Genomic DNA, 72089 nt, shown 5'->3' on the forward strand with positions numbered 1-72089 from the left:
TTCATGCAAGGCGTAATTTAATTGTTTCCTTGCACATTTTTCCGCCACGCCATTGTTGAAGGCTTAACATTTTTAACGTCTGCTGATCTGTTGTAACAAGGGACTGAGCCAGCCACCGGGGTAACAAAATGTTTGCAAAAAGAAAAGAAAAAAAAAACAGGAAAAAACAGATTTACTTGTAGCCTTACATTACTGATCTCAAAAATCAATGTGATTCATTTACTGTAGGCCAAAGAGGATTTACAGTAAGACAATTGAGTGTCAATACAAGTGTATACTACCTTACAAGAAAAAAAAACAAAAAAGAACGACTGAATGGTGATGTAATGTTTAAAAATGGTATTGTCGTCAATGTGTCTGTTTTTTCACAATAATGTAGAGAACAATTCATACTCAAATTCATTCTTTCAAATTGTGCTGTTGTTTCTACAGTTGTGTTCAACAGTGAGAATGCTGCCATCTGCAGACCAACTGGTGGAAGTGCAGGCTGTGTGAGGCAATCCTTTTGATTGGACCAAAACACTTTGATATTGAGTATTCATATTAATAATACTGACAGTTACAGTTGTGCTTAAATAAATGATAAATCACCTATGTTTTATTAATGGTTTCCACTTTCCACCGAATCCAATGCTCTCATAACAAGGCATATTTTGCATTTTAAGTCATAGCAAGGTTGTCAATGGACAGCTTCATTCCAAATAACAGGAAACAGTAACCATGTGCAGTGGTGTCATATTTCAGCAACCACACAGTGGCCAGTTAGCCCTCCCTGTTTCTAGTTCTGTCAAAAAGCTACAGCAGCCAACTATAAATGTACACAACAACACTTCTGTCATGTTCATTTTACTGACAGAGTGCGGTCTTGATGTATATATACTCTGCATGTAAATGCAGCAAAGCAGCAGCTTCTCTGCACTGTCAAATGACTTCAATCTCAGATTTGTTAATTCAACTGTTTGAGAGCCTTGAGATGTCGTGGCGGTCTCGTTAGTATTTTCAACACTGATTGCTTCTCGCATCTTATGTAAATCCTCTTAAGTCACTGGTTATTGTTTATTGTGTTGGTGAAGGTGAGGCGCTCCTAAGCCCGGTAGGGTTGCTTATCTCAGTCATGCATGCATCTTTGTTTTCCTCTGTGAAGTTTTTTTTTTTTCCATACAGGCAATGACAAATAAAGTTGCAGAAGACGATGCTAGTGACATTGGCATAGCACACATCCTCTCAACAGACTGAGGTTGTTAGTTCAATTCACTCACATAGGGGCCTACGGAATTTGCTTCTCGACTTAAGCATGAACTTGTCCTCCAAGTGGTTGGATATCATACCATGAAAACCTTGTGACGTAGGCACATCATAGTCATATCTATAGTTTCTGTGTGCACCTATACAGCTGCCTGTAAAAAAAAAAAAAACTTAATGTTGGTCATGACTGAAGTCTTAATTCCATTGTTTTTATCAATTTCATTTGATAAAATGTAAGAATAAAGAAAGACTTAGGAATTTTAATTAGACGTAAAACAATTTCTTATCAACAATACTGCTATACACTTGCTTAGGTTTCTGCTACTTACTTAATGTGTTGTCCCAAGTATACACTGAGTGTTACCTGCTCTGTTCTCTCCCTCCATTCTCCACTGTGCCTGTTCTGCTTATCCAGGACCAAGGATGCAGAGGACAAGAAGGGTGTGCGATATATGACTGGAATGGACAGATAAGATCATTTTTTTTGTTTGAGGTCCACACAATGGGGCCCTTACACAAAGGGAGTTGTGTTGATCCAGCATCTTCCACACCTCCCATAACACTCCTGACTCCAGCCAAATGTGTTGCATCCTCCTTACCAGATAGATAGATACTTTATTGATCCCCAAGGGGAAATTCAAGAATGTCACCATGTCCCTCTTATAGGTGTACAGAGTATATGGAGAGCTGTCCATCCCTTCATAGTGTCTTTTGTGTAGTTCACACACAATTGTTGTTCAAACTTTGGAAACTGAAATCGTTTTATTTTTTGGAAACCTATGAGTGCCAGACCTCCTTTTATGTTGCAGTGTCACCATACCTTTCTCCCAGTCTTTTTTGCATTTGTTCCTGTTCTTGTTTTAAACACACATTGAAAACTTAATAAAAATTCTATTGAAAACCTAACATGTATCAGTCATCCTTTTCATGCTGTAGTCTCACCAGCCGGCTGAAATATAAGTTATAAGTATTTTATTGAAACAGTTGATTTCTTATTGAGTTACAAGTGTGTTATTTAAACAGTGGGTGTCTTGCAGTATTGATCAAACTTTCACATTTAAGTTGTTATTGATTCTTATTTAGCCTATGTGTTTTTGACACGTTTATGGCTAGTCTTATAATGTTACCACCAGCCACCTTTATACTATTTCTCTAAAAGAGAACAGATTTAATGCATTGATCAAACTTTTAAAATTTAAGCTGTTAGGCTACTGAATGCTATAATGCTACGATGATCAAAGCTGTGTGGTAGATTGGGGGAGGGGGGGGCACCTTCATCTTCATCTCACCAAACGAACTGAAAAGGACACTGGATCTAATGTCCACACACAAAAAGGATACAAAATGCATAGCCTACGTTTTGACAATGTAAGTAAAGTACCGGTATATGTAGCGTGATACAGGCAAATGTAGGAATCCAATAACAGCTCATGTCCAGCAAGGAAACAAACGTTCAATGTTAGAACTACCAAAGAACATATTTTAGATCGATGTTGCAGACCAATTAAACTCGCAATATGTAATTGACACTATAATGTAAGCATACTAACACGTAATAACACTCATTTTTGTTTTGTTGTAATGTTTCCCGTTCAATAACGCACTTGCTTCTGTCTATCCCATTGAAATAACACTACACGCGAAGAGCTGTTTGGAACTGTTGAAGCGTTTGTGAACCATGTGACCGCGTGGCGGCGACTTCAAAGAGTGTCGCAACTCTCTTTTTCTATGGCTCTGAGTCCCATGCGTTTCCCACCAGCGGAGCTAGTTGGCTAGTTCAAACTTTTGCCAACTTAATAAAAGCCTAACTCGTAATCAATCATTATGTTAAGCCCGCCTAACGACTCTATACACGATTTGATTGGCCTGATAGAAGTTTAATTTTTCGAGCTCACAAGCCAACGGAGAGTTGCTAGACTAGCCCTGGCAGCAAATCTAATTTGCAGCCGCTAGGGTGCGTCTAGATTTCTAGGCTATGGAGTAATAGCTTCCCTAAGAACAATTTTTTCCAGGGGTGTCACAATCTCGGTTTTAAATCGAAAAAAAAAATATTGCTAAGAGAAAGGGAATTGGCACGCGATAAAGAGAGGGAAGAACGTGAAAAAGAACATCAAGAACATGAGAAAGAAAGACAAGAACACGAAAAGGATAGAGAGCTTGGGTATAAAAAAATCCAACAAGAGCAAGAGCGTTTAAGGATGTTGGCCGAGGGGAGAGCACCGAGTGCCATTGTCAGAGACTCTGCCTCCTCCCAACAGGGTCGAATGCCTTTTGAACTGAATTTATCCAAGATGATTAAGCTCCTACCTAAGTTTAATGAGCGCGATCCTGACCTCTTCTTTTCCTTATTTGAAATTTTTATTGTTGCAAAGCGTAATTTCGGGCAAGGCTCAAGAGGCCTATATTGCTTTAAAAATAATGTTTTTTTCCTATGTGTATGACTGTACCTTCAGATCGTTCTTGAGACTGTGAATATGTCCTTACTAGCCTCTTTGAAGAGGGCACACTCGTCCACACTACATCACAGTGTGTTTGAGTTGCTCCCCACATGAAATGGAATCTTTTCATTTACTTTCTTCCACTCCTACAGTATATTTATATTCTCCCATATCTCACTCACTTTGTGCCTCATATACGCTTATGTCACACGGTCACCATGTTCAGTAGGCTATTCTCTGTGTGAAAATGAGGCTGAGGCAGGAGACAGTTTGGAAAGTTGCTGTGAGTGAGTGGAGTAAAAACTTCCTGCTGTGTACCAACAAACTGTATTTCTTACCAACGACTAAACCTAAGAACTATCTTTTCTAGGGGTGTCACAATCTCGGTTTTAAATCGAAAAACGATCGAAATGACATCACAATCTCGAACTTCGAAATCCGCACATTGTCTAATATGCTCCCAGTTCAATGGTGCAATGTTTCGACCACTCAGGTGTTCATCAGGTGCATAAACCAGAACAGATGATGGGACATAAGGACATAGCCTATGTAAGGGACTGGGTGGAGCCCAATTAGACAATCATCCAGTCATGCATAAACTAGTCATACATACAACGAATGTCATACATACAAAGAGGTGGGTTAAATAGAAGTACTGACTGATTAAGTCACACTGAGACATAGCCTGACGAAGTTCGACTGGCATCCAGGTATCTGAGACATGCTCAATTAGGTAAAAAAAAATCATTAATAGCACTTAAAGCAATACTCCACCATTTGGGGAAAAACACTCGTTTTCCACCTCCCCTCGAGTTAAACAATTGAGTTTTACCTTTCCCCAGTTCATCCAGCCGTTCTGAGTCTGACAGTAACACTTTTAGCTCCAGCTCATTGAATCAGATTAGACCGTTAGCATCTCTGTTATAAGATAACGGTCTAATCTGATTCAAAAAGTGTTACTGTCAGACTCAGAGAACGGCTGGATGAACTGGGAAAAGGTAAAACTCAATTGTTTAACTCGAGGGGAGGTGGAAAACGAGTGTTTTTCCCCAAATGGTGGAATATCCCTTTAATAAGCCAGAGATAAATTATCTTGACAATGTCATCATTCCATAACACCTTCTCACAGAAGACAGTGAGATACAACATTTACATATTAGGCTATCCACATCTGTTTACAAGTGTCATCCCAAACCACAAACAAATATGCAAAAAAAATCTGACTCCGCCAGATGGATTTGCTCCGCATATCCATCTGGGAACTTTTCATTGAAGAACTTTTGGGAAGGGGCGGAAATACTGGTTTATCAGGTCTATCACCACCTTTGTTGGTTATCGACGGGCCAAATCAACCAATTAGATGAACAAAGTGTTCTTCTAATGCCTTCGTTTAACATACAATTAAGTTAGGTAATGTAACTAACGTTAAGATGTTTTAACTGACCATTTGTATGTGACATGAACCTAATCAACGACAATTCCCATCAAGTTTTCACGGTAGGCCCTACACTTCTGAAGAAAGTATATTCCTCCATTATGAACTGGAATCGGCCGTGGAGGATGTCTGTGTCGTTCATTCCTCCCAGCTGCATGGCTGAGACTCATAGCTTCACAGTTTACTCAGGAATACTTTCTAATTTGAATAAAACTTGCGCGATAGCTATGCTCATCTCATCTGTGGATGCCGTCATGTTGTTCGTTGCGTCACATCTAAACCTGCCTCAAAACCAACGCTGATTGGCCGTTCGTTTGGTGAACTGCTCCAAAGTTTCTCTATCGGAAAGTTGCCAGACTGATCTGCGAGTGAAAACCTGAAGCTCGCGAGATCAGGATGGTCTCACGAGGCTAGGATAATCCAGCAGTACTCCAGTTTCAAATACCCACTGAGTCGATCCGAACGAGTAGGAAATTTGCTATACCTATAGGGTGACCGTGATTTGTTCAAGTAAGAGTTGTTCCTGGACCAACATTCTAAAGATGGTTCTGGACCAGGGCTCTCAAGTTTTGAAGTTTGCAAGGAGTGAGAGTGGCATTGGCACAGTACCACGCCCCCTCCCCCCTGATCGAAGTACATGAAAGTCCCACGCCTGCTTGAACTACTCGTGGCCCACGCCCCTCCCCGATCAACAGAGACCCACCCTCCCCATGTCCCATAGACCCAGCTTCATGAGAGAGCACAAATTCCATTATTTCAAACACACTGTTTTATTTATTCTAGAACCCTATAGTAAATAATAATAAATAATAATAACATAAATTATAATAATAATTTCACCCAAATGGGCCCTTTGAACAGCAGTGGCTCATTCTGCTCTAAACAAACAGAAAACAACCAAATGAGAAAAAGCACATTTAGCCCCAAAATGTTCTCTTGAACAGTGGTGGTTCTGTCCGATGTGTGTGTGTGTTTTATGAGTGATGTTGTGTGTTGTAAGTGTTTGTGGCAGATTTTGATGCCTTGATGACTGATACTGGGGGCTCCCATTTAAAGCACTGTGGTTCAATGTCAGCCATTTTCACAGTCATGAGGCCATCCTTAAAAATATTCTTGTTTGCAGAAACAGCCAAAAAAAATAAAAAATGGGTCGGTAGATAGGTTTTTCAAGATTCAAAGTAAAAAAAAGTAAAATTTTGGTCATGGTGATTAAGTAGGTATGAATTTAAACAAATGTGCATATTGTGACGTAACTGACTGAGTCCTCAACCCGTGCCTTCAGGTGCATCACTGCAAACCTCAATCTGATGCAGGTTATGTAGACCAACCTTTCTCAAACGTCTTTGACCTGAGGCCCAGTCATGGCAGACTTTGGGGTCATAGGGCGCATCTACACGTACCCAACCCCACTCCCTCCAAATCAAATTGTCATTATCACAATCATTATTATGCCTATATTGTTATACATGCACTTTCACTTAAATGTTTTGTGACATGCACATCAGAGGACTGCTTTACTAATGTAAGATATAATTAGTTTCATTGCTTTTGCATGGTTGCATGATTCTTGCATAAGAAAAGAAATACTTCTCAAAACAGCAAGTATTATATGGGTGCTTTTGTTTTGGGATGTTTCCCTCATGCAAGCATCATACATTGGTAGGAAATGGAGAAAAACAATACATGTTTTGTTAATGAAGTTTAATTTGAATGCCTGAATGTAAGGATTCAGGAAACACAATACCAGCTTTTTTGGCGAGCAGATAGGCGTAAATCACTGATCTGTTGATCTTTAACAGATAGAAAGAAGGCTACAATAGCTTTTGGCCACTTTATATTCAAATTTGACTGTACAATACTCAGTGCTATAGCCTACAGTGTATTATACAGTCTCTGCTCTGTTTCTATGGAAGTTCCAGTGTCGTTAAACAATTAAATAGCATTCAACAGGTTGAAGCGGAGCTTTGATACCAACTTTATCGATTAGTTTCAGTTTCTCTCGCGCAGACGCCTGCATTGAATGAACGCTCATAGCCTACCACCACTTTATTGTATGGCTCCATGTTTAATGACATCGATAGCAGAAACGTTTGTTTTCTTTTTTGTCGGTCCGCGGTATCTTGATGAACTGCGCAGCAAATTATCAGACGAAGCACCTGGCCTAATTTCACTCCACGACTCCGCTGACCAGCAGTCTCCACGTTGCGGACCCACATCAAAACAAAACGATTTCCTGATTGGTTAAAAAATCCTATTTTCTGATTGGCCGATAGGTTAGTAACTGAACAGCAGCTCTCTGAACTGAATGAGCGCACAGACAGCAACGTTGTGTGACACGTTTGTAAAATATAGCCCTTAGAAATTTCTGTGCGGGCAAGTTAATCATTTTTCGGAGTGAGAAATGCCATGTGTGGCGTGTGAAGTCATTGAAATGCGTGTGTCTCACACTCAATGCGTGAGACTTGAGAGGTCTGTTCTGGACCAACAACTCTTTAACCAATAACAGCCTTGTGATGTCATCAATGTGAGCCTTCTGCTTCTCCCATTGTCATTTTGAAATTCCCCTTCAGAAACAACCAGTGGGTCACCATAACTTTTATCTAAATACAGGTAGGTCCTTGCATATTTATGTGTAAAATAAAATAATTCTGAGTGGAATCTGCACCTTAGATTTTTTTTTATTTTCGTTTTAGCTGACTTGGTTCCATGTTTGTCTAATGTTAGCTGCCAGGCTAGGGAACATACATTTACTGTAATACATTAGCTTCCTAGGTAATTTAGTGGCTATGCATCTTTTAAATAACTTATTTCGAAGGGATACAGAGTAGTTGAAGTAGCTTTGAAGCTCATTTAGCAATCTTGGTGCCGCTGTTATTCTTGCAAATGATAGCGGCTAGGCTACGGAACATACATTTATGCTACCAAATTACAGTAGGTAGGCGCAGCATGCAACTACTGTATGTGAAGGGCCAAGCCAGTGTAATGTTAGTTCACTGGCTAAGGAGCACACTTTTGGACTACTAATGTACCTTGGTAATAGGCTAAAGCAGTCGCTTTTGTGTGTACATGGTCTTGGAGCGACGTTGCCATTAGAATGTTGTTCCAGGACGGCCTTTAGAATGTTGTTCCAGGACCGTCTTTACAATGTTGGTCCAGGACTGTCTTTACAATGTTGGTCCAGGACCCACATTGTCATGTTTGTCCAGGACCGTCTTTACAATGTTGGTCCAGGACCCACATGGACATGTTTGTCCAGGACCATCTTTACAATGTTTGTCCAGAACTGTCATTACAATGTTTGTCCAGGACCGTCATTATAATGTTGGTCCAGGACCATCTTTACAATGTTGGTCCAGGACCGTCATTACAATGTTGGTCCAGGACCGTCTTTACTTACCTATAAGTATACTTATACTTACTTATCTTTACAATGTTGAACCAGGACCCACATTGTCATGGGTCATTCCACGTCAATCAAGCCCACAGCGCAAGAACTAAACCATGTAGGAGGCTCAAATTTTGCATGCTGGTACATAAATAGGAATAGTATGTAGCAAAATTGTCACGTTTGGTCTGGATGATCCTGCATGGTCATAGCAGTCCCTCAAAGTTGATCAAATTTTTTCGGGAGTTTTTGGCTGGGCTCTGTTCAGGCCTTCAGAAGACGTATTTGTTCTCAACACAGGCTTTTGATTTTTTTCCCTTATTGAGATAAGTACAAACACTCTCAGAAAAAACAATAAACAGAAATGAAACTCTATCAGTGTTCGATCAGCAGACCTCACAAATCTGAAAAATCATTTTGGATGTCATTTTCAGAGCACCCTAAGACCTTGTGGGAATGTACAAAGATTTTTTTTTATATGTTTTTCTTTATTCTCCATGATCCCTTCTTTTCATAAACACCAATTTGACTTGTCTTATGCAAGTCTTTCTGTTTTAATTTCCACCCTGAACATGGGCAAAATGCACCATTGAGATCAATATGTTTTGTATAGAGTAACCACAGGAGGCACTAAAATCACTGAATCACTGAAATGGTACTCTCAGGTGATCACGTCAGAGCACAATTTGGTTATTTACTCTTTACATCAATGCTATACAAAACAACACAAAATGTACCATTGAGATCAATATGTGTTGTATAGCATTGATGTAAAGAGTAAATAACCAAAGGCAAATTTTGCTCTGACGTGATCACCTGAGAGTACCTGAGCAGGGGTGGGGATATCCTTTTCAATTTCAGTGATTTCAATGGCACCTGTTAGTCTGAATAGTTGATGCTGTGAACCTGTCATCTTAACATGGCCTGATGGAGCTAACGTGATCACCTGAGAGTACCTGAGCAGGGGTGGGGATATCCTTTTCAATTTCAGTGATTTCAGAGGCACCTTTGGTCACTCTGAATAGTTTGGTGCTGTGAACCTCCATAATCTTAAAATGGCCACAAATCTTCCAAGCTGTACTTTTGGTTCTGCTGAAAGTGAATGCCATCTGTCTCATTATACCAGGTTAGTAGTATTTTATTCACTTAAATTATTAGTTAATGACTCAACTCTGGGATAATGTCTTACAAATATATTGTCATATCTATTTGAAGGAAGCATGACCTCCTGAGGCTGAGTGATCTGCCAGAAACTGATGTTGAACTCCTAATTCTCCGATCACGGAATGAAGCTGGACCAGATGCAACAATATGCATTCATCATAGGAAACTCTACATTGAGAAATATGAATTCCTGCAAAAAAAGTGTATTGACCCACTGAGGCAACATTTGAAGGCAATAACAAAAAACCTCAAAACTCTGAGGAAGGAGGATACTGACCAACTGAATGTGCTTAGTGATATTTCAGTAAGCCTTATTCCTGGTCAAAAAATGTGTTACAATTGTTGGTCAAAGCTCAAGGCCCTGCATATCATTCCAATGGAACCAACAGAAGAGGTCACTATAATGGAATTCCAACCTTCAGAGGTATCAACACTGAACACCAGCCTAAACGAACTTGGAGCAAGATCCAAGATGGCGGCGCGTACACACGCAGCGACCTCTCTCTGTCCCAACCGTACGGTGTTTTGTTCGTTTAAAAAGTGTTTGTCCGAAAGTTTTACGTGTTCGTCTCGCCTTACTACGTCATACTACAAGTACAGCAGGCAGTTTTAATTGACATCTGCAAAAGCAAGTTTTGCAGCGTTCTGGACTTTGCAACAGAGACGCTAAAGGAACTTCGGACTACTCCGCCTGCAACAACACCGGACTTCGCCTGCTACTCCTCCCGGAAAGAAAGCGTGGAAGCGTGTGCGAGGAAGCAGAAGAGGGCAAGCCGAGGCGTCCGGGCCAGGCTAGCGGCCAGCCCAACTTCGCCCAGCCATACCATCCATTCTCCTGGCAAATGTACGATCACTGGACAACAAAATGGATCACATACGACTGCTGAGATCAACGAACCGACAGTAAGTAACTGCTGTGTGCTCGTCTTCACTGAGACTTGGTTAAATGACAACATTCCGGACTCTGCTGTACAACTGGAGCAGCTAGCATGCTATCGAGCAGACAGGGCCATTGTAGAGGGAGGTAAATCACGAGGAGGAGGAATCTGTGTTTACATCCGTGGCCAGAATGGTGCGGGACACTGTAGTAGTATGCAAACACTGCTCACCACTGGCAGAGTTTATGATCATAAAGTGAGTCCTTTTTACCTGCCAAGGGAAATTACTGCGATTCTGCTAGTCGCAGTATACATCCCGCCTACCAACAACAACAGCGATAAGAACGCGGCTCTTAGTGAACTGTACCAGGCTGTCAGTGAACAACAGACGGCACACCCAGACGGTTTCACCATCTTCACTGGAGATTTTAACCATGCTGATCTCAAAACTGTACTTCCAAAGCTACACCAGCATGTTGATTTTCCAACAAGAGGAGATAACATCCTGGACCTGGTCTACACTACACACAAAGGGAGCATACAAAGCCACCCCCCTCCCCCACATTGGACTTTCAGACCATATCACTGTTATGCTAATGCCCGCATACAGACAAAGGGTAAAAGCGAACAAACCGGTTCGTAAGCAGGTAAAAGTGTGGCCTGAGGGAGCCTCCGATGCTCTTCAAGACTGCTTTGACACAACAGACTTGGAAATGTTTAAGCAGGCAGCCACTTACAACAACCGACAGACATAGAGGAGTATACAGACACTGTAACCTCTTACATCACCAAGTGCATCGATGATGTGACCCACACAAAAGACATCATCACTGGCTAACTGGAAGCCATGGCTGACAGGGGATGTCCTCAGGCTGCTGAGGGCCAGAGACAAAGCCTACAGAGCTGGGGATGAAGCTGGCATGAAAACAGCGAGAGCCAACCTGTCCCGTGGCATCAAGGAAGCAAAAAAGGAATACACTCACAAGATAACCACCCACTTCAAAGACAGCAGGAACGCACAAAGCCTATGGCAGGGCATTCAGGCCCTCACGGACTACAAGCCCAGCCACAGAGCTGTGAGAGCAACATCCCTCTGCTCAACAACCTGAACCGCTTCTTTGCTCGGCTTTGAAGCACAAAACAGCACCTGCCCACAGAAGACACATCCCCCTCTACATGAGCAGCCCCTGTGCCTCTCTGCCGACAGCGTGAAGAGGACACTTGCTGCTATCAACACCCGTAAGGCAACAGGTCCAGACAACATCCCAGGTCGTGCGCTGAAGGACTGCGCAGGGGAGCTTAAGGATGTCTTCACAGACATCTTTAACACTTCCCTGAAGCAAGCCATCGTCCCATCATGTTTCAAAGCTGCCACCATCATACCTGTGCCGAAGAAAACTGCTCCATCCTGCTTCAATGACTACCGCCCTGTGGCACTGACACCCATCATCATGAAGTGCTTCGAGCGGCTTGTCATGTCACATATCAAAGCCATTCTCCCCCCCACCCTGGACCCCTTCCAGTTTGCATACCGAGCCAAGCGGTCTACAGAGGATGCAATCTGCTCTGCCCTCCACCCAGCCCTCACCCACCTGGAAAAAGAGACTCATATGTGAGATTGCTGTTTATAGACTTCAGTTCTGCATTCAACACCATAATACCACAACAACTCATCTGCAAACTTGACAAACTGGGACTCAGTACCTACCTCTGCAACTGGCTACTGGACTTCCTCTGTCAGAGGCCCCAACTAGTACGTGTTGGCAACAATACCTCAAGCAGCATCACACTGAGCACAGGGGCCCCCCTGGCTGCGTGCTCAGTCCGCTGCTCTTCACCCTGCTGACGATGACTGCACTGCAACCTACAGCAACAATCACATAGTGAAATTTGCCGACGACGACACAACTCTGGTGGGTCTCATCACTAAGGGCTTAATTTGAGACTCAATACAGGTTGGAGGTCGACCATCTGACCACGTGGTGCAGGGACAACAACCTCCTGCTGAACGCCAGCAAGACCAAAGAGATTGTTGTTGACTTCCGGAGAGGTCACACCCAACACCTGCCACTGACCATCGACGGTGCTGTGGTGGAGAGAGCGAGCAGCACCAAATTCCTGGGGTGCACATCAGTGAAGACCTCTCCTGGACCACCAACACTGCATCACTGGCGAGAGAGCTCAGCCGCCTGTACTTCCTCTTGGAAACTCAGGCGTGCAAGTGCTCCACCAGCCATCATGACCACATTCTACCGAGGCACCATTGAGAGCATCCTCTCCAGCTGTATCGCTGTGTGGGGGGAAGCTGCACTGAATACAACAGGAAAGCCCTGCAGCGCATAGTGAACACAGCTGGAAGGATTATTGGTGCTTCACTCCCCTCCCTGAAGGACATTTACACCACCCACCTCACCCGCCAAAGGCGACCAAAAAATTGTGAGTGATGCAAGTCACCCCGCCACAATCTGTTTGATCTACTGCCCTCTGGGAAGAGGTACAGAAGCCTGCGCTCCCGCACTACCAGACTCACCAACAGCTTCATACACCAAGCTGTAAGGATGCTGAACTCTCTCCCTCCTCTCCCCCCCACCACCCTCAGCTACATAACATCCTGGACATTGGACCCAAAATGGCCGCCTGCACTACTCCACTTGCACACTTGTACACTTTACAACTTGGTGTTGTTGTCCTGAAAACACAACACTTCTGCTGCTCTTACATAACTTGCACCACTATCCCACTTTCTTTCTTACTTAGGTCAAACAGAACTACCCAAGCCTTTTATTGGCCTGACTTTGCACTAGTATTTTATTGACTGTCTATGCACAATTTCAACCAAATTTTGCTGCTCTTATTTTTCACTATTATATGTGCCCTCTTATTTACTTATTTACTTACTTTTTTGTTTACTTGAATGTTATGTTTGTCTGTGGACCTAAATTGGCAAAATATGTCTTGTCTTCACCGTGGGATAGTGAGAAACGTAATTTCGATCTCTTTGTATGTCTGGAACATGTGAAGAAATTGACAATAAAGCTGACTTTGACTTTGACTTTGAGTGTCTCCTGTCAGACCTTCTCGAGTCAGTCAAAATAATATGTCAAGCTATGCCAAAAGAAAAGCAACGGAAGTTAATAAGGCCCTTGTGATGAAGATTTCCTTGGCTTGTGGTGTGCCATCATCCACATTAGAAGAATGCTCAAATTGCAAGGACATGGACATTCTGATGGACCTGCTGAAAGAAAAGATTGCGGTGTCCCCAAGGCAAATGCAGATCCAACTCCTTACTCTGGTACCTGACAGCTGGACTGTGGAGAAAGTAGCAGAAAAATGTAATGTGTGTCCATACAAGGTGAAAGCTGCCCGGAAATTACGGCAAGAGCATGGTATCCTTGCAGAACCTGAGGCGCAGAGAGGGAAACGTATATCACCAGAAATTGAAGCAAGAGTCAAAACTTTCTATGACAATGATGAATTCACCAGATTACTTCCAGGGGCAAAGGACTACAAGTCTGTTAAGTCCAGTGACACAGGAGTGCGGGAACACAAGCAAAAACGACTGATCCTGATGAATTTGAATGAACTCTTTGAAAATTATAAAACCCAATTTCCTGAAGACAAAATAGGACTGTCAAAGTTCTGTATACTTCGACCCAGTCACTGCATCACTGTGGGGTGTCGAGGAACACATTCTGTATGTGTGTGCCAAATTCATCAAAACATAAAACTAATGCTGGCTGCCCTGCCAAGTGGAGACCAGAGGATCACCTACCATGACCTGATGGCAAAGCTTGTGTGTTCAGTAACATCAAAACTTTGTTTGGTGCAAAGATGTCCATGCTGCCCTGGGGTTGGTGTACTCAAGAGATACCTGGAGACCTTGTGTGAAGTAGATGAAATGGCTGATGATTATGATGTTGTGTTCAAGAAATGGGTTTCAACTGATCGCACCAGGGGCGCCTGCAGGAATTAATGCTATTTTGCTAATGCTAATTAATGGTATCACCACCCCATAAAAAAATCACTTTTTTAGGTCCGTTGCATTGGTCAGTCAGCAAAAAAAGCCTACATAGCATAACAACATCCACATGCAATAATACAACAACGACAACGTCTACAATGACCTATTCATTTGGACAACTTGATACAGCCCTATACAGGCTAAAGTTACCTTTAGTTTTGTTCTAGCGTAACGTGACGTCTGGTTTAGTGCAGTCTAACGTTCTGACAAGCACACCAATTGCCTACCTTGTTCTTGTCCATCTGGAATAACTCCTAGCGTTGCTGCCTCCATCCTTTCTGTTTTCGTTGTTTAAAACTTGTGATATCCATGATGAGTATTGAGTTTGTGAATTAGCTCAACATTGTGTGCTGATAACCATATATAGATAGCCGAGTAAAAGAAAACAACAAGTAGCCTATTGCGTGCCTGCGTGCGTATTCTCTCTCCTGCTCAAACAAAATGTGTTCACTAACTTTACGTAATAGAAAATGGTAAATAGCCTGATGGCATGCAGCTAATGGGATACTGTGCATAGTTGGGAAGGTATGGTGGGCCAATTTGGTGTGAATACACACACACACAAGGGAAATGTTCTCTCGCTGTTGAGTAGCCTGATGGTACGCACAGTGCGTACGGACGTACACCTGCAGGCGCGCCTGGATCGCACCACACTTCAAACATGCTCTAGCACGTTGGTGGATTTTGTTGATACTGTTGTGAAGAACACTGACCAACTGACAAGTCATCATTTCATCTCGAAACACCAAGCGGCATTCTTGTCCACCTTAAAAGAACAGCTGGGACAAAATGAAGCAATAATTATCCTGGATTTTGCAGAGAATTATAGCTTTGTGGTACAAGATGCAGTTCAGGGATTTCACTGGGAGAATTCCCAAGCAACACTTCATCCATTCGTTGCTTATTTCAAGCAGCTTGGTGAACTGCAACATGAGAGCATGTGTGTCATAAGCGATTGTCTGCAACATGACACAATAACTGTGTACAGATTCCAGAAGGATGTCCTGAGCTACCTGCAAAAGACAGCACCCCATGTAAGCAATTTTTTTTACTTCTCAGATGGAGCTCCATCTCAGTATAAAAATTTCAAGAACTTTGTGAATCTTGTGTGTCACCAGCTTGATTTTGGATTTGAAGCCGAATGGCATTTTTTTGCTACATCCCATGGCAAGAATGTCTGTGATGGTGTGGGTGGCACTATTAAAAGGGAAGCAGCAAAAGCCAGTCTCCAAGCAGCAACTTCAGGACACATTCTGACACCAGCAGATTTATATGAGTGGGGCGTAGGACATATAAAAAATGTCCATTTTCTTTTCATATCAAATGAAGAGGTAATATCTCATACTGCTGAACAGAGGATGCGATTCTCCAAGGCCAAAAGAGTACCTGGTACTCGGCAATACCACTGTTACATCCCTACAGAGGACGGCAGACTCAAAGTAAGTCGGGTGTCTGGGGAAGACAGTCAGTTGACTATTGAAATATTTACTGAAGAAACAATTGAGATGCCTGATCACACTAATGCTGCATCAACAGTGTCTGTCACATTAGACCAGTGTCGTATTGGGGGCTATGTTGGGTGCATATATGATGACAACTGTTGGATTGGTATGATTCGTGACAAGAGTGAAGCAGAATCAGACATCCAGATATGTTTCATGCACCCACACTATCCCGCACCATCGATCCACTGGCCATCTAGAGAGGATATTTGTTGGATGCCATTACAGTGCATCATTGCATTCCTTAGTGCACCTGCAACTGTCAGTGGGAGGCAGTACCACCTTGATCTCAAAGACAAAGCTGCTCTACACTCTGCACTTCAAATGAAACGAAAATGAGGCTAGTTATGATTAAATGTTATGAATGATAATGCTGTAAAATTAAGTACCATGTTTGTTTTGTGCTTCATCTGCCTCTGATGATTTATTTCTTATGTTTTTTCTTTCAGTTATTATGTTTGTCATTATTGGAAAAAGTACATTTTGTCCATATTTAGTGTGGAAAATAAAGAAGAAAGATTCGCATAAGACAAGTTGGTGTTTTTAAAAAGAAGGAATCATGGAGAATAAAGAAAAAAAATATAAAAAAATCTTTGTACATTCCCACAAGGTCTTAGGGTGCTCTGAAAATGAGATCCAAATTTTTTTTTTTTTTTCAGATTTGTGAGGTCTGCTGTTCAAACACTGATAGAGTTTCGTTTCTGTTTATTGTTTTTTCTGAGGGTGTTTGTACTTATCTCAATAAGGGAGAAAAATCAAAAGCCTGTGTTGAGAACAAATACGTCATCTGAAGGCCTAAACAGAGCCCAGCCAAAAACTCCGAAAAAATCAACTTTGAGGGACTTCTATGACCATGCAGGATCATCCAGACCAAACGTATACTATTCCTATTTATGTACCAGCATGCAAAATTTGAGCCTCCTACATGGTTTAGTTCTTGCGCTGTGGGCTTGTGAACTTTGACAAAAAAAAGAGGCCGACCAAAATCGACACTCCCCTCCCCCTGTAAAACTGGCTGTATCTTGGAAAGTATTGATCTTACATAAGAGTAATTTTACAGTGTGTCTCCTGGGTAACATAGGTACACCTGATAATTTTTTCAGAATTTTTTGAAACCTAAGTGCGTGGGCCCTGGTTCAATTGACGTGGAATGACCCTCATGTTTGTCCAGGACCGTCATTACAATGTTGTCTTTTACAATGTTGGTACAGCACCGTCTTGACAATGTTAATCCTGGACCAATATCGCCATATAAGTGTAAGTATTGAGGCCACGGGTCGGTAGGGAATTTTTATTTTTTTCCCCCAGTGGCAGTAAGGGATAAGTAGAAAATCAGTCCCTCCAGGATTTCACGGGTTTTTTTGAGACTGTTTCGACCTAAAATGCCTGGATGGAAGTTGCGGTGTTTTTAGCTGTTTCTTGTGGAGAAATTGCGGGAGGGTGAAAATTGCAAAAATAGCTTTTTTTTTTTTTTTTTAATTTAGGGCAATTAAGGTTAGTAAGACCAAAATCACACTAATAATCTTGATGCTTATTAAAAAAGGATAATCAAAGGTAAACAGTAAGGATTACAGAAAATCAAAGTAGGCCTACTTTATTTGTGAAAATGCTTGGACTGAGGTAATTCACAAAGCAGTATAACCTTTCGTAGAACTGTCCAAAAAAGACAGTCACCTAAAGAGACCAGCATATAGCATATAAGCATTTAAGTTTTCGATTTCAAAATATATTGCCTATTTTAGCAGTGAAGAAATGATTCGCTGATTTTTAACACAATTTTAAAAATATTTTTAATATATATTATTCAATACAAATCATCACAGCCAACTTCAGGGAAGGTTTTGTGGTGGATTTCTATGACTTAATGGATGCATGTATGGTTTTTATAAACTTTGATATTACTGCAATTATTATGAGACTTCAAGGCCTGTACACATCTTAAACAGACCAGACCAGCAGTCAAGGAGTGGGGTGGGGTGAGGGAGTTCAGTGACACCTGGCTGGATGGTCGAGGGGGTGAAGGAGTTCACAGTGACACCTGGCTAGATGGTCGAGGTGAAGGAGTTCACAGTGAACTAGATGGTCGAGAGTGAGAGGATGATGTAATTGGATGATGTAATGGTGGTAACAGCAAGGCCAAGTAACAGGTGGCAAGATAAGAAGCCCTGTTACAACTGGAAAAAAACAGAATCTGGGAAAAAACCAGAAGGAGACAGTTTGCATATAATTTATGCATGATGAGACAATGGGTTCCACCAATAGTTGTAACCTTGGTGGATGCTGATAGGCCAACAGGTGTCTTTCGAGGGTGGCGAGAGGGCCCAACCCCAAGGTTAAGGAGTATAAAAGATAGGTCGCAGCCACCTGTTAGTCAGATCTCATCGGGGGCGCCAGCTGATGACATCTCACATCACCCTATTGCTTGACACCTGGTCTGGACATCGTTTAGGCTGGACTATCACTGCAATACGGTAAATAAAGATCAACAGTCTTCAGAGATCTCCTGTCTGCATTGTCTCCTTCGGACGCTTTGTTCCAGAGTGCTAATTAGTAAGTAGTTAAGTGATAAATTGTTCAGTGGATTCGGAAGTGGGCCGGTTTTTCCACGACACAGTCTCGCCAGGTCTTGCAAGAGCACCACACGCTAGGTCAAAAACATTAGAAAGAGTGACTGACCACGGTGCTGAGGAGGGAGTTCCATCTCCATTACGGGCCGAGCGGAGTGGGTGATGGGCCGCGTCGCGCTTATTGTCAGAGTGCCGAATCTGTCGGTGATAGCGACACAGATGAGGAGGAGGAATTATGGAGCCCAACAGCAGTAGAAAGGTGGTTTTGTGAACAGAAAACTATATTTACCTTAAACAAGTCCTTTGACCGAAATGTAAGTGTCAGAAGAGTGACAGGCTTAAACAGAGCATATTTCATAAAAGATGCTATATTTCCATTTCTAGAAAAAAAACTGGGATTTTGATGGAAAACTAGTCAATGTTTAGCTTAGGATTTCCCAGGAACAGAGGCATCTAGAAATGAACGGTCTGTACCCACTGAGAGCTTAAAGTCTCACTTTTCAAATGAGCCATAGTATGTGTCCATAGCTATAACATAGAATAAGCTGTGGCTCTACAAATATCGTCAACAATGATCTAGATTGCCAAAGCTTCCCGAAAACAGCGCGGCATTCAAAGTGTTAAGCTGCTCTTTTGTGGATAGAATTCATTAACCACACCATTTACCATGCCTAGGTTAACAGAGCCCTCTAGTGGTTGTAGTGATGTTAAACACAAGACACCCCCCACACACACACCCTTCACAATTCCCTCTCCCCATACCTTTTTCCATCTCTCCATCCCTCATTCTCTTCATTTGCTGAGCCCTCTCTATCCCTCTCTCTTTCTCCACCATGAAAGGTGATAAATTTTTACAGTTCTAGGTTTGGAATGAACCAGTAGTGATGTTTGTCCTTCTTTATGCTTCTCTCATCTTCTCAAAAGAACTCTGGATCTCATTCATAGTGACCACTGGGTCCTTGGTTACTTGTCTTACCAAGGCCCTTTGTCCCGGATTACTCAGTTTGGCTGAGCAGCCAGATCTAGGAAGACTGTTGGTTGTTTTCCATTTTAGAATGATGGAGGCTACCGTGCTCTTGGCCACTTCCGATGCTGCCGAAATATTTTTGTATCCCTCCACAGATCTGTGTCTTCACACAACCCTGTCTCGCAGGTTTTACGGACAATTATCTTGACCTCATGGCTTTGTTTTCACTCTGACATACACCATCAACTGTGAGACCTTATATAAACCTTTGTATAAACCTTATACAAAGAACTTTTCCTCTGTCGCACGCACACACGCTATTTATTTATCCAGCAACGGCTTTGCAAATAACAATGTCCATAGACAAGGTAGAATATGTCGCGAAGCGAATGCAGAAGTGCCGTTCACCCTGTTACGAGTTGATGAACACTGAAACAATTTTGGATACATTATTTTAAGGTACAAAAAAGTCTTTTGTGTTGCTATAAGTAATCTATCTATCTTTATGGGCCCTATCATGACATTCTAAAGTGCATCGTCACTCGTCAAAAGTCTATTCAAATTTAGTAGGATGTCCATTGGGAGGAGTTTCGTTATCAAACGTGGAGCGCATGGCGCAACAAGGTGTTCCTAGGTTTTTTAATCAGTCATATGGGTGTGTTTGGATCGTAACATCATTTTAAACCAATGAGAATGACATCTGTCCCTTTAACGGCGCAAAGCGCGATATGTCAAAATAAATGCATCGGTATTTTGGCATTCAACGGCGCATTTGAAGGTGGCTGCTTGCGAGACCGTATGGAATAGTCATTCTTAAACCATGCTTTACTAAAACCTAGCCTAGCCTTCACGCATTTGCACTCGTCTATTATTTGAACTCATTGGCAAAGTGAAACTAACTTCACCAAGGAGTCAGTCAACGACAAGACAGTTATATGCAGTTACTTTCACTATTGACTGACAATGGGTTACCACCGAAAACATAGGCTGGAAAAAGCAACACTTACCCTAATATTGCTCAATTGACTGAATAAAACAACATTTATCCTGCAGAGGAGTTGCTTATATCTCGTGACAGTGCGTCTTCAGCTGTGCTCCATACGTTTCTCTCGCCTCTCCCCTAATCAATTTTAACCATCATTACCAATTTGCAAATGATGGTGAATAACTACTCATCATGAGATGTACAGTATTTCGTAATATCTTTATTCTAATTATGTTTCCCATTGTAATCGTGCAATTTGTAATGCTTTGCATGGACGTGCGCTGGTGTGCGTTCATGAATGATAGAAGGATGGTGCGTGCACCTGCCAATATGACTCTTGACTCTTAAAATAGCATATGAACAACTAGCCATTGACTTCTGACCAGGTTTAGGTGGTGTATGATAGCGATTTTTAGACCACGCGCCAGGCCCCTCCCTAGGTTGTTGATTGCCACACCCCAGGGCGCGATGTTTAAAAAAATAAACGTGCAAAATACCAAATTAAACTTTGCACGGGTGGAAAACGAACTTTACGCCATGCGCTGGTGCCCAAAATACAGCCCTATATCCCTAAAACAACTTAAACCTAGCCTAGAAACCTAGCCTAGCAAATTACATCAATCAATTACATTTGCTGCCAGGGCTAGTCTAGCAACTCTCCGTTGGCTTGTGAGCTCCAGAAATCGAAACTCAATCAGGCCAATGAAATCGTCGTATAGAGTCGTTAGGTGGGCTTAACATAATGATTGATGGCAGAGTTGCAAAGGTTTGGCTTGAATTCCCTGCTACTTGAAAACAAATAAGATGGATGTTGCTGTTGGTGAACAGTGTGACACGAGTTAAGCTTTTATTAAGTTGGCAAACGTTTGAACTAGCCAACTAGCTCCGCTGGTGGGAAACGCATGGGACTCATAGCGCTGCCGCTGTCCTATTGCGTGCAGAGGGAATTTGAAAGACAACTGATTATCCTGCCCCTCGGACTGAGCACTGCGAACGGTGAGTACCCAGACCCTACATTTTAATGTGGGTCTGGCTCGTCAGGCTAACTTAAACCCTGATTATTTTTCTGATTAGTTGGAGATCCACCAGGTACTAATCAGGTTTTAAGCTGTTTTATAGATAGATAGATAGATAGATTACTTTACTTCATGCACAAAACGATCCACCAGGTTCTCTAACTAATCAAAGTTAATTAATTTAAGAAAATATTAAGGGTTTAAGCTGTTTTATAGATGACAGATAGATAGATACTAGATAGATAGATTACTTTATTCGCCATGGCCATGCTACTCAGGAATGGATTACTGCACGGGCTTACCGGGTCCAGGGGCCCAAGAGGTCAGGGGGCCCTGAAGCCCAAGCCTTTGCATGGAATCATTGCCTCAATATCATCAAATCAGGATGTAGGCTATGAATTAGATTGCATTTAGTATTGGCCATCCCCAAAATGCACCAGAATACAGGAAATCACATCAAACAAATTAAAAATGTTCTGGGGGAGGACCCCCAATCCCCCCGCTCCCACATATATGACAATAAGTGGGGGGGCCCTTAATACATCTAGGCCCAGTGGCCCGAAAGTTCATAATCTGCCCATGATGCTACTCATTGTTAAAAGTTTGAGAACCACTGACCTAAAGATCACCCAAAAAAGCACCTACTGTATAAGAGCGCCAACAGGAGATACCACAACTCTAATAATATCTACAAGAGCAGTTACAACCACAAGAGGAACTACAAAAGCAGCTATATAAATGATATGAAGTGGGTTGGGAAATGATAGATGTTGTCTGCTCCTCTAGAGAGATGCACAAACCAGTTTTGCCCCACATACATATCTCAGTTACGTTTGGTAAGACTTAGTGTAGCAGCAGTTTCAGTTATTGACTTGTGCTGATGTTACAATAATCTTGAAAGACCCTAATAAATAAATGTATTTGGAAGACAACTATTCTACATAATAATGTGCAGCAGTATGGAACCAATTAGCCCAAACTGGTCTTGGCAACACTTTGGCCTACCAATGTAAACTTATAGAAAAGAGCCTTAAGGTGTTTGTACATCGTTTTTATTGAAACTCTTGAGAGTAATCACTGTGGAAACGTTAACTTTCTGTTACAACCTTATCATGGACAAATCACAGTCAAGGCGATATCTGCTACCAATGCACCTTTCGTGCCATATTGCTTTAATATATTCAGGTTATTTATTCAGGCTATACATTCAAGTTACATAGATCCTGTAAGTTACTTTAGAGGCTTGCAGGCTAACAGGGATGGGTTGTGGTGACATTTCCACAGTTTTGTACTTTCATGGAAATTCTCCAAGTTCCTTCTTCATCTTATCAAACTCATCAACAACCTTCTGACTCAGTTCAGCTACCTGGAGGATGTTATCTAGTGTCGTTGTGTTCTCTTTCTCAAACTCTATCTTTGTTTTAAACTTTATATCGTCACGATCAGGTCTTGGAAGGGGTTTTAGCATTTTACTGAATTTCTGCATCAGGGCCACAACTACATCTATCACCCCCACACTCATCTTCTTCACTTCTGGCACTCGTCTGAGGATCTTCTGAAACTCATCCGTTTCACCCAGAGCACTTTCATCTGAACCTGACTTTTCCTCCAGCGTTTCACACGTCGTCTTTATTTCCTCTGCTTTCTTCCTCAGTGGTTCAACAATCTCCAGCAATTCTTTCCCCAGTGTTTCTACCTTCTTTGCACCTCCACTCTCTTCACTGTCTTTCTGTATCTTTGCATAAGCAAGGGTAGCTCCACCAGCAGTCAAGGCTAGTAAACTCAGCCCTGCAGTAAATGGAGCTGCAAGGAACCCTATTCCTGAAACAATAGCTCCAGTGTTACACTGTTTGGTTCTTTTGTCCCATATATCTTTGACTTCAATAGAAGTGGCCTTCAGCTCCCCTACAATCTCTCTAACCCTTGATTCATTGTTGTCAAACTCTTGGAGGAATGAAGAAGTGTCTTTCATAAGTAAATGAATAAAGAAATCAGGTGGCGGCTCTTTGCTCAATAAATTTGGTCTTGAGGCCATTTTCTGAAGTTTCTTCCAAGCTGAACTTTCCTTGTCCCCCCCCCCCAGGTGCAGTTTGGGCATCTACTGCTGTTCAGCTCCAATGTGGTCAGGAAGACACTGTGGATACAGAAAAAGACAAACATAATTTTTTTAGCTAAAAAGTCCTCAACAAAGATACATCTTAAATAGCTGCTTTTGAGTACCCTGGAAATCCAGAAATGCTGTCTTCATCAGTTTAGCTGGTTCCCCGGAATGGTGGGGAAAAAGTAATGTGCATCATTGCTCTTTGCCAGAGTGTCTCGCAGAGACAATTCCATTGTGCTCTCGTGAGAACTCTGGATTTCCAGGGTACTCTTTTACTATGTTTTATCTTATTGTTGTGGAATGTCTCTATGTCAGGGCTGCCTTGCAAAAGAGGCTGAAGGTCTCAATGGGTTTTCACCTGGTTGAAAAAAGGTGAAATAAAAAAATAATGAAGTGGTACATCTTGTAATCTAGTCATTTATATCTGTAGAATGTTGTAGGATATGTGTTGATGAGCTGTGATTGGCCTGATGAGAAACGCCATCATGTAAATGTGATGCCCTTGATCGCCTGTTGAATGCTGCTGGTGTTGAACACGAAATGTCTATTAGCACCTGTGTAGTTAATAAAGATGAGTAAAGAAATCCGCCCTCTGAGCCATTCTACACCATCTAACTCAGAAGCCCCGACTCTAAATTTACAATAATTATTTTATAAACCACCGGATGTAGTAGTGTCCCATAGGTGGACACTTGCAGGTTTGAAGGAAAATTGCAACTTTTCGTGAAATGAGTATGGTGGATTTTCATGATTTAAAGGGTTGTAATCATGGGTTTATTGCATGGGTTTTCATGTTTTAGAAGAATGTAGTCATGAGTGTCATAATGTCACTGCATGTGCTGTGAGCAGGGTGAGGTCATTGCCAACTGTCACCAACTATCAGAGGACAGGGGTGAGTGGAAAAGTACTGGGGGTACCAGGATGAGAGCATCTCCTCCTTACATGGTCAAGGGAAGGGGGGTGTTATCCAGTTGGTGAGCACCGGACAGGACAGGGAGTAGGAGGCCGCTGTGTCTTATGATTTAGGGCCTGTCCAGCTAGGAAGAGAATCAGATAAGAAGGCCCTATTTCCCCAAACTGGAAAGAACCAGAAAACCATTATTTTACATATGTTTCCTATGCATTAGACAGGTTTGCATATAGTTTTATGCATGATGGGAAGATGGTTTCCACCATGCGAGGTACTGATTGGTGAAGGGAGTTGTTGGAGATGACATGAGAGGGTGGCACGTCTCAAGGGCCGAGGAGTATAAAATATAGTGTATAGCCCTCCGTAGGCAGATCTCGTCGGGGGCCCCAGCTGATGACATCTCCTCCCTATTGCTTTGATGGTTGGTCTGGACTTTGGTTAGGCTGTACTATCATTGCAATATGGAGAATAAAGGTCAACAGTCTCCAGAAAATCTTCTGTCTACATTGTCTCCTTCGGACGCCTTGTTCCAGAGTGCTAAATTACTAAATAGTCAAGTGGTAATTGTTAATTGAAAAATTGGATTCGGAAGTGGACATTCCCCACAACATGAGCTTATTTGTCATCTACCCCAGAGTTAGATAGGAGGATATATACTTTTCTCTGCTGTGTGCATGCAGTAGCCCAGTTTGACACCATTAGCTTAGCACAGGAAGCAGATTGAACCAGTTAGCCTGTAGCTTTTTAAAATAAAAAACCTTTCTTTTATAAACCTTCAAACATAATAATAGCCTATAGATGAACACTTGCAAGTTATTCTCACAAACCAAACCATGGAACAATGGATGTTAAGCTGCACCATGCGGTTAATGGCAGACAGAAGTGAGAGCTCAGAACACCTGGCACATTGGTTAATATACGAGGTAGATCCTAGCCCGATCTTAACATAAACCCAACCATCATACTGTATCATGAAAGTTAAATGCCACTTGAATGTCAACACATTCCGAAATATTATGCCCAAAGACAATTTAATGCCTATCAGTATGGATTGCAAAACTGTCTGCAGTGGTTAATATCCCTTGTTAATGTTCTGTCAGTTAATTCAAGCTAAAGATATGTAAATGCACTTTCAGAAATGCAGTGTTATTTTCCTATTTGTACCAAGACAGGTCTACTGTAAGTAAAGTCTAAATACATCAGAGTAAAAGCTCATGACTACTCAAAGTGCATCACACAAGGACAACGTATTCAATCAGTAAGTTGCTCTAGGATTAAAATGATATACCTTTCCTTAGAGCTTGATCCACTGTTCTCTGTTCAGCCAGGCAGGTGTTGTGTTGCAGAGTGTACTTGTCCAAGACGTGTTTATAACTTTTATGACTTCATGATATGGGACTTTGCCTTACCCTGATATTTTGCCCTCAGACTAGTGTTGCTATCACCAGACCAAGCTCAATCATTTATGATTGAGAATTGGTCTGGGAGTCTGCAATGTATTTTCTACTGCACAAAAGGCGTGATCAACGGGCATAGTTCAAATGACTCTGTACGCAACTGGATAGTCATTCACCAATCAGAACATTTTTTTTTTAGTAGCCATAGGTGTGTAGATTTGAACAAATTCTGGTTTGGTTCTCAATGGGAGCATTTACTGCCTTAAAAATCTGATTTTGTTTACCGTGTTGTGAGTTTGTGCTGGGCTGGTGGGTGCCTTATTTCCGCGTATTCAGCACAACGGTTAAATCAACGGTTAAACCTATCCAGATAAATAGACTGCAACAGTCCCACCCCCTGCTGATTCCAGAAGTAAGAAGTCAATACAATTTCTCCATTGACAATTTCTCCGCCTTTTTCTGTTCGATTTTTACTCGAAATGATATGTTGTATGATTATGAGTCACTTCGTAGCTGGTTAGCCTAAGCCGGACTCTCGATTGGAGAAATGAATGGGAAACTTACTTCTGGAAACTACTGTAAGCGCTCTCGGGGAGGAGCGGGACTCTGTGCTCTCTGCGTCATTGTCTGTCTCAACTCTGTAAAATGAAGTTAAAATGGAGGAAAGACAGCTAAGCACACCACATCCTGTCAAGTAGCCTATAGGCTAATCCTTTCAGACAAACCATTAAAATACACTATTTATACAAGTACCAAACTAACGTGTAGAACACATTTTTAACAGTGTTATTTTGGTTACGTTGACATATCAACCAGAAGGGTTATGCTAGTCTACAAAAAAGATGAATCCTCCTTTTGAATGTCTGTGTTCCTCTTTCTATTTACGCTTAGCGTCAGGGTTTTCCTGATTGCAACAGTAGCATTACACCTAGCTAAAGAAACAAACGTGTCTTCTTTTTGGGCTAGATTCCTATCCATAACATGACGGTAAAATTATTTTAATTTAAACAATGCAGCCTAACTATTGTGGCATTTTCATTTACCAGAACTATAGGCTATTTAAAAAAATAAAAAAACTCTAAATCCAAGGAGAAGTGAGAACATCAGGTGAGCAGCTGCATGAGAGCAGGCAAAGAGCTGCATGCGTTCGCCACCCCTGCTATAGCCTATCGACACAATAAGTTGGTATGGTCATTGAAGTCAACATTATTCACAATTCGTATTGCTCTTTTCTGAACTGTGCACACTGACTGTAGGGTGGTTTTGCAGGCATTTCCCCAAATCTCAACACATTACGTTAAATAAGGTAGAATCAGTGTGCTGTAGAGAGGGTTCATAGATCTGTAGTTAAGAAAGCGTCTGACTTTACTCAACACCCCGATACTTCTGGAAATTTTGGATCATACATGGTTGTGGGTTCCAACTGAATTTGTGGTGTATTATCACACCCTAAAAAGATATTGTCATACACTCTCTCTAACTAAACAGTTTCCATCCTTAAGCTTACCCGAGCAGTTGAATGTGTTTTTCGATCTCGAAAAATCTTTTTTTTTTTTTTTCAAATTTAAAGATAACTTGTTTACATCAAACCACATTTTTAATTTACCTAATTCTATTGTCACCTTCTCCATTAGCCTCTGTAAACAATTGTCTGAACAGAAAATGTTGGTGTCATCTGCAAAAATGTCATTTAAATATATGTCATTATATAACTATCGAACTCTGTGGCACCCACACTTGATGCTAGCTAGCTTGGACATGGCGTTGCCCACTTGTACATACTGACTCCTATTTTAGATATAGCTTTTCAGCCATTCCAGCCCTAAACCTCTATTTCCAAACCTTTCCATTTTCTCTAACATAATATTATGGTCATGGTCTATGGTGTCAAATGCTTCTATTTATGTGATCATGGTGACCATGTGCTCCACAGCCACCTCAGAGAGTCAGTGAGTCAGAGTGAGAGAGATGAGTGAGTCCACTCATGCACTTGCAGTGCTCCATGCACACTTAGTTCAGTAGAGACATATTATTATGACCACCGCACAGCGAAGTAGGTTTAGTCAGATTTTTTTTTCTTTTTTTTTTTTACATGGCCAATTTTCCGTCAAGGATTCCCGGGACACTGAAAGACCGGGGTACACGAAACTTGGTGGGCATGTAGCTCCACATGGATAGCATTACATTACATTACATTAAGCAGACACTTCTTGACCAAAGTGATTTACATATGTCAGCTATATTACAAGGGATCACATTGTCCCCGGAGCAACTTGGGGTTAAGTGTCTTGCTCAAGGGCACAACAGTAGAAGCCGGGAATTGAACCTACAACTTTCAGGCTACTACCTTCAACGCTGGAAGAACCTCCCATTATCCATCATGGGCAGAATCTCAGTAATCAAAATGACAATACTGCCCAAAATAAACTATCTATTCTCTATGATTCCAACCCAGCCCACCACCCTCTGGTTTAAGTCTCTCGATTCATTAATCACTAAATTCTACTGGAAAGATAAGACCCCAAGGATCAAACTCGCCCACTCTCCAAAACCAAAAGCAATGGGAGGACTAGAGGCCCCACACTTCCAGCACTATGCCCTGGCCAACCAGCTCCACTTCATCCACAAATGGCTACACCCCACCCCCTCAGACAACACCTGGTTAGACCTAGAACAAACAATCTGTAAAGAAATTAAAATCTCAGATCTCCCTTTCTGCAGTCAGTCGGTCAAAAACATCCATCCTTCAAAGCCCCAACAATTTCAGCTACTCTGACAGCCTGGTGGAGATTCTACCACATCACTGATTCACCTATAGCACCATCAATTCGCACCCGATTTGGAATAACCCAGATTTCACCGTCAATAAAAAACACTTAACTTTCACACATGGATGGGAAAGGGCATCACTCACCTTCAACACATTCTTCAAGACAATAATCTGGCCTCATTTTTCCTGTTTGGTCCAGAAGCCGCGGCATCGAGAGTAAACACTTCTTACAATACCTGCAAATTAAATCATCTATCCTAGGAAAAATTAACATCCAGACAGCTAACCTTGACATTCCCCACCAATCTCAGAGCTGCTTAATATTCCCTCTCCCAAAAAATACTCTCCCAAATTTACAAAATTATATCTTGTTCAGAAAAACAATTGGCCTGCCATATCACAAATGGGAATCAGACTTATCAATTACTCCCGGTGCCGACTTCTGGACCAAAATGTGCAAAAACATCTACCTCATGACAAAGAATAGTAATCTACAACTAATACAATACAAGGTTCTTCACAGATTCCACTTCACTGCACATAAATTGGCAAAATGGGGTTTGGCTCGGATCTTTGCACTCACTGCACACAAAATAACCCAGATACATACATTCATGCGGTTTGGCATTGCACTCCAATCAACCACTTCTGGGTGAGTGTCACAAAATCTCTCTCTTCCATCTTTGGCTGTCACATCCCAGCATCCCCTTCCTTATGCATACTTGGTGATACATCCACAGTCAATTTAAGCAACTCCGGCAATAAAACACTACTGGTAGCGCTGACTATCGCCAAGAAAACAATCCTCATGAACTGGAAATCTAAGAAAAAAGCTCACATCACTCATTGGAAAAACTTGTTAACAGACTATATATCATTAGAAAACCTATCAACTACAAACTTAATCAATACTCAGGATACAACCTCTCCTTGGTACCCCTTTATCACCTACTTACAGTCCTGACCCTCTTTGCCTGAGTTCCATCTCCACACGATCATAACACACTTCATCAACAGATACACATATCATCGAACACTAGGCAGGGGAGGGTAGCTGGAACTATTATTGTTATTATTATTATTATTATTAGTAGTAGTAGTAGTAATATAAATAGCATCCCCTTCTTTCCCTCCCCCTTTTATTTACATTCTCTGATAACTTTACTAATTTCACTCTTTCTCTCTGCCTCTCCCATCGTTATTCTGCCGGGGCCCCATTGGATGGCTTGGGAGACTTCGGTCCTGGCGAATCGCTGTGTGGTTTTGGCAGTGGTTGGGTCCTGTGGGTTATCTATTGGCCCTGGGCCCCCCGTGTGCACCCTCCTCATGCAGCTCATGCACCGCCTTGTCCTGGAAGCACACAGCACGCTTTACTCTCTTTTAATCGCACTACATGTTAGGTGACATACATAAACAAAAACTACAAAACAGGCTAGGTTAAGAGTGGAGTGCAGGTAGATGCCTCATCAGGTGTCTATCTGCATGCCTCACTTATTTTAATGCACACATTGTTGAGGCATACATCTTACACAGGGTAAGTGTGGTGTGCATGGGGAAATCCTGACAGATATTCACCATGCATGCCCACTTCTTTTAATGCTACATTCTAGATAGATCCCTCAACCTAGCCATTCACATACTGTACATATTTAGGTCAAGAGTGGCGTGTTGGGTGAAGGTCTGGGGGCGAGGTGTGGTTGGTCGTGGTAGTGGGGGATGTGTGCATATGCTGGGGGCCTGAGGCGATGGGTGGCACGGGTCCTCCCCTCTGTCAGCTCGTCGCAGTATAACTGCAGGGGCTGGGTGGAACTGTGGCCATTAATGGGTGCCCAGGTTGGCAATCAGTCAGGCAATCAACCAGGCAATCAGTTATTCCTATTATTATACTTATCATTAATAGAATAATTACAACTCCTCTTCTGAAACCCTCCCTCTCTCCCTCTCTATGTTCCAGCTTCTCTCCTCCTGGCCCAACAGCAAACCAGCCTTATACATATCTTTTACACACACACACACACACACATACATCCTCACATACTCACTACCCCTCACCCCCATCCCCACCCCATCCCAACACCACCTCATTCACACTCTTAGAGCTACCATCCGCACCCCCCCATCCCCTTCTTTTCATTCCGGTCATCAATTTCATCCCTGATAATCATATCTGTAATCATCCTGGGCATAAATCATCCTTAGCCTTTCTCTTATTAATGTTATGTTGTGTTATGTTTGTGGAAGCCAAGTCAATGTGATGTCTTGTTAAGTTACAGTATGTGTTTATGTAATGTACGTCTGTTTGTCGTATGTAGTATTCATGTGCATGTCGTAGTGTTGCATTTTCTGTAATGTCAATGATGTTTGCAAATAATAAAAAAATAAATAAATAAATAAATCATAAAAAAGAAAAAAAAAAAAAACTTTCAGGCTACTACACGCTAGCCCAGCTCCTTAACCACTACACTACCACCACCCTAATCCTTAGCATGGAACCATCGTTTTTCGTATTGATCTGTAGCCCCCACGCTGGACTGGACCCCCCGAAAGGAGGGTAGGGCAGACACAGTTTTCTGTGAATATCTTGGGAACCGTAGGGTTTAGGAGGACCACCTTTTTTTTGTATGTTGATCTTAAGGGGCCATGTCAAACCATCCCATAACCACTCTTTTCATGTTTAGCGCCACAGGTGTTTTAATCACAATAACTCTGGCTGACATGGTCAAAACTGTACAAAAAGTGTAGGATCATTATGACACCCTCCGAATGCATGTGAAGTTTTGTGGACTTTCGTTCATGGGGAGCCATACAATAAATGAATGTATGTGTACATTTAGTGACCGTACACCAACAGAGTTTTCTGTGAATATCTTGAGAACTGTAGGGCCTAGGATGACCAATTTTTTGTGTATTTTTGCCTCCAGTGGTCAAGAATTTCTCAGAATTATGAACAGGCAAGATGAGGATGGTGTTGTATCAAATGTTTTTACATGTGAAATCTATGAACTAATCATGTTTTGGTACTTGTTGTCTAGCAGATACCAGTGAGAATTGAGTGTGCATAATGCAATTCAGTGAGACAGTTAGAATCTTATATGCCTTTCACCTTTTGTTTTTAGCCAGCAGCCAGACCAGCAGATACCCTAACTTTGCTGAATTACTGAAGCTAAGCAGGCCTAGTTAGTACTTGGATACGAAACCTCCTTGGAAGACTAGGGTCCTGCTGGAAGCGGTATTGGTGGCTGGCCAGTAGGTGGCACTCTTCCCGGTGGCCAAAAGCCACCAAACAAAATCAATCACAATGTCCTATTGCAGTGACAGGGACACTGTACTGCAGGAGATGTTTTCCTTTGCATGAATGTTAAATCGAGGTCCTGACTCACCATGGTTGTTAAAGATCCCATGGCACTTATCGCACAGAGTAGGTGGTTCCCTGATTTGCTTTATTTATGTACACATACTTAAAGACACACACACATACACAAAAACACACACACTACACATGCACGCACACATACATGCACACACACGCCACGCACAAACACGCACACAAACACATAAACACACACGCACCCACACATACAAACACACCTACAAACCTGCATGACGCACACACACACACACAAAAACACATACAGCCAAGTCAATGTGATGTCTTGTTAAGTTACAGTATGTGTTTATGTAATGTACGCCTGTTTGTCGATGTAGTATTCATGTGCATGTCGAGTGTTGCATTTTTCTGTAATGTCAATGATGTTTGCAAATAATAAAAAATAAATAAATAAATAAATCATAAAAAAGAAAAAAAAAAAAAAAAAAAAGGCTAATACACGTTTGCCCAGCTCCTTAACCACTACACTACCACCACCCTAATCCTTAGCATGGAACCATCAAGTTGCCAGATTGATCTGTAGCCCCCATCGCTGGGACTGGACCCCCTAAAAGGAGGGTAGGGCAGACACAGTTTTCTGTGAATATCTTGGGAACCGTGAGGGTTTAGGAGGACCACCTTTTTGTATGTTGATCTTTAAGGCCATGTCAAAACCATCCCATAACCACTTTTCATGTTTAGCCACAGGTGTTTTAATCACAATAACTCTGGCTGACATGGTCAAAACTGTACAAAAGTGTAGGATCATTATGACACCCTCCAATGCATGAAGTTTTGTGGACTTTCGCTCATGGGGAGCCATACAATAAATGAATGTATGTGTACATTTAGTGACCGTGACACCAACAGAGTTTTCTGTGAATATCTTGAGAACTGTAGGGCCTAGGATGACCAATTTTTGTGTATTTTGCCCCAGTGGTCAATGGGTCAAGAATTTCAGAATTATGAACAGGCAAGATGAGGATGGTGTTGTATCAAATGTTTTACATGTGAAATCTATGAACTAATCATGTTTTGGTAATTGTTGTCTAGCAGATACCAGTGAGAATTGAGTGTGCATAATGCAATTCAGTGAGACAGTTAGAATCTTATATGCCTTTCACCTTTGTTTTTAGCCAGCAGCCAGACCAGCAGATACCCTAATCCTTTGCTGAATTACTGAAGCTAAGCAGGCCTAGTTAGTACTTGGATACGAAACCTCCTTGAAGACTAGGATCCTGCTGGAAGCGGTATTGGTGGCTGGCCAGTAGGTGGCATCTTTTCCCGTGGCCAAAAGCCACCAAACAAAATCAATCATTAATGTCCTATTGCAGTGACAGGGACACTGTACTGCAGGAGATGTTTTCCTTTGCATGAATGTTAAATCGAGGTCCTGACTCACCATGGTTGTTAAAGATCCCATGGCACTTATCGCACAGAGTAGGTGGTTCCCTGATTTGCTTTATTTATGTACACATACTTAAAGACACACACACATACACAAAAACACACACACTACACATGCACGCACACATACATGCACACACACGCCACGCACAAACACGCACACAAACACATAAACACACACGCACCCACACATACAAACACACCTACAAACACACGCACGCACACACACACACACAAAAAAACACATACAAACACATATACACAAAAACAACCACACACTATGCACACACTCAATTACAAACACACAAAAAAGGAACAAAGTAGGAAATGAACACAATTTGACAAGCGTGACTTATTTTTCTGGAAAAAATGTGCTTGTAAGAGCCATAATGTTAATATGAAGGAAATAATTTAATTCTAAATATCTGTATTATTTTTGGAATATAGGTATAAGTATAAGTATATATACTTTTTTGATCCCGTGATGGAAATTTGGTCTCTGCATTTAACCCAATCGGTGAATTAGTAAAACACAAACAGCACACAGTGAACACACAGTGAGGTGAAGCACACATCAATCCTGGCGCAGTGAGCTGCCTGCTACAACGGGCGGGCGCCGGGGAGCAGTGAGGGGTTAGGTGTGCTGAAGGCGGGCACTTTCAGCTGCCCACTGGTCGGGCTCGAACCGCAACCTCCGTTACAAGTCCAGAGTGCTTAACCGGTAAATACACGGGTGCCCAATATTTGAATATTTGAGATTTATAAATAGCTGTTGTGCAATTTAGTATTGCACGTTATATTTGACCTTTGACTGACTTCACGGATGAGTGCAGCAAACTTAGAGATTGTGGTGAGAGACGTCAGAGCGCAACAGTCTTTGACCGTGACTACATGGAACTATTGTCACTGCTGAAGGATTTTAAGTTTGGAAGATAATTGTTTGTAAAGTGACTATTTTTATTTCACTGAATCTTTAAACGTTCAAGAAGTCTCGCGTCATCGATTTTAGTCTCTCAAGAATTAGGACAACAAGAAAACCGAAGAAAACGCCCCTATAGTGCTGGACTGGGCGGCGGTCATATTTTGTACCGCTCTGCGGTACATCTAGTTCTTTTACCATTTGGAAAACAAATGGTGCAGCACTGTTATAAACCTGCTCACACTAAAGCTTGGTCGATTCTGATCTCTCTAAAGTCTAAAGTCTAAAGTGTCCGCACTGAATGAGCCGATTGATTGATGATGTGGGACTTTTCCTTTTTTTTTTGGACTTGCCGGCACACAAGATTGTAACTGCTGTTCCAGTAAAATGGGTTTTTGAATACACAAATCACACAAATATAATTGGCTATACCAGTAATTTGAGTTAATCTTGAGCGACACAAAGCATACAGGTCCATGACATCAATAAACATTACTTTAAATTACAGACATTAAAGTGAAATTATATAGCCAATGATTATAATAGACTAAATAGAATTTGAGAATCACCAACAAATAATAATAGAGAGCAACAAGCAGTCAAGTTATCCTGGAGGGTGATAAATAACCACCAAGTATAACTGGAAAGCCTCAGTTATCATGATAGCATGATATGCAAATGAGTCATAGCTCTGTGTGGGTGGCAACTGTGTGAACCTCAAGTCATTAGAGACAAGAAAGCCTGTCCCCACCTCCCTTTACCAGATAAATGACTTGTGTGGGGAAAAACATAAATAGTTGACAGCACTGCAGATACAATTGTGTTCTCTAGTTTAAGTTTCAGTAGGTGTAACTGAAGTGTGAACTGTGAGGCCAGAATGGGATTGAAGTCCACCTTAAGTGAAATCTGTCATGTTTCCATACGTCTGTGCACTTGTTCAAAGATGATTTACTTGATGCTTGATGTGTACAGTAAATGTTACAGGATGACTTCTTCATTAAATCTAAATCTCTATGCAGTCTAGAGATGTATTTGGATTTGTAAATGTATGTATGATATTCACCACTGTGTTTTCCATGCTTAGGGTAACAGAGCCCTCTAGTGGTAGCGTTGATAAAAAACACAAGATAATAAACACACACACACACACACACACACATGCCCTTCACAATTCCCTCTCTATATCTTCCTCCATTTCTCACCATCCCACATTTTCTTCCTCTACAGCTCCCTCTCTATCCCCCTCTTTCTCCACCATTCCCTCATGGGAGGAGTCAGGGTTAACAGTTCTAGGGTTGGAATGGAGATGAAGACGCATGCAGTGGAACAGATTGAGTTCTAGAATATTGTCACTGTAACATTCCGTTTTGTGTTTCCTCTGTTTCCCTGTGAACACAACGGCCATGGCTGTATGAAACTGAACTTTAGCTTTAGAAAGGAAATTACATCACACAGAGCAGAACATGCACATCATTATCCCTAGAGTACTTTATCATTCTCTCTAGTACTCTTTCTTGTTCTCTCTCTCACTCTCTCCCTCCATCTCTCTCTTCCTCCATCTCTTCTCTCTTTCCCACGTTCCAGCTCTGTTCCTCCTCATGCCACGCCCACTTCTGAGACCCCTTCCTACAGTATGTGCCTCTCAGTGCTCAGCTACATACCACACACACACACACACCTACATACCACACACACACACCCCTACATACCACACACACACACACACACCTACATACCACACACACACACACCACACACACACACCTACATACCACACACACACACACACACACCTACATACCACACACACACACACACACTACATACCACACACACACACACACCTACATACCACACACACACACCCATACCACACACACACACACACCTACATACCACACACACACACTACATACACACACACCCACATACACACACACACACCTACATACACACACACACACACACCTACATACCACACACACACACCTACATACCACACACACACCTACATACACACCCCACACACACACACACACCTACATACACACACACACACACACACACACCTACATACCACACACACACACACATACACACACACACACACACACACACACCTACATACCACACACACACACACCTACATACCACACACACACCACCACACACACACACACACCTACATACACACACACACACACCTACATACCACACACACACACACACTACATACCACACACACACACCTACATACCACACACACACCCTACATACCACACACACACACCTACATACCACACACACACACTACATACCACACACACACACACCACACACACACACCACACACACACACCTACACACCTACATACCACACACACACACACCTACATACCACACACACACACACACTACATACCACACACACACACCCACATACACACACACACACCTACATACACACACACACACACATACCACACACACACACCATACATACCACACACCTACATACCACACACACACACACACCACACACACACCTACATACCACACACACACACACACACCACACACACACACACCTACACACACACACACACACACACACCTACATACCACACACACACACACACACACACCACACACACACACCTACATACCACACACACACACCTACATACCCACACACACACACCACACCTACATACCACACCTACATACCACACACACACACCTACATACCACACACACACACACATACCACACACACACCATACACACACACACACACACACCTACATACCACACACACACACCTACATACCACACACACACCTACATACCACACACACACACACACCACACACACACCTACATACACACACACCACACACACACCTACATACACACACACACACACACACCTACATACCACACACCACACCTACATACCACACACACACACCTACATACCACACACACACACACCTACATACCACACACACACACCCACACACACACCTACATACCACACACACACACACCTACAGTGGGCAGTTACATTCCGACTTGGCCAGCTTCACTGCATGGGGTCCGCTGACAGGCTGGATCACGCTGATTTGAGCAGGGTGAGCAGGGTGTCTCGTAAAAAGAAATGGAGCCTGGAAAACCCTACACAGACTTCACCAGGCCCGTCGCTAGAAGGCAAGCAAACCAAGCAATTGCTTGGGGCCCCGAGTGGCCAGGCCCCAAGACAACCACTGGTTAAAAAATAAATGCAACGACAAACTGTGAGCACCCTTTGATAGTCAATGCAGTAAAGTGCAACGACACTGTTATCGCTTAATACCGGATCCCCCAAGGGGCCCCTCTCAGTAGTCGCTGAAAGCAGCCAGCCAGCCAGGTTTGTGGTCTCTGCTGCTGCCGCCAAATATAAAAACCCTCGCAGTCATAATGAAGCCGGAGTTATGCGTCCGAAGCCAGAAGAGAAAGGAAGAGGATGACAAGAAAAAACAAGATAGTGGTAAGTGATAAATTACACTGGATAAAATAGCTCCCACTTGTCTTGTACAAATGGTGTAACGCTGCAGCAGGAAGGCTAGCCTAGCAAAAAATGTTTATGTTAACTACCTGCCTGACGGCCCATGCTGCTTGTAACAAACTAGAACAGTTAGCACAACTTTTTTTTTCGAACGGACGGAATATGGTTACATACTGTAATATGTCTAAACATGCTTTAATGAGCTGAATTTGAGCTTACAGTTCTTTCACCAACCGATGTGTTTTACAAGCTGCCAGATACATGAAGAGAACAAGAGAAACATCCAACGCAATGCCTTGGTAGGCCTAATGTTATTAGGTTGGATTTTGTAGTCACTGCAAATTTAACACCCTCGTTTCTATGAAACTGGAAACAATTGAACCAGGAGACTTTGCCAAATATTTGTAATATTGTAGGCTACGTTACACTGACACCATGTAGGCTAACGTTAACGTAATGCTCTGAATTCGCGGCCAACATCAAATCCATAGTTCTAACTATTTGATCACCAAGTCAAAATGTCCTGGTCAACGACAAATAATTCCACTACTTTTTATTGTATAGCTAGACTACTTACCACTTCAACCTGACTTTAGCCTATCTGTTTAATCTGTAACTGTAACAGTTCAACTGTTCAAACTGTAGCCTAAAGTTAACTGTAACAGTTTAACACAAGCAAAACATTGCATGCTCAATTCAAGCGGTGAGTTGTTACGGAACATACAGACACCAATTTTAGGAAAAGGGCTGATGTTGACCGGTCTTCAGCTATTTTGCTACGGTTTACTACACATCCAGAAGAATACATTTGAGTCTTTTTAGGCTCTGGCTTATTATGGAGCATAATAGGAACAAAGTTATGATCAAATCCGAGGGGGCACGTGCCCCCTTTATTTCAATGGGCATGACGCCACTGGTCATAGGATTTGTTGATATAGTGAAATGTTCTCTTTAATTTAAAATATTTAACTGACTCAGTAACTTAGAGGAGAACTGTGTCAACAATTGATGTCAGGACCATGTTTATTCACATACAGACATCTAACAAATCCATCAGAATAAAATTAAAAGAAAAATATAGACATACCTTAAAACAAAACATAAGAATATCAGAAAAATCTAGATAAACCATACAATAAGACCCAACTAATAATTGTAGATAAAGGTTATCCTATACATTTTACATAGACTCAAACTTTACTGGAATGAGCATGCAAAACTGGCATTACCATTACAAGGCCCTATTTTTGGCGGAAAGTCTATAATTATCACGACGCAAAGCTTAGACTCGAGTTTGTTCGCCATGCCCGTCTCTTTTTTTGAGTAACGCACCAAGGGGTGTGGCAATTAATAACCTAAGGAGGGGTCTGGCGCATTATATAAAAATTGCTATCGTACACTACCTAAAACGCAATACGCCACTGACCAAGAGAAACCTGGTCAGAAATCCATTGCGAGTTGTTTATATTAGAGATGCACCGATTGCAATTTTCTGGGCCGATACCGATTTCCGATTTTGACCTGCAGATACCGATTTTAGCCGATTCGGATTTCATTTTTTCTAACCACTTCACAGCACACACAAAGAGTTAATTTCCATCTTTTCAGTGCATTTGACCGGCATAAAATCGGCATGTGACTGACCGGCCGATCGCCGGTCATGGCCGATCACGTGAAAATCGGCCAATTCCGGTCACCAGCCGATCAATCGGTGCATCTCTAGTTTATATGTTATTTTAAGAGCACATTATCAACAGTGAAGAGCACAACGCACCCTGCTTCTCTCATCCACGAACGGGCACTAGTGCACATCCATGCAAAACATCATAAATTACACGATTACAATGGGAAATACAATTAGAATAAAGATATTACGAAATTCATCTCACAATGAGTAGTTATTCACCATCATTTTGCAAACTGGTAATAATATTAATACATTTTATTTAAAGAGCGCCTTTCAGGACACCCAAGGTCGCTTTACAGATAAAACAAATAGAAGAGAGAGAGAAAAAAAAAAATATATATATATATATCAAAAAAGAGAAAAAAAATATATATAGTCCATTTAGCCATATCACAGTCCATAGGCTAGTCTGAAGAGATACGTTTTCAGTTCCTTTTAAACTGGCAGTGGATTCACACTGCCTGATGTTGTTTGGAAGTGAGTTCCATAGCTTTGGGGCTGTGTGAGAACGCTTCTCTCCCATGGTGCTGAGGTTCATCTTGGGCACCTTGAGCAGACCAGCTGATGAGGATCGCAGTGAGCGGGAAGGGTGTAGCCTCTTATAGGTCGGTTATATAATTGGGGAGCAAGGTTATGCAGGGCCTTATATGTCAACAGTAAGATCTTAAACTGGACTCTCTGGGTAACTGGTAACCAGTGTAGCTGCAACAGTACAGGTGTTATGTGGCCTGTGGACTTTGTGCCTGTTACTATCCTGGCTGCAGAGTTCTGGATTATTTGTAGGTGGTGGAGTGATTTCTGTGGAATGCCAGAGAAGATGGAATTGCAGTAATCAATGCGGGATGTAACATAGGCGCTTTACAAGTACTTCTGCACTCTGCTGACTGAGGGAGGGGCTTAGGCCTATGATGTTGCGCAGATGGAAAAAAAAGGCCAGACACACTGTTAATATGGGCAGTGAATGAAAGTGTGCTGTCTAGTATAACACCAAGACTCTTCACCTTGGTGGAGCCGGCAATGTTGGAGCCATCTATAGATAGGGAGAGTCTGTTTTCCATCTTTGCCAGCATTGTTTTTGAGCCAACAACAAGTAATTCAGTCTTGTTACTGTTCAGTTTCAGGTAGTTGTTAGTCATCCACAGATTTATATCATGCAGACAGGCAGTCATCGCAGCAGGAGAAAGGGAGGCAGTCGGTTTGGTGGACATATAAAACTGGGTGTCATCAGCATAGCAGTGAAACTGAACACCATGTTGCCTCAGGATATTTCCCAGTGGGAGGAGGTAGATGATGAAGAGCAGGGGCCCCAGAACAGACCCCTGTGGCACTCCCTTTGTGACAGCAGCACTCTCCGACTTGTGGTCCAAAATCTGGACAAGCTGTGTCCTGCCAGAGAGATAGGAGGTGAACCATTGATGAACACTGCCCTGCACTCCAATGCTGGTAAGACGCTCCAGAAGCAGCTGATGGGATTTGGTGTCAAAAGCTGCACTCAGGTCAAGGAGGATTAGGATGGAAATGAGTCCAGCATCAGCTGTGCAGAGGAGGTCATTTGTTACCTTCACCAAGGCAGTCTCTGTGCTGTGCTTTGGTCGAAATCCAGACTGAAATGGCTCAAACAGATCATTGTCCTTCAAATGATCCTGAGTTGAGATGCCACCACCCTCTCCATAATTTTTTAAATGAATGGTAAATTGGAGATGGGTCGGTAGTTGTTGAGGTCATCATGGTTCAGCCCAGGTTTTTTCAGGGTTGGTTTGACAATAGCCGTCTTCAATGAAGGAGGGATTTGACCAGTGATGAGCGAGGTGTTAATTATTGATGTTATCATTGAGATGATGGATGGTAGGCACATCTTGACCAGGCTTGTCGGAACAGGGTCCAACTGACAGGTGGAGGAGTTGCACTTGGTGATGAGACCAGAGATGTAACTTTCAGCAGGGAGACTGAATTCACTGAGTGCATTTATAGTAGGTGAGCCCAACTCAATCACGGATAAAAGTGATTAGGCGAGGTGCGAGAGGCAAATATGAAGCACAGCTGAAGATGCACTGTCACAAGATGTAAGCAGCAACTCGGGATAAATATTTTTTTATTAAGTCATTCGAACATTATTGGGGTAAGTGTTGCTTTTTCCAGACTATGTTTACGATGGTAACCCATTGTCAGTCAATAGTGAAAGTAATGAACTGTGTATAACTGTTTTGTTGTTGACTGACACCACGGTGAAGTTAGTTTCACTTTGACAATGATTTCAAATAATAGACGAGTGCAAATGCGTGTACAGGCTCTGCTAGGTAAATACCGGATGGGAAAAGGGAATGCCAGATGTCATTCCCCTTGGTTTATGTTAAGCCCAAAACACACGACTAATTAAGAAACTTAGTAACGCCTTGTTGCACCATCCGCCCGACGTTTGATAACAAAAACACTTCCGATGCGAACTGGACATCCCACTAAATTTAAATAAGGTTTTCGCCAGTGACCATGCGTTTTAGACTACGATAATAAGGCCCACAATGTGTTAACCGTTGAAAAAATGCAACTAGCCAATATATTTAGTTTTTATTGAAGGATTTCATTTGAACTGCTTTCCCAGAATACCAGAATCACCATGAGTATGTATGGTGGTGTGCCAACCTCTTAGCATAAACATTTAGAATTTATCAGTAATGCAGACGCCAGCCCTGGTAATCAGTCATTCAACAACAAGTACAAAGTGATGAGCAGGATCAGCGGTGAGCACACCATCTTAGGGGAGAAGCTGCACAAAATGCTGACACAAGAGCTTGGTGTGGTTGTAGTTGGGGTAGCGATAGTTGTAGAGGTGACACTTGGGGGAAAAAAGCAAAAAACGCTGTGAATAGATGTACCCATCAGACAATCGTGAACACTCTAAAGGGTAAATACCAACACAATCATCATGCAAATTCATTCTGAGATCATCTTGTAGGATTTATTTTGTATTCAGGTCATTCATTGTTTTGCCAATTCCAAGCCCATTTTACTTCACAAAAATAATGCTTCTACTAAGTGACTTCATGAACCGTTGTTTGAAGAGCATACCCTGAACATGCACCATCATCCGCACTCTCTCCAGGAACTGCAGTAAAGTTCTGCTGAGGAATTCTGGCACAGGGCAGAGAGTTGATTGTAAGCAGAGGTCTTAGATCTGAAACCGACAGAGAAAGAGAGAGAGAGAGATTACATCACTAAATTCTAAACTAAAGAATCTGTCAAGTGACTATAACACTGAGGGCGCTATCTTAACAACCTAAAACGGAAGTTTGAAAACGCAACACGCAAGTGGCTTTGAGGGCAGATCTTGGGCGCTGTTGCTATTTTAACGGCGGGATAAATGACTGTTGCGCCGAGGCAAATCTAAAATGGGGTGGTCTGAAGTAGCTACATTACTCATGGGTGTGGTTTGGGCGTAACGTGCAATAAACCAATCAGAGCATCATCTCACATTCCCTTTAACAACAGGCATGCTTGTTCCATAGCGGATTGCTATTATGATGGCGGATTTGCCAGCGCAGCCAGGAGCGTTCACAGCGCTATAAGCACTGTTCAGTTGGGAACAGTTTGCTATTGATTTTTCCTCTTGACAAAATGTATTACAGAAATGTGACAAAGACATACTTTCCGATGTTTTGGGATCACTCTCACTGAATCACAAGGTTATGAATGCATGGTGATATTTTTGCAATGTAATCTACATTACCTCACTATAGACAATGTAGATCTTCTGTCAGATAAGCTCTCCTCTCTTGTGCTGCTGCTGGGGCATTTGGGTTAAATGGCATCGGCATGCAGTTCAATATCACGTCACCTTAAGTCCTCTAATATTTCCTAATTTATGTCATCAACACATCCGTGATTAATGGAAATGTGTACGCTAGATTTATACCTATTTTTTCACATCTTAATGGACACCACACTGATTTCCCTCATGTGGTAATATATGTCCTTGTAATTATGTATGGTTTGCAGAAATGGGAACTGCGTCGTATAGATGAAAAGAGCGAGGTGTGCGTTGCGCAGCACAGGCGGCCAAGCAAGGGCTCCTGCAGGTGTAAGCTACGGCTGTACCTTACCATCAGGCAACTCAACAACGAGAAACAGTTTCTAAGTTGACTTAACTTTCCAAATCTGCACAGTATCCCATTAACTGCATGACAGTAGGCTATTTACAATATTTTCTGTAAAGTAGAGTTTGTAAACACGTTATCATCAACTTAATGCACGCACAACTTTTGTTTGAGCAGGACAGAGAATACAATGAATGGACGCAGCAACTACAGAAATTGTAGCCAAGGCTACTTGCTGCTTTCTTTTACTATCTATGGTTGCTGGTTAACAGCACATAATAAGCTGATTTAAGCTAATTCACTTACTCAAGACTTCAAGGCCATCATGGATATAAAATGTTTTTTGAAAACAACGAAAGGATGGAGGGAACATAGCAAAGCTTGGAGTTATTTCAGATGGGCTACAACAAGGTAGGCAAAATTGTGGTGCTTGTCAAAACCTTTGTCAAAAATAATGCTTAGGCTGATGTTAAAGCGCACACGATGTTTAAAGCCATACACAACGGTAAATTGGAACAAAACTAAAGGTAACTTTAGCCTTTATAGGGCTGTATAAAGTTGTCCAAATGAAAAGGTCGTAATTAGTCGTTGTTGATGTAAAGATATTGCATTTAGATGTTACAAAAAAAGATGGTTCCTGGTCTGTGGCAGAATTGTTTTCTGAAACTGCAAAATATCAACAGGGAACGTTTGCGCCGGAACACGCCCCCTCTTTTCGCGGAACTGCCCCCGTGGGTGCAATTGAATTTCCTAATTTACGGACATTTACCTGTGGAGGGAAAATTCCACTATGCGCTGACTGCAAAATAGGAAAGACAAAAGCACGAGTATACAAAGTCTGGAGTGCAAGATAGAGCCCTGAGTGGCAAACAGACGTAGACAGCGTAAATACCATCTTTTTCCGTCCGCAGAAAGTGCATGCTGTGCCATGCCCTAATACGTGGAATTTAGTCAACTGATGACAACATTTACATTTACTCATTTAGCAGACGCTTTTATCCAAAGCGTCTATTATATTACAAGGGCCATTATACCCACAGCAACTTTGGGTTAAGTGGTGGAATCCAGGAATTGAACCCACAACTTTTCAGGCTACTGCATGCTAGCCCAGCTCCTTAGCCAGTATGCTACCAGTGCCCCAAATTAAAGGTGTCTAATGTGATTTCAGTTGTTTTGCTACTGGGCTCCCCCTACAGTTGCGGAGTATTTATATTTTACACAATTGACGTAAGTACCACTCATGCTCACAACCTCATGCTACATGTGGATTTGTTTACAAACTGGCTAAGAAGAATATAACACGATTTTGTAGAAATAGTCTATTGCAAAATTTCTGTAAAGCAATTTCTGTATTCTCCGGGTCAGGAGGGAACAAGTTGCAAGGCTGTTTCTCTGTAGATGAGGAAGATAGGGCTGCGGAATGCACGCACTTCTCCCTATTACAAGTTATTTAACCATCAAAACTTGCCTTTTAAATTGTGTTCGTCTATATCATGCCATGAAGAAGGCACAAATAAAATGTGAAGCAGGCGCTATTCTCTTAGTAGGCTACATCAGCTCCTGAATGTATTAATTGAACATTACATGAAGGCATGTAAGATTTTGCATGTGAGAGTCACTGCACTCAAGCAAATTAACAATTTTTACATTTACCACCATTGGAAGAAGTGTGGTCTGCACACTGCAACTGCTTCAAAAATATAAACTTTACATTTACCCCCATTCTCATCATGCAATAAGTGGTTTAGAAAGGGACACCTTGCATGGTGAAGGAGAAGATGGCATCGCCTCCTTTCAGGAAGTCTCTCTTCCGAAGGTCTTCCAGGGTCATGAAAATTCGTATTCCATAAAGATTGGAAGCAAAAAAGGTCTCACCGCCCTCTTCGAATAGAGATCCAACCTCTCGAGGGTTTCCCCAATAGAAATCCCCATTATCTGTATTTAACATAAACAAACAAAGCCACATATTGGTTTAGGCAATGATGGGGAATTTGCATGCTGTTACATTTTCAAGAGAAATCAAAAAAAAAAAAAAGTCCACTGCTATTGACTTGTTTAAAGCTAGAAACATCTCAGTAGTATCGTGGCTATAAGCACATTATACTCACTGTTCATCACTATTGGGTCTGTGGTTAAGCTCCTCTGCTGGGACATGCGCAGCTGCATGTGAGGATTCTGGTCCAGCATCAGAAACGTAATCTGCCTCCACGCCAGTGGCCACTCCAGTTTGTCATCATAGTCTCCAGACACAAGCCGTATAAACAGGCTTATAGCTCTTGGACTCCGCACGAGAATGATCTGAAAGCCATAGCTGTCTGTTGAGTAGTACCTTGGGCTGAAAAGAAAGGGCTGATTGTTGTTCAAAAACTCTTCAAAGTTCCTGATCTGCCATGTTTCATGGGGGCATTCAGTCTCTGACAGGTTGATGTCGTCCACAGAGAAGCCACCGATGGACTCGCCTGTTCCTTTGTAGGCCTCAAACTCCACCTGGAAGGTCTTAGAAGCATTCAGGGGAACATGGTGGAGCTGCCAATTATCCGCCGGAGAACCTAAGGAAAACAAGCAAGTAGGTAGTTGAGGAAGTTGACCAATTGTCTCTAGGCATGTTCTTGGATTAAAAGTTATCTTTCAGAAGTAAATCTCAGAAGTAAATAAAAAATTAAAGTAAATCTTTCAGAATTCCCTTATTTTCCCCCTATCATTCCCAAAATTCTGAATCATTCATCAGTCACAAAAACCTGTATTATCTGAATCAGATTTAAGTGAGATTCCACTGCCGACATTACCTGTGATCTGACCCATGAGTTTGTGTGTTCCTTCTGCGTCCTCCGCGCTGTCAAACTCTCTGATATAGATATTGAGCAGGTCTGTTTTACTCCCGCTGTAGTAGTAGTAGAACTGAAGGCACTGGACCTGGCATGATCTACCAGGAGTCATCCTCCTAGTGCTCAGTCTGGCTGAATCCCCTTTTTCCCCTGTCATGGTGCTGAAGTGCATGAAGAAGTCGTTACCTAATTAAAAATAATAATAATAATAATAAAGAAATGATGGGTTATATTGGGTGTGGTGGAACAATCGATCGATCTGGGTTCAACTCCCACCGTTGCAAGTCTGTGTTGCTTTTTATAGAAGCTTCTGCTAAATATCGGTCTACTTTAACTTTATCTTTCATGAGGTGTTAGTTTAAAAATATTGTCATGCATACATAGAATAGAATGGAAAACTATTTATTTAAAATAGTATTTTGCATGTGTTTGTTTGTTTGTTTGTTTGTTTGTTTATAAATAATTAACAGTTCTACCCTGAAAGGAAAAAATTAACTTTCTACCCTTAGAGGAAGTGCCCAGGTAGGTGTGGTCAGAGCGGGGTCCTCCGTCAGCTCGTCTCACTCTCTCCCATCGAACTGAACTCTTGGAGCAGACGCTCATTCCACACATGCTGTCATCATCGAAGCTGCAGTGGTCCAGGAAGGAGACAGATGCTTCTGAGATAAAAAAACAAAAAAACAATGCAACTTCATATACATGAATTGGTGTTGCTGTAAATCAATTGTTGCTGATTTATTTGTCAGATAATGGCACTCACTGCAGTGATAAAGCCTGTTGAGTTCCAGTGTGTCTGTTGAGCTCATTTCTATACTTTTGCCAATCACATCTTGAAACTCTGGTTGCTTTGTGATGATGGTGAATCCGTTTCCATTAGTCAAGGCATCTGCACTATAGTGCATGACAGATGTGTAGTCATATGAAGTACTGAGAAGGCTAGAGGAATCCTCACTGACTTTATTGAAATTGTGCTCAAACCCTTGGGGAAAAGACACAAAAAACATCAAGAATCCATTTCCTATTTTCTTTTCTCTGGGTGTACTATAAAAGAATTATCTCAATATTAGCATTTTGAAATCTAAACTATGCAGCAGTTGTTCAGCAAGGTCGTGAACCTTCTTTGACGTTCTCCCAGATTATTGCGACATGGTCATCTCTATCGTATCTGGACTGCTCATGATGGAAGCCCAGGGCATGAAGAAGCTCATGTTCCACAATATGAACTACTGCACAGCCATGCCCAATGGAAACAGTCTGTCCTCCTGGAGAAACTTTACCCACATTAGAGTAACACCTAAAAGGCACACCAAATGTATTCATTTCCCCAAGCCAAATGAAAGAGCATTGCATACAGGGAATCCCTTAAAGAAGACCTCACCCTCCAAATTTCTGGAGTTTGATGAAGTAATCCTCATTTTGCCATGGGGTAAAGTTGATGCACGATTTCAGACCAAACTGTTCAAAGGCCCTCAGAATGATGCCTTTGGAATGTAAATCTGTGAAAAAAACAGTATAAGGTACAAGTTGAGCTTGTTGTCGTCAGAAAATTAAGGTCTATCTGACTTTTGAGAGAAAAATAATCAAAGAACCTCTATTCACTGAAATATATTTTCATGATTTAATTTTATATTATCTTAAAAATAAAATAATGATATTATTTTGCACCAAATCATACTCTTTTATATTAGTTGATGGAAAAAGTCAGATATACTTGTCAACTTGCAGGTAAAGTGTTGTGGTTTAATTGCTTACTTAAAGGTGTCAGCGTAGGAAGTCGCGTTTGTTTATGTAATGTTTATTGTTATTATTTATGTATTATCTTTTTGTCAAAAAACAGGTTTTTTACAGTGTGCTCACGGATCATGAGGAGATGATTACTGAATGTGACAAAAAATGCTATGCTATGCTATAAAATTGCATACAATCGCTGACTGCAACTTTCAGGAACAGTAGTTTCATTAAACGCACAGGCAAACTTGCCAAATTCGAACCACTGGATTAATGAATAACTTCTTGTTTCAGATGTCCACTGGCTTTGTACTCACCAAGAGTATTTCCCAGCAGATAGGGGACAGAGCTGGCCCATCTGGTGTCCTCCCTCAAAATAGAGCTCCTTGAATTGCTCTGCGCACAAATTCCAGTAAATCCAGTATTATTATTTTATCTGTATTTATTAGTTTGTTTGTTTGTTTATTTTATTTATGTATGTATTCTTAAATTTAACTTTATTCTTAACTTTAAATTTAAAGTTAATGTTGTGCTTAGGCAATATCTGTATAAAGTTTTCTCGAATGAAATTGATCAGGAATTTTGCACACATAATTTCAGAAGACACCCATATGTAAACAGGATAGGAGGACAAGTACAGGACAAGTTTGCTATGAATCGGAAATATGCCTAAACATGTCAGTGACCAGATGTAAAAAGGCTAAATTGCCCTCATGACATGTAAAATTTGTGAGTAGTCTGTCTGAGTCAATGTAATTTATCAATGTCCGAGGCAGCAGGGAGTAGGCCTACTATACAATCTATAGATCAGGACAGAAGAAAGGGTGACCATGGAAGGGCTTACAGTAACTACAATGTATAAGTTTGTATGAAATTGACTGAAATGAACACACTGAAAACAGTGAAAATATTACATACCTCCACTATGTCTCCATCAAACAGATTCAATCCTAAATGACAATAAAAAATGGTACTTTATATAACACAGTTTAGTTCTTAGTTAGTTTTACATTTTGATGTGTTATCACTGATTTGAATATGACCAAAACAAATGCACTTGACCTACCTTCATTGATTTCAGTAATGCTGTGAATTTCATCTTCGAACTCTTGGAACAATGGAAGTTACACAACAATTGAAAAAATGAATGGCATCGCAGTTGTCATGCAACAACATCAATTTCTGTTAATACTGTATGTATGATAATATGACAATTTAGCTGGGTCCATTGCATTTCTTTATAGAAAAAAATATTGACTTTTGAAATGCCCACTATTGCTTTTACTATTCTACTCCATAACAATTATATATCTATAAACTCTATTTTGATCTAGGTATATTATATTATATTTAGACTAAAACCAACTAGTTAACTAACCAAGAATAAATAACCCATTGAATAACAATAAGAAATTGTTTGGAAAAGACTTAATAAATGTGCAATGGTGCTTAATACAGACCGTGATATATCTATAATATATCTCCAATGATATATTTATAAAACTAGGAAAAGGAAGTGAAGGATTACTGTATGCAGATGATGCGGTAATATGAAAAAGAGGCAGAAATATATAACTTATATATAACAACATATATAACAACAATCATGCAAAAGAAAATTCAAATATTAGAGCAATGGGGAGTTGATTGGGGATTTAAATTTTCTATTGAAAAATCAAATGTTATGTACTTTACAACAAAGAAAATTGCTGAGGACCACCATTTATTTATGTATAATCAAATTTTGAAAAGAGTTGTGAAATTTAAATATCTAGGAGTTTGGATGGATGAAAAACGTCCATGGAAATATCATGTGCATTACATCGAAACTAAATGTAAAAAAAAGTCCTGAACTTGATGAGGATGATTACTGGACATAACTGGGGTGCAGATAAACAGTCTTTAATGGATATTTATATAGCATTAATAAGGTAAATTGTAGATTATGGAAGTATAGTATATAGCTGTCACAGTCACACCAGGTTCTGTTCCAGCCACACCCACTGCTCACTCTCCTGAAGCTCCCCTCACTCGTTCACACTCCCCAGTTTACTAATGACCTGCACCTGTTTCCAATCAGCCTCACTCCCTACTTAAACCCCAGTCTCCCCTCAGTCTTTGTCTGGCCTCGTCAGAGATGACACCAAGGTGCTATCCACCAGCCTGACTCACAAGGAATACGCCTCCTGGATTTCCCCTCACCTGTTCCAGCGTCCTCCTGGTCTGACCCCTCGAGTCACCTCCGGATTTGGATCTAGTTAAGTCGATCTTCTGTGTTTTGGGACTTCTTCCGTTAAGTTTACTGATCTGTGTTTTGGATCCTCCTTGGCCTACTGTTTCCAGTGGAACTACTGTTTGATACTGGCCTGGGTTTGACAACCCATTTCCTGGTTTTCCTTTGAAATAAAACTATCTTGTTTGAACTCTACCTCCCTGTCCTGAGTCTGTGGGCCGTGACAATAGCACAGCATGCAAAACTAATTTAACAAAGTTGGACAGAATTCCGTTTAGAGCATTAAGAATGGCCATAGGTGCTATCAAAACAACTCCAAGTGCTATTCTGGTAGAGACAGAGGAAGCCCCATTTACATTAAGATACATTAAGCTGGCTTTAACATACAGTATAGGGTACGACTGATGGGGGATGGTAATAATCCAGCAGCATCAGTACTGAATGATTGTTGGGAGTATCAAACAAAGGCTAAAGGGTTTGGATGGAACATAAATAAATTAGCAGAGCAGTATGGTATTAAAGATTTAGAATAAAGTCCTGCAATAGCTCTGAGTGAAGTCCCTCCCTGGAAGCTACCAATTCCAGAGGTTAATATAGAAATATTGAAAGAAAAGAGGGAATACCCTGATCAGAGTTTTGCAAATTTTAGTGACATATATCTATCCTCTTCATTTTATGGTTTTATTAAATTTTTCACTGATGGATCAAAAGACCAAAATGGTCATTGTGGAATAGGAATTTACATTCCTGAATTTAAAAAAGGACAGATTGAATAATCACCTCTCAGTATACGCAATAGAAATTACTGGCATAATCACAGCCAAACGGCCTCAGAAAAACATCTCAAATGAGTCAGGTCTCAGAAAAAACGCTGTCAGAAAAAGTGGAGTCAGGTCTCAGAAAAAATGCTGTCAGAAAAAGTGGAGTCAGATCTCAGAAAAAACGCTGTCAGAAAAAAAACAGAGTCAGATGAAAAGTTATCAGTCAGGTATCAGACATCAGATGAAAATGAGTCGGGTCTCAGGAAAACCGCTGTCAGAAAAAGTGGAGTCAGACGAAAACGTCTAAAATGAAATTTGATCAGAAGCTGAAAAATATCACTCATCATCGCGACATGACACATCATCAAAATGCGACCGCCATACAACGTAGCCTCATACTTACTAGCCAGTAGTCATAGTGTGAGAGTGCTGGGAAAGAAGAAGACGACGGATACAGAACGGTGAGTTTAATATTATGCTTAATACATTTATTCTGTCACTGGCATGTTATATTTGGTGCTTGGTTAGATGTAGAAATTATAAGTCAAGGTAGAAAGTGATCCAATGGTATACACATTGTAGGAAATCGATGTATGTAACTTAGCTAACCTCACTTCGCTAGTAACATTAGCAGCTGCTGTAAGGCACATACCGGAGTATGCTACGTACTACATACAGCAAAATAATTAGTTTTTCGTAGGACTACGGTACGTTCAATGAGCTAGGTAAAAGTGGGTTAAACATTTTTCCACCACAAAAGTCCAGAACGACACCTGGACCATTATTTCTTACTTTTGCTAACCGTTTCCCAGTTGTACACTACCTACCAGTAAGAAACCTGCAATCATCACTGGGAATGTTCCCATTATTCCCAGACCCCCATAAAGACAAATGTGCTATGCCATGATGCAATGCCATATAATACCAATACATGAAATAGCAGGTAGTAACAACACGGCACATTTCTCTAAATAAGTTAAGATAACATCTCATCAAATTAATTCAACAACGCTGCAGTTATTGTCCCCTGGGGATTGCATTTCAAGTACCTGTCTATCTTTATGTCTGTCTATTATTGTCACAACATGTGAATTACGAATAATAATAAAAAGGTTCTACCTAATGTGACTATTTTTTCCATGAACTGTAAAAGAAAACACGTTTTTTCCCGCTGTATTCTCCATAAAGAGTAAAGTAAATTATGTACTTATTTCCAGAATTGACGTTACTTCCTGGACTCGTCTGAGGCTGGTCTGAGGTCTCTAAATGACTTAACCCCTACTGTCTCAGCGCGTTCTCGGGATGGCTGTTCCGGTCTGTGTGGTGATCTTCCGGGTGGCAGCCGGTTTTGGGATTCTCTCGCATACTGGAAGGCTCAATATTGATTGCTCGGCGTGGTGTCTGTTTGTGTTGAGGGCTGTTTGCGTTTAAGGGCTTTGTGCCCCTGAGTTGTGTCCTGATCATCGTGACTGCAGACCCTCCGGTGGGCTGACAAGTGTCTACCTCACATTGTTTGTCGCCATCCTTTGCTTGTTGCTGTTTTGCCTCTGTTTATCTTTCCTCATTGATTTATCTGTCTTGTCATTGTCATTGTATCTTGTGATTTATTTGGTTAAGTGTAAAAGTCTTTCGTTTTCATGTTCTTTTGGCTTTATGTCATTTCTTTTGCATGATTGTGGGAAGCTTTAAGTAGGCACATACTGTATGCAGGCATAGTTAGGCCTGCCCGCTGTGTAATTCTACAGCCTAATCTAGGCCTCCTATTGATGCTGGGCTTCTCAATGCAGTTGTGTCTGTCTGTTGTCTATTTGAATTTGTCGTTTGGATGGCCATCCACTCCCTTATTGTGTGAATGTCTGGTATGTCTTTGATTTAGTTTCTATTTGTATTCATTGTAACAGGACCATTCAGTCAGCTCTATAAGGGTCAGCCTGTATCATCCGGGCCTACTGGTGTGATTACTGTTGTTGTCTGTACTTTTCGTTGTCTGTTGTGGTTTGTTTTGCAGGAGTGGGGGGTGCTGCAGGGGAGGCTGGTCACCTGGTGTTGGTGGGAGTCTTTAGCTTGGAGTGCATGTGTGGGTTCACTGTGTGTGTTTCCAGTACTGTTCACCTGTGTGGGTTGCGGTGGTTGCTGTCTCCAATATCCACGTGTGATCCTAACATTCCTCTCTTCAGGATAGCCTGCCCCCCTTCCTCCTGTCTAATTAATTGTCTTGTCTCATGTTTTGTTACCTTCCCACTCTATGGGGCACAAAGTTGTACATTTTTAATAATAAATTAATATTTTCTTAGTCTTGTGTTTAGGCCTGTCGAGATATTCAATAAATCAATTAATCGCATGATAATTAAAATTAGCTCGATAATTTTTCTGGCCGCGATAAATGCCATTTGCATGCTTGTTTGTTTTCCTCGTCTCTCTCTCCCTCTCTCTCTCTCTCTCGGGTCCTTAGAGTAACGATGAGTGAACCCTCATGTCAGTCACTTGTCAGTCGCATGGTGTGTGGGGAGGCGGGACTACTCGCGTAGCCTAGCACAGAGTGCAGCTAAAGAGCCGCGTGAGAAGTATTGACCTCTCCAGAATAAGTCCCGCCTCCGTAACTTCCGTATCCATCCGGAAGTTACGGAGGCGGGACTTATTCTGGAGAGGTCTATACCGGTAGGCACTAGGCAGAGAGAAAGCTAGTTGCGAGTTCGAGTAGGCTACGCCTAATAAAGACAAAAAAGATGGAATTGGTTTCTAAGCCAAACGCGACAGCTGCAGTGTGGGAGCATTTCGGTTTAAACCGAATGCCCGTGGTGAACCACTGAACGATGTCGCGAGTCGATTGTGTCGCATTTGTTGGAAAACAGTCACAATTAAAAGCGGCAACACAACAAACATGCATATGCATCTAAAACACAATCATCCGCTGCAGTTTTCCCAGTTGGGGGGAAAAAACATCAACAAGTGGGCCGTCTTCCTCTTCCCGAGGAAAATTCTCAGAACGACAATATTATTGCTTATCGCAATACTTTCTGAGACAATTTATCGTCCAGCAAAATTTGTTATCGTGACAGGCCTACTTGTGTTACAGCTCTTTCCTTCCAGTCTAGGTTCCTCTTAATTTGTTCCCCATCCTCTGTGCTTAAATAAAAACATTTCATTTTGTGGAACTGTCTCTGTTAATTATCATCTTACCTCCATGATGTCACCATCAAGTAGGCTAGATTTAAATCTGTAAAGATATTATTTTAATAGATAATGTTCCAAATTTACCATAAAAAAAATGCAACTTTCCTTTATTGATTTCCATTATGTCCAGCTCTTGGTCTTCAGTGTCTACAGAAAGAACATATTTCAAGTAAAATGTTAATTAGAAGAATGGTCAGTGGAATGAATGTTGCATATCATTAATATAGGGATTGTAAGGCCAGGATTTTGGGCTAAAGCAGCCAAATGGTCACCCTCCGTCTCAAACAAAAGACTTTCCTTCAGTACACAGAGTGCCAGGCCTACCTACAGTAATTATCATTGTGAAAACCAAACTGGTTTTATGGCCACTTCTGAAATCTCTGTAAATGTATGTTGTGAATATAACACATTCATGTTTACACAATCATGTTTCATGTTTAATTAATATTTGTAATGTGGGCAACAGTTTGATAATGGTTTCATTGCAATCTAATGTATCTGTGCGTAGTTGTAGACTAAGAACTACACTATAGTCTTTAGGTGTGAGATTCACAGATTCACAAACCTCACACCTACACCTATCCACCAGCTATCCAGTTATCTGCAGGCAAATTAGGAGACATGCATAATTATTCAAATGAGATAAAGCAGGATTGATCAGGATTGATAAACTTGCTTCCTCTTGATTCCTATTGCGGCTGGGGGGAGGTCACTGATCCCCCTCTCTCCCCCCCTCTCTCTCTCTTTCTTTCTTTATCTCCCCCTCTCTCTCCCCCCCTCTCTCTTTCTTTCTTTATCTCTCTCCCCCCTCTCTCCCCCCTCTCTCTCTCTCTCCCCTCTCTCTCTCTCTCTCTCTTTCTTTCTTTATCTCCCCTCTCTCTCTCCCCCTCTCTCTCTCTTTCTTTCTTTATCTCTCTCCCCCCTCTCTCTCCCCCTCTCTCTTTCTTTATCTCTCTCCCCTCTCTCCCCCCTCTCTCTCCCCCCCCTCTCTCTCTCTCTCCCCTCTCTCTCTCTCTTTTCTTTATCTCTCTCCCCTCTCTCTCTCTCCCCCTCTCTCTCTCCCCCTCTCTCTCTCCCCTCTCTCTCTCTCTCTCTCTCTTTCTTTCTTTCTTTCTCTCTCTCTCCCCTCTCTCCCCCCCCTCTCTCTCTCTCTCTTTCTTTATCTCTCTCCCCCTCTCTCTCTCTTTCTTTCTTTATCTCTCCCCCCCTCTCTCTCCCCCCCTCTCTCCCCTCTCTCTCTCTCCCCCCCTCCTCTCTCTCCCCCCCTCCCTCTCTCTCTCTTTCTTTCTTTATCTCTCTCCCCCCCTCTCTCTCTCTCCCCTCTCTCTCTCTTTTTCTTTCTTTATCTCTCTCCCCCCTCTCTCTCTCTCCCCCCTCTCTCTCTCTCTCTCTCTCTCTCCCCCCCTCTCCCCCCCCCTCTCTCTCTCTCCCCCCTCTCTCTCTCTCTTTCTTTCTTTATCTCCCCCCTCTCTCTCTCTCCCCCCCCCTCTCTCTCTCCCCCCTCTCTCTCCCCCTCCTCTCTCTCTCTTTCTTTATCTCTCTCCTTTCCCCTTCTCTCTCCTTTACTTTTGGGTTTGGTCTGTATTTTACTTTATGTTTGATTAATTGTTTTATCTGGTGTATTTGACATTCTAACTTGTTAACTTGTTTAGTTCCCATTTAAGTTTGTTGCTTGGTTTAGCTTGTTCATTTGTTCCTTTGTTACAGTATGTTTACCTACCTGAGTTTTACTTTACATTCAAATTAAGTGATATTGGTCGCATTTACCTTTATGGTTTACTGGTTAAAAATAAATTGTTAATTCACCCACCAATTATATATATCTCTTCTCGTATGCATGCCAATACTCTGCTAGTTGATAATCTACTTGGTAGAAATTCAAAATGAAGTTGTTAATTTTATGGAGTCAGATTAATCGTGCTTTCTCGTAATATTACCATTGCTTCACCAGTCTGTTCTATTGTTCATACACGTGTAAACCTTGGACGGCCATTGCAATTCTCATCGGTGAGAAGCACATTGTGCCCTCCCTTAAAGGATTGTCATATAAAAGAAACTGCAATACCAGCAGGTCATATTCATATTGCACATACTTTTCTAACCTGATCATGAGGAAAATGCATCTTAGATGAAATATTATAAAAACACCTTTTGAATTTTGAAGACCTTAACTTACCTTTGTGTTCTGTTAGTGGCTGAAAGCAAAAAGAAAATTGTGATTAATTTAATTTAATTTAATTTAATTTACAGTAATTTCCTGTGTATTAGCCGCATTGTATAAGCCGTAGTACAGTGTTTTGCAGGTTAAAAGAAACAATCCCATATTAACTGCCCCCGGGTATTAACCTCATAGCTGAAGAAATTTTGCAAAATCAATGTACTGTAAGCCACGGCTAATAGCTGGGAAATTACGGTACTTGTTCATATGCTAAATAAAAGAGACAAAAAAAGACTTCTAAGAGTTAAACACACGTACCATTGTCATAACTGCTGGGCCACCTACAGTCATTATGAGGCAGATGTACATATACATCTTCCTGGATAAACAAATTTAAACAAAACAATCCATTTCATGTTGTTACACACTGCCTGAAATTGATTGACAAATCACTGATCATGTTTTTTTTTTCATTTACCTTTTAGTCGAATAACAAATCACTTTGAAATAGATGTCTGATAAAGAGATGTTTGACTGGAACTTGGAATGGTCTGGTGAAGTTATGAATGAGGCTCACCCATGCCATCCTGTGGAAACCTGTAAGCTCCGATGTGCTTGCAAAGATCCTCTTTCCATTTTTTGCAGTCCAGAATTTGCATAGACCACACCGTAAAAATTGATTTTGCCATTGTGGCAAGCGGTGGTTGGGTATAGGGTTGTAAGGGAGGGCACAATGCGTTTCTCACGGATGAGAATTGCATTGGCCGTCTAAGGTTTACACATGTATGAACAATTGAACAGACTGGTATGGTAATATTATGAGAAACCACGATTAATCTGACTCCATAAATTAAGAACTTGATTTTTAATAATTACCAAGTAGATTACCAACTATATGAGTATTGGCATGGCATACAAGAAGAGAGATATGTAATTCGTGGGTGAATTAACAATTTATTTAACCAGTACACCATACAGTAAAGGTAAATGTGACCAATATCACTGAATGTAAAGTAAAACTCAGGTAGGTAAACATACTGTAACAAAGGAACAAAGTAATCTTAACCAAACAACAAACTTAAATGTAAACTTAACAAGTTAACAAGTTAGAATGTCAAATACACCAGATAAAACAATTAATCAAACACAAAGTAGAATACAGACCAAACCCAAAAGTAAGGAGAGACAAAGGGAAAGAAAGATAAGGAGAGAGAGAGACAGTATGAATCAAGAGGAAGCAAGCTTATCTCCAAGAGCAATCCTGCTTTATCCCAAAGATCAAAGAATATGCCTGACTCTCACAACTTGTCTGCAGATCATTGGATAGCTGGTGGATAGGTAGGTGTGAGATTTGTGAATCTCACACCTAAAGACTAATAGTGTAATTATAAAGAAGCTTGCACACTGCTCCAACAAACACCAACAAACTCCAACATTCTAAAGTTGGCAGCTGTTGGAAATTGTCACACTGTGGTGTCTTCCATTGACCCCTTTAATTTTGGCATCACTTTGACATCACATAACATTACATCTGAAGCATTTTAAGCCTTTATATGACCCTTTTCTATCTTCAGAGAATACCAACATTGTGTGACTGATATAACCTCGTGTCTCACTTTACGACTCCGTAGTAAACATTTCTAACTAATGCTAAATATTGTCATGAGCATGCGACTTTGCGTCGCACAGGAGAGAAGTAGGCCTAACCGTATTATCCGGATAAGAAAGTCAATGGCAGTCCTAAGGGAAAGTCTATGGTAATATATTTTGTGAAGCATTGGGGGGAATAAACTATTCAGTGTTGTTTTGTTTGGTTGACTCTACATGATAACAAACCTGTGTTTCAGTCCGTTGCTTAACGGCTGACTGACACCAAGGATGCGCGACACCTCCTAGACCATCGTTTCCCAACCTTGGGGTCGTCTGAAATTCAATTGGGGTCGGCTAAGATACTGGGTATCTTACAAATGACCAGTACATGACATACAAATTATACATACATTAATATACAAAATATTAAAAAACCCATGGTATCCAAGTTAAGAAAAAAAATCTGGTCCTTCGTTACAATCAAGCTACATAAAACATAAACAGCCTGTATGAGATCTTTGATGGCCTTAATCATGCTTGATCAACGTTCAAACAAAGTAGCAAAACAACCAGGTAGCAAAGTTAGCCAAATATATGAATAAATTGCTAGAACATTTGTGGAAAATTAAAGTACCGATATCGACTGGATGATACAGCAAAGATGCACAACATGTAAGGGATAATGTATAGAATGCCAGTCATTATTGGGAAAATAAGTCCCAACAGGGTGTACTGGACCCCGATGCGCCAGCGGCAATGTTTTGTGACATCACAATAGGGTCACCTGCCAAAAAAGATTAGGAACCACTGTCTGTTCAAATTGGCTTCACTTATGTCTAAGTCCTATGGAGTGGCTCTGTTCATTTATTTTACTGTCAATGGTTTGAAGCTTAAAAGCTACCCAGGAAGCTAACAAAGCGAACACAGCTACACAGTGAACTGTCTGGGCATGAAAGAAAGGATACTGTACATTTGGATACAATGAGGAAGTCTCTGCTAATGTGAAGAACTGATCAATGGTAGCGTTATATCCTCCACAGAAGTTTCTTTGTGAGTCATAAATCTCTATCTTTATTAAATCCTTTAATCTTCTCACTCAGTTCTCTAGTCAACTCATGACTGAGCAGATTCTGCATGATTATTTTCTTGCTTTTTCTTCTTTAGTTTTTTTGTGATTAATATTTTGTTTGTTTTGTCTATGTCTTTAAAAACTATGAGATGCACAATGACCACATGAAAAGTTCACCTTGATCTTGACCTTAAATACTTTTCCATTGTACTCTGACAGAATTAATTTTACATATTGCATACCGCAAATATCAATAAGTAGATGAAATATATTGTTTTGATAAGTGGTACATTTAATACCCTTTTTAACACCTCAGTTCACTGGACCCGCCCAATGTAAACAACTGTCCACTTTGACAGGTCACAGAACTGTTGTGTGACAAGTTGGATATTAGTCATTCACAGCAATGGATACTGAAAAGTTCACTGTGAAAAAATATTAAATTAATTCTCTGCCTTTACCCAACTTATGAACAAAGTCCAGTGGTCCCATTTTTCAAACAGGTTTCAATCGCTTTGTTATACATCTTGAAGATGTATTGAAGTGTGAAATAGCCTACACTATGGGGTCTATCTTGGCGATGTTTGCTCAAACGCATGGTCAGTGGTGAAAAGCTTAAGGGCTGTATTTTGGGCTCCAGCGCATGGCGTAAAGCTCGTTATTCACCCGCGCAAAGCTTAATTCGCTATTTTGCACGTTTATTTTTTAAACATTGCGCCCAGGGGTGTGGCAATTAACAACCTAGGGAGGGGACTAGCGCGTTGTCTAAAAATCGCAATCATACACCACCTAAACCTGGTCAGAAGTCAATGGCGAGTTGTTCATATGTTATTTTAAAAGCGCATGTCAACAGTCATATTGGCAGATGCACACCATCCTTCTATCATTCATGAACGCACACCAGCGCACGTCCATGCAAAGCATTACAAATGGCACGATTACAATGGGAAACATAATTAGAATAAAGATATTACGAAATACTGTACATCTCATGATGAGTAGTTTATTCACCATCATTTGCAAATTGGTAATGACGGTTAAAAGCAGTGGTGGAGGAAGTACTGAACCTCAGTACTTAAGTAAAAGTACAAATACACAGAGAAATATTTACTTTAGTAAAAGTAAAAGTACCACAATGACAACCCTACTTAAGTAAAAGTAAAAAGTACCTGCTTTTAAATGTACTTTAAGTATTAAAAGTAAAAGTATTTGCATAATGATTTATTCTCTTAATATCTATATTCTAAAAGGAAAAATCAGTATGGGCTGTGGCATTTTAATTAAGCTAGTTTTAGGTTATACTAGACTAGATAGTTTTAAGTTAATGCAATTGTGCTTACCATCTGTGGCCCAGTTTACATTCTGACCTACAATTCTAGAGACTGTAATTCTGGTTATCTACTAGGGTGATCTGCTGAGTAATATCATTCAGCAAAACACGAGAGCCTGAAGTTTAACGGGGTAGACAAGGGAAACGGTGGATCGTAATGCCAATTATGCTGATTGAACAGAAAAGTTGCTGAGAAAGGTGTCTTTATGATTAAGTTCAATTTCACTTGCGCAGACGCATAGACATTGAATGAGCGCTCACGTTACTACCCCCCAATTGTAGGCTATGCATCTTTATTTAATCACACACAATTAAGGAATATTTCCTAATCTGGAAAATGTTACGTTTTTTCCGGCCACCGGTTCATTAATAGTCTACCATTCATTTGTGCCGCAAATGATCAGACGTGTGACAGAAGCATGGGCATAGCCTGTAACCGCTGATCCGCGGATAGCAATCTCATCGGAGAGGAGGCCCTAACGCTGCAGATAACAGACAGAGAAAGGCACAGAACACAGTTGCATGTACAGTGTAGCCATAGGTCTGGTGAATATAGCCTACCGAATGCAGATGGCTACAAGCTCACGCTTTGCCTGGTCTAGACTAGAAGCTTATGTTTCTAAGAATGCACGTAGTGCTCCAGAATCTTTGGTAGCAACCCCCGGTAAAACAAACGTGTTTGTCAGAGAGAAAAAAAAACTGATCATAAAATGTATGGTAAAAAGGAACGATGGTGTTGTAGAAATGTAGCGGAGTAAAAGTACAGATAATTGCTGTAAAATGTAACGAAGTAAAAGTCAAAAGTATGCACTATAATTTGTACTTAAGTAAAGTACAAATACGTGGAAAATTTACTTTACAGTAACGAAGTATTTGTACTTCGTTACATTCCACCACTGGTTAAAAGTGATTAGGGGAGAGGCGAGAGACATGTATGGAGCACAGCTAAAGACGCACTGTCAGGAGATATAAGCAACTCCTCTGCAGGATAAATGTTGTTTTATTCAGTCATTTGAGCAATATTAGGGTAAGTGTTTGCTTTTTCCAGCCTAGGTTTTCGATGGTAACCCATTGTCAGTCAATAGTGAAAGTAACTGCATATAACTGTCTTCGTTGACTGACACCTTGGTGAAGTTAGTTTCACTTTGCCAATGAGTTCAAATAAAAGACGAGTGCAAATGCGTGAAGGCTAGGCTAGGTTTTAGTAATGCATGGTTTAAGAATGACTATTTCATATGGTCTCGCAAGCAGCCTCCTTCAAATGCGCCCTTGAATGACAAAATACTGATGCATTTATTTGACATATCGCGCGTTGCGCCGTTAAAGGGAATGACAGATGTCATTCTCATTGGTTTAAAATGATGTTACGCCCCAAACACCCATATGACTGATTAAAAGACCTAGGAACACCTTGTTACGCCATGCGCTCCACTTTTGATAACAAAACCCCTCCCAATGTGAACTGGCCATCCTACTAAATTTGAATAGACTTTTGACGAGTGACGATGCACTTTAGAATGTCATGATAGGGCCATAAATATATTTCAGGGGGGTGACTGACTAATGTCCAGTCCACATTCGGGGTGGTTTTGTTGTCAAACGTCAGGTGCTTGGCGTAAATAGGTTGTTCTTATAGGTTGTACACCTGTATCAGTCATAGGTGTGTTTTGGGCGTAACATCTTTTAAACCAATGAGAATGGCATCTGTCCATTCCCTTTAACAGCAAGCAGTGCAACTTCAAACAGCGCATCAGTATTTTGATAGTCAGCGGTGCATTTGAAGGAATCTGCTTGCGATGAGACCGTATGGAAATGATAGCTTCAGCGAAAGTTCTACTAGGAAGACTTCGTAGTGTAGCTTACTCCTCCCATGCTTACACGGAGCCAATCTTAGCTTTGCCTACTTTCGGAAAGCCCTGCAATCTGATCATTCACTCATTCAATCAGCCTAGCCTATAGGAATTCAGTGGGCTCTTTAAATATGTACCACCTAACACTGCTTCTGCTTCTCAGTGCGCTGACTTTGGCGTCCTAGCTCAGGCTTCGGCGTGGACCTGGGCTCTCTGCATTTTACATTACGCCCCTTCTGCCCTCAGTGGCGTTACTTGTTACAATCCTACGGCTTCGTTTGCTGCGCTGTTCAGACCTGTAGCGTCCTTCAGTCAGGGCCACTGCATGTCGCTTCATCGCTAATCTCTGCCTATCCGACCAGTCACGCTCACGCTGTTGCAGCCTTCAATTCCACGATAGCCTACTGCCGGGTCGCCGTCCTTGCGCCAACTCTGTTGCAGGCCCATGTCGTGTTCGGCAACAATTTCTCAAGCTTCAGCGTCTGGTTGGTAAGGTTATCGTGCTCTCTTCCCAAGCTCCTCGAGCTGGGCTACACTCTACCCACAGTCATGCAACCTGCTTGCCAACGATATTCGGCGGGCAGCAAACTGACTTGTCTGACCGCGGTTTAACTTTCACTTAAGCCTCCTTACATAATTCCTGCTGATTTTATAATCCTTGCGATTCGTGCTGTAAATTGCTGGCCTGCACCACGCTGCCGTTGAACCCAACCCTGTATTAAGACCTGTTTAATTGATGTTCTACACTCACTGTGGTTATCTCGATGTCTACCTTGGTTGAGCATCGTCAAACCAGTTGTATTTTTGTGTAGCCTCTTAATTTGCCTCGCTGCTTTCGTTGGGCTGCATAGGCTTTAGGCTAGGCTTTTCTGTCTGCTGGACCTTCGGTTCAGGTATCACTCCTTGTGCATGGCTGCGGGAAGCCAGTTCATCGTTGCATTCGTTTAATCATCTGGGATTGCGTCCCATACCTTCTGGTAGGAAGTCTACACGGCCTTCCTCGGGTGATTCTCTGCATGCACTTGCCGTTGCTCAAACTACTCTCAGCTACCGCTGATCTGTGATGTCCCAGGTATGCCGTGGCGTCCCGGCGTTCTCAGCTATCTGGGTTCTCAATTTTGGGGGTCTTACACCAAAGCTTCGAACCAAAATGGCGGCACGCCCGGCCCATGGTCATCAATTGCCAGTATGTCACACAAGCTATTATCTAGGCAATAATAGGTGTTTTCTTTCAATGCCCGTATTATGTCAGTGTTCATGAGCTGACACCACAGTGTGGGCTCATGCCCACATGGTTGAGCTTTTAATTAAGAAGCTGTGTCATTTGTGTATGTAACATATCCTTCTAGTGTCTTTTGTATGGTTAAAATGTCTTTTCTGATTCCATTATCGTGTATTGGGTTCCTAGAATTCTATGGCAGGCCTCACTTTGCTCACTGCCCACCAGTGGGTCGCTTCAGCACTCCATATATTGGTTTTAATGGTTACCCGGCTGTCCATGATTATGTCGGCAATTTTACATTTTGCTAGTTGTGGTTTAAATGGTGGCCTATGCTGGAAGTTCGTTGATCACGACTACCAACGTAGCCGTTGGCTGGTTTTACCGATGACGATGCTACATGTCACCTGTCTAACCACTCCTTCCTTCTCGCCAGGTCAAGCCGGGCGGTCCATCATCACTGGCAGACTCAAGTCTCCTTTAGGCCAACGCCCGCCCTTCATGCACTCTCTTTAGACACAACGGGTCTCTCGCGTGTCCGTGTGATTTCAGCCCATCTAGTCACGCCATCAGTCACATTGATTGCTGACTCGAATTGCTGTTTTAGCAGGATCCTCTGCAAATAATGTGTACTCTAATTTCCATTCTCCATTTTGCCTTGGCTGTTTTGTTTTTGGCAGATATGCTCACCCGAAGTGATGGCCAGGGAAGGGGCGTGCAAGTTCCTTTTACATTCTCCTCCCAATCTTTAATTTGCTAACCCCTGCAGGTGCATCATGCCTCCCCTCTTCCGTTGAGGGGATGCAGTTCGTCAATGGAGAAGCAGTTCCACATATCACACTAACATCTACTTTCTTACAGGGATGGCAGTGCGGTTCACAGAATCACGCAATCGTGTGGATCATGTTTCCAGTTCATACTGGAGGGGTCATCCCTCAGTCTTCACAAAATCTCCCGAAGGCCAGCGCCGAGGATATCTCCTCTTGTAGCACGGCTTAAAACTAGCCTTCCTAATCCCAGCACTTATCACCTGTCTAGAACTGACTCTTGACTGTGTAAAACCGGCACTCACTGATGCACTTTTCGTTATTGTGCTCTACCTTCTAAATTGTTTTTTATTGCACTGGCATTGTGGGAGAATTGTTTTAGCTTTAACCTGTTTGCCGTCCACGTTGGTCTAGGTTGCCCTAGGCGCTGGTTGCCAAGCTCACTGTCCAGGTTGCCTTGGGCGCCCGGCTGTCCGGCTCATGGCCTTCGTCTAGGTTGCCCTAGACGCTGGTTGCCCAGTTTGGTCCAGGTGGCCCTGGATGCGGTTGCCCGGCCGTCATGTCTGTCTGGGTTGCCCTGGGCGCTGGTTGCCCAGCTCATGGTTCAGGATACCGCTTCTCACGGTCAATGTTAACTGCCTGATTCGGACTTGACGCAATTGGATGACACTACGCCTGTCATCTGTTTAGATCGCCTATGGCCCGCTATATCAGCTACACATATATTGGTTCCCCTTCGATGCAAGGGGCAAAAGTTACGTGCATCATACTCCTTGCCAGACTCAAGTCTCTCCCTGAGCAAATGCTTCCGTGAGAACTCTGGATTCCCAGGGTACATTGTCAGTCGCTTTGAGTAAAAATGTCCTGGCCACATGGAATGTCGTGTGAATGCACACCCCTCCACTCACTCAGGGGCCAGTGCTTGGCGATGACTAATATAATTTCTGCATCCAGTTGGGCGATATGTATTGCTTATTCTCTCCTCATTGCTACCTTTACTCATTGTCTCTCCAGCAGCCAGTTCTAAACTGTACTATCCTGCCACAGTGGTGCAGCTGGTATAGCAAGCTCAGCGTTAAGTCATTCTCAGAGCTCCTCTGCACTCTGAGATGCATAAGTGCCATGGTGGTACCCCAGCACTGATCTGTTAAGTTGTCTCGTCATATTTCATTAACATATGTTTCTTCCTCCTGTCACATACAGGCATGAATTGTCCTGAAGTCCTTTGTCACGCCGCAAGGTCATGCTTCCCTCGCATTACTGATGCTGCTCATCTTATTTTGGGGGGCTTTCCAAGAGCAGGTGCTAAGGTGTAGCTCACACGCATCCATCTTGGCCTTGGGTCTGCAGCTCATGCATTCATCTCACTCTAGCCGCTGCAGGTGAGCTATCGAACCAGAACACACATCTGGCTTCACAAGCACTAGTCTTCTACAAAACTAGTCATAATGCTTATCTATCCTAAATATTAAACCACATGACTTCGATCTTGAATATACTCAAGCACCCATATCAACTAACTCATTGCTCCGGTCCCAAGCATCTGCAACCACAAGCTCTATTCCCCTGCATTGATCCTGAGTACATCATGTTTAACCTTTTAACCCTAACCATGTTTTGCTTCCCTGGTCCCCGTTCACTACCTTAAACTATGGCTCACACTTTACCTGATTTTCAGCAGCCATCTAGCTAACGTGCTGCTTAAATGTAACCTCTCTTCAAAGAGGTTCACTTCTCACTCATTCCGCATCGGCGCAGCCAAGACTGCCGGCCAAAAAGGGCTATCCACGTCATCCATCAGGATGCATCAAACTAACTCCTCTTGACATTTTCGATGCTCAGAAGTTGCTCTCCCATGTTAACTCAGGTACCTCATTTTACCTTCACAAATCCTGGTGGCGGTGGTTAAATTCTGGCATTCGCCTTGCACTAATTGCTGAAACATATTGGGCCCCAGCATGCCGGTAGCTTGTGGTGATTTAGTCTCAGCCATGGGCATGTTGCCCTTTCACTGATTGCCCAGCTCGTTCGACGCTTATGGTTCAGGTCACTTCTCGCCGGTCGCCCGGCTCGTGATGCGCGTCTAGGTTGCCCTAGACACTGGTTGCCAGTTTGGTCCAGGTTGCCCTGGATGCGGTCGCCCGGCCATCACATCGGTCTAGGTTGCCCTAGGCGGCTGGTTGCCCAGCTCATGGTTCAGGTCGCACCGTGCGCCCGGTTGCCCGGCTCGTGGCCTTCGTCTAGGTTGCCCTAGGCGCTGGTTGCCCAGTTCGGTCCAGGTTGCCCTGGATGCGGTCGCCCGGCCGTCCGCGTTGGTCTAGGTTGCCCTAGGCGGCTGGTTGCCCAGCTAATGGTCCAGGTTGCCTTGGATGCGGTAGCCCGGCACGCCTCGCGTGGTCTAGGTTGCCCTAGGCGCTGGTTGCCCAGCTCGCATAAGCACTAAAGTCCAGGTTGCTCTGGATGCGGTGGCCTGGCTCGTCCGCGATGTACTAGCTCGCTAATCACTGGGCCCAGATCGTTGAAGTGCTTATGGTCCAGGTTGCCCTGGGCCCCGGTTGCCCGCCGCCGCGCGTGGTCTAGGTTGCCCTAGGCGCTGGTTGCCCAGCTCGTCAAGCTTCTAAATCCCACTAAAGCGAAAGCATGCTGCGGGCCCCACTACAACCCTAGGTTATGGTTAACACCTAGCTACTTTAAAATTCTGTCGGCGTCCTGGCACAACGTCTTCACCCGCCCAGTCATGTTAATTCATCTTGTATGTATACTAATGTCTCTGCTCCTCTCAGAACCAGATTACTGAGTCACCGCCCTGGCAGGCATCACTCATCCTTTTGGGGGTAGGCTCCCCGCCCTGCCTTCATCCATCGGCGGGAGGCGAGATCCGCTCATCGCTGGGCGGATCCGAGGCGGGGCCTCACGCCAAAGACTGTTACCTATTCAGGACTCTATCATGCTTGCATCCAAGCCGTTCCTTTACTAATTAAATCGTTAACTGATTCTATTCTGTCTACTGAGTCTTTCTGGTAGAAATGATAGCTTCAGCGAAAGTTCTACTAGGAAGACTCGTGAATGTAGCTCCTCCCATGCTTACACGGAGCCAATCTTAGCTTTGCCTACTTTCGGAAAGCCCTGCAATCTGATCATTCACTCATTCAATCAGCTAGCCTATAGAAATTCAGTGGGCTCTTTAAATATGTACCACCTAACACTGCTTCTGCTTCTCAGTGCGCTGACTTTGACATCCCCTCCACCTCCCCTCCAGCCACCTCTGCCAGCAGTCCACGTCCATCGGGCACGGTCTGCCTACCACATCTTCCTTCAGCCACCGCCACCAGTTGGTCCCCGTCTGCGTCGTGGGGGTAGGCTCCCGCCCCTGCCTTCATCCATCCGGCGGGAGGCGAGATCCGGCTCATCGCTGGGCCGGATCCGAGGCGGGCCCTACGCCAAAGACTGTTACCTATTCAGGACTCTATCATGCTTGCATCCAAGCCGTTCCTTTACTAATTAAATCGTTAACTGATTCTATTCTGTCTACTGAGTCTTTCTGGTAGAACAGGTATTCCACTAAACCATACTTTACTAAAACCGAGCAGAGTATAGCCTACACACATCTGCACTCTTCTATTATTTCAACTCAATGGCAAAGTGAAGCGAACTTCACCGTGGTCTCATAGTCAATGACAAAACCTTTCTACACAGTTACTGTAATTACTTTCACTATTGACTGACAAGGGGTTACAATCGAAAATAGCCCAATAATGTTCAAATCCTAAGGCTATTTATCCTACAGAGAAGTTGTTTGGGACTGCTTACTAAGGGCTGCTTACATCTCGTGACAGTACGTCTTCAGCTGTGCTTTAGATGCACCTTTCGCTATAGACTAGGTTTTTCTTGGTCAGTGGCATAATGATTTTTAGAGGGTGTAAGATAGTGATTTTTGGATCATGCGCCAGACCACACCTGCCACACCCCTGGGCTCAAGGCTTAATAAAAGTGAAGCGCATGGCGCAAAATTCGAGTGTAAGATAATAAGCTTTGCGTTGCGATAAGAGCTAGATGTACCGCAGAACGGTACATAATATGACTGCCGCCCAGTCCTACACATTCTCTCCGCAAAAATAAATTACACTTCTCAATTTGTGTCCATCTCCTACTGTACTTATGTGTATGTAAATAAGTGTGTGCATGGGTGTGTTTGCTTTTCTGTATATGTGTGCTTCTCTGTATGTGTGTTTTTGCTTGTGAGTGTGTGTGTGGGGTAATGGGGTGTGTGCGTGTGTCTGCTTACCTGCATGTGCGTGTGTGTGTTATATGTGTCTGTGTGTGTGTGTGTGTGTGTGTGTGTGTGTTTTTGCTTGTGAGTGGGTGTGTGGGGCTAATGTGGTGTGTGTGTGTTTATGTGTGCGTGTGCCTGCATGTGTGTGTTTTTATGTGTGTGTGGGTCACATCTGTACTTTACTTGAGTAATAATATTTTTGGAAACTTGTGACTTTTAGCCTACTCTATGTTTCAAAAAAGACAAATACTGTACTTTTGACTCCACTTTTTTCAATAGTTCAATTTTGAACTTGTCTGAATTGGCTGTGGTAATGATGCTGACAACAGATTCTTCATCAGAGAAGAGAATGAAGAATCATTTAAATCATATTATTCCATCCATTTGAACAGTTGCAAAGTTAGGAAAATAGGTCAAATGTTTTTGTTGGATGTAAGAAACCATATTGTAGGTCTGTTAAAGTCCTATGACTGACCAAAGGACCCTATTAATGGTCAAATATATTACAAATTAAAAAGGGAAAATAATTGTGCTTCTGAATACTTATGTATTTTTAAAAGCAAGTACTTCTATACCTACTTCAACTTAAGTAAAAATCTGACTTAGCAACTTTCACTTGTATTGGAGTAATATTTGACAATGTGTAGCCTATCTTGTAAGATTGCAATAAACGGAGTGGAGAAAGAGTCTCATGTTGACAACGCAACGGCGTGTCGTTTATTCAATCATTCTAAAACGATAAGATACAAACATGGCGCTCTCCTCGTCGAGGAGGAGGCCCTAACCCTGCAGATCATAGACAGAGAAAGCACGCCCGACACTTCGACTTTTCTCTTGTGGTGGTGGAGCTGACTGGACACCATCATCCATGGCGTCTGGCCTGAAAAAATCTTTTAAGGCTAGTCTGCCTGGGCCTGGCCATGTTTTAACCGTCTCACTCATTCGTTCGTTGTTTAACGGACGTTTTAAGCGTGCGCATTTGAAATGCAGCATATGCGTGTAGTTTAGCCCAATAGTCCAGTAGTAATAGGGTTAAACCCGCAACAAATGAGTAACAAGCTGAATTTTTCAGGATATGTTCAGAATACCTTTAGGAATGCCATACTAAAAGTCCCCGTGAATCCTCTCTGAGATATTCAAGATGGCGTCCAAAATGGCCGCCATTTGGAGATTTTTCCGTATCTCAGGCTTAAAACCTGATACAAATGCAATTAAAAGGTCAAAATATATGTTTTTTAGGGTAAGTAAGTCAATTTCATCATTAGTTTCTTGAATGAAGACATTTCATAATAATAAATAACTTCAGTCATCATCCTCATCATCAGAAATTGGTGTTGATTCTTCAGTTTCTCCCTCATCATCTAGTAAAGATGGCATTGGTGCTGCATTATATGAAGTCAGCATTATATATAATATTATGTGCTATTACATTACAACGGTTATAGAGGGAAAATTGCTGTCTGATTGTTGTCTAACTGTGCATTCAGACCAAGAGCTACCAAAGTTGCAAAATCGCTTTTGTCACTGGTAAAATGCAGCTGCTAAATAATAATTCTGTTGCTCAAGTCGCTCACGACATGAGAGATTTGAACCTTATAAGTTCACATATTTTTAAATATGCTTTCATAGTTATTCCTCTTTTGCCAAACTTTCTGAATTAACAAGGAATTCTTATTCAAAGTTAGCTTACGCTAGCTGTTTGGGTCACTGTACCATTTAAGCCCACCTTGGAAAAAGGCATTTTTTGAACACATTTCACCCATCCAAATCCTTATTTGTGTTTTAATTTGAAGATTTATGTGAAATGAATCAGAAAACATTTAGTTTGTATACTCAACATTTTTAATCCTTAAGCAGTGTATCTATCAGTAGGGCTACATGTATTGACTAATGGTTTGCTCACTACGCTAACTAGCATAACTCATCTTTCTACATAAAGCCAAATGTAAAAAATGACAATGAACTACCTGTTTATACACAAAAAACAATAAACACTAATCTCCCAATTTACATAATATGAATCTACATACTAAGTCAGTGGCTGAAAATAATTGAAAAGAGGCTCTATCTGAGGGGTTGGAAAACACCAGAGTTTTGAAGCGACTTTATCTGAGCCTCCTTGAGACTGCACAGATGTAAGCGAGCCTTATTCAATATTGACAAATGTGATTGGTGCCAAGTAACATATAATAAAGACATTGTGTGATTAGACAAAATAATGAATAGCATTAGACAGGCCCCTCTTTTTCTAAAAAATGACTTCAAAGTTACAAATGGGCTTAAATAGTGCCTGGGCTTAATGGGTAGGCTGTGAATTTCGTGTCATTGTCACATTAATGACCTTGTAATCTTGGTTAACTTTAATTTTAGCAGTGTGTCAATGGTGAATTTGGATTTCTTGTATGAGAAAACATATATTTTAACATTTTTATTGCATTTGTATTATGTTTTAAACCTGAGATATGGAAAAATCTCCAAATAGCGGCAATTTTGGACGCCATCTTGAATATCTCAGAAAGCACAAGGGGGATTCACGGGGACTTTTAGTATGTTATTCCTAAAGGTATTTGAGCTAATGCTCTTGGACTATAATAACTTTCAAACGGTAGAGCCTGTTACTTTAAAATAGCCGGACGTATTCTTGCTTTTAGGCTAGTGACAAATGGTCAGAAAGGGCTTTAGTTTTTGAGATACCCCTGCTGGAGGTAGAACTAAACCCAACAATGTTTTTCCTCATCTCTAAGGTCTCTTATATATGAAATGGATTCTTGGCTAAAAATATTTTACTGCTAAGATTGTTAAATTAACAGATATTGTTATACACCCCAAAACCAAAAAAGGACTAAAATATAGCCTGTCTGTATTGGAGTTAAGGCATATAAATTAGTGCAGATCAATCACACAAGCTCTGAGAAATTTGAAACTTGGCACGTTTATAGTCAGGAAGTTGCTTTACCTACTAGAAAAGACTGGATGTGAATATCTTGATGTATGGAATGAACAGAGACATGTAAACACACACCTAAAATAAGCGGAAGTGCAAAAAATGAATATCTATGCAGAATGTTTTTATTTACTTTGTAGCTGCTTTACCAGGGATTATCATAGAAACACATATGATGGCTTATGGGAAAGGTGGGGTTGTTCTGAATCCAACAATACCAAATATGTAAATATAGTATGACGAATCAGGGTGTTCTGTCACTCAATGTATGAGGTGTCCAAAATGAAAGAAAATGAAACACTGGCAAAATACAGTCTCAAGTCCAAATCACATTATCAGTGGTGAGAAGAATGTTGACATTCATTGTTA

The 72089-nt window shown here is 41.8% G+C and overlaps 1 protein-coding gene and 1 long non-coding RNA gene across 2 annotated transcripts; both read right to left on the reverse strand.

Moving 5' to 3' along the window:
- Positions 1–22639: 22639 nt before the first annotated feature.
- On the reverse strand, positions 22640–26062 carry LOC125306121. The gene is made up of 2 exons (XR_007195498.1): positions 25903–26062; positions 22640–23737 (listed from the first exon to the last, which is right to left on the reverse strand). It is a non-coding gene; the product is annotated as an uncharacterized LOC125306121 (long non-coding RNA).
- A 16247-nt stretch (positions 26063–42309) lies between these two features.
- On the reverse strand, positions 42310–49476 carry LOC125305722 (meprin A subunit beta-like; the record flags this gene model as incomplete). Its single annotated transcript, XM_048260643.1, has 12 exons — positions 42310–42541; positions 42775–42880; positions 45558–45734; positions 45908–46348; positions 46586–46810; positions 47128–47283; positions 47385–47603; positions 47740–47918; positions 48003–48120; positions 48670–48748; positions 49271–49302; positions 49419–49476. Coding segments are annotated over 12 exons (1929 nt in total), but the record flags the coding sequence as incomplete, so codon positions are not given.
- Positions 49477–72089: the final 22613 nt, after the last annotated feature.

The sequence above is a fragment of the Alosa alosa genome, chromosome 13, assembly GCF_017589495.1.
Source record: "Alosa alosa isolate M-15738 ecotype Scorff River chromosome 13, AALO_Geno_1.1, whole genome shotgun sequence".
Taxonomy (NCBI): Eukaryota; Metazoa; Chordata; class Actinopteri; order Clupeiformes; family Clupeidae; genus Alosa; species Alosa alosa.